We start from the raw sequence: 72089 nt of genomic DNA, 5'->3' as shown, positions 1-72089 counted from the left end.
GTTAACTTCTATCTCTGGAGGTAGAGTTCTTGCATTTCCATTTCTCTTTGAAATGTTCTCTCCTTTTCCTTTTCCTCTCTTTCCCTTTCCTTTTCAGCTCGTTCTCTTTCTTTTTCTTTTTCATTTGCCTCCAATTCAAGTTTTTTCAGTTCTTTTCATGTTCAAGTTGTTTCATTCGCAACTGAATCTTAACTCACCTCCTGGAGAATGTGGTCTCTCTGGTATCCCTTTCAGTGTTAAATGCTGCGCTATTATCTCAATATCTGTTTTCCTCGCTCCTACAGGTAATCCTAACCTCAGTTTATCCTCCAATTCTGTTAGCTTACTCTTGGTTACTTCTTGTAAACCAGTCAGGGTTACATTTTCCATCTGTAAAACAGTCTTAGCAATCTTCAAAGCCATTTCGGATTTCAACCCACATAATACACTTCACAGCAATTCCAATTCCTATTAACGGTGTCTCAGTACCTCCACTCATTTTAAGGATTCACTGATCCCACCAATGTTCAAGGATTTCTAATCCCACTTTATAACGATAATCCTGGCCAAGCCCCCACTTTGTTATGATCCCAGTTGATGTTACTTACTGAACAAGCCAAATCCCAGGGTGGAACCCGGCTTGATAGACCCTAACTTTTTTTTCTTTAGATACTTGGAAAGTGGCTGAACAGAGTGTTATGGCACAGCCGATGGTAAATGCTGAGTTGTTCAAATCTCAAAGGGAAACTTGAAACAACTGCCACAACTTGCTTTGCAGTTTGTATAAATTTCAAGATATGTGCCATGCCTTCATAGTAGTAAGACCACCAGGCTTGTAGGTTTTTACAAAACTAGATTAAACATTTATTAATAAGAGAAATGATTTTAAATACATACATAGACCTACAAATTACCGCTATAATAATTTCTAAATCCCCTAATCAATGAAGCTCCCAGTTAACCTCTGGTTAAGGCAACAGTAAGGCACATAGGCTGTAATTTTTACCTTGTCGGGTGATCGCGTACCCAACCTGAATGAGTGTAAAATGACGCTTGATGACATCGGGCTAGCGTCCCGATGTCATCACACACTTGCGTGAAATTTCAGGTGCATGCATGAGTCAGCAGCATGCCCGCCAACAATTATCAGGCCTATTAAGGCCATTGAGATCCCAATTAAATGTAACTTTTCGCTTCTCGTCTAACTTTACATTTGGTGGGCAGGCAAAAAGGCCAAGCAGCCTTTGCACTTTTTAGGAAACCTCATCCACGGACAGAGTGAGGTTTCCAACAGCAATTAAAAATAGAATAAAAATGTTAACATTATATTAATAACATGTGCCTGCTCATGTGACAGAGTCACATGAGGGGACATGTTTTTTAAGATTTTACAATTCTTTATTTTTCATTTTCAAAACTCTTCATCTTCTTGAGGCAGCTCTGTGCCCATGCGCATGCTTGAACTTGCCCTCTTGCCCTCCTCCCCCCACACACAGGCAGCACTGCAGCATGTGTTTCACACTGGGTAGTTTAATTGACCCGCCGGCGTGAAATCACAGTCGCAGCCTGATCGCGGGCAGCCATTGGCTTCCTGCCCGCCACCGCCAAGCTTGACCAATGAGGGCAAAATTCTGCCCATAAATTTTACAAGACCCAGGCAAAGAAACATGATACCCTGAATAAGTTGAATTCAAAGTGAGCTTTCTTAACTTCAGCCCTTTGAAGGCAGCAGTTTGAAGCATAGATGCTGAAAGATTTTCACACTTGTTAGACCTCAGAATGCCTACCCTTACACACAGCCTTCACTCCTTTATGCATGTTTTCCTCTTTGAATGCAAATTCCCATTGTTTCACTATGTCTTTTGAACTTTACCTCTCTACTAATAAAACATCTCTCATAGTACCAATTGCACCAGTAATCTTTGGGGAAAAAAAATAAACACACCATTTCTTACTACTTCTGCTGGCCAGATATACATTACACCCTCTCCTTTGAATTCAAGCCACTACAGTTTGTTTGAAAATGCAAATGTTCCCTTTACACATCTCATTCTAAAATTTCCCATGTTTACCTAATTGACATTTCAAACCTAACTTCTCTTCTTATATCAAAGCACCCAGACTAGCTGCCTCTAATTGAGTTAAGTCTCGCACAGGCACACACACACAGACACACACATAAACACATCCCACTATTATTCTATTTTACAATAAATTCCAATCACATTATGGAAATTATTATATCTTTCTAACAAGAGTCACAGAAGTCAGCTGATGAACTTTTAACAAAAGAATAAAATATTTATTAAACAAGAAAATATGAACTATATTACCATACTCCTTCACCCACAACTATACAAATATATACAGTTTTGCAAGGATAACACAAGTTACAAAAGCTATTTTATACTCTAAGGTTCACAGCAAGTACACAATCCATGTCAACCAATAGGTGAGCAGTGATCAGGCACACCACACTCTGAAACCAAGTGATAGATGCCACCCCCACCCCAAACAAATGCTATAGATCTCTCCTCAACTCCCTCAGACGCTTATCACACTGTGAGCCAGCTGACCTCACTGAACTCCATCTTTCACATGAGAGTTTCCAATCCCACTCTCGAAGAACTCGCCTTGGAATCTTCTCCCAAACCAACACTTTCTCCCCAATGCCTTCCGCAAGGCTCCACCTTCAGTATTTCGAATTCTCCTGAATCACCACGTGCACTCAAGCTTCCTTTAATGCATTCTGTCTCACTGCGTCAGCCGTGCCAATAGAACACCACTGTTTCAGATGCCCACGGTAAAGATTACAAACCTTCAGCTGTCCCTTTGGATCTTCTGGCTTCTTGCACTCCTATATCACTTTAAATCTGTGCCCTGCAGCCTTTTCTTTAAGCTTAAGCTTGGAGCCTTCCCCTCTGCTCCTCACCTTCACTTCCACAGAACAGGACCTTTTCCAGATTCCTGCTCTTCCTTTGACTAGAAGGTCTTCTTGGGACCGCTTCTGTTCCTCTCCTCTGGATTTGGGGACTTGCTTCTTTAGTTTTTGGAACTTGTTTCTGCAGTTCATTTTCCTGCACTGCTTCTTCTGGCACCTGGCTTCAATTTTAGTTTGGGACTTGCTGTCTGTCCCTCTGCTGTTCAGCCTCTTTGGAATCCCGGCTTGAACTAAGCTATGGTTTGGGACTTATGATGTGTCCCTCCTATGCTGCTTCCAACTGAACTCAAACTGCTTTCAACTGAACTGAAACTACTCTTCTGTCTCAGTGGGGCCTCTTCTCTCTGAACCCCTGTTGCTAGGCAACAGCACAGTTTTTCTCTACTCTTGTTTGTTTTACTCCTCTTCAAGAGTCATAAAATCTTCATTAAAATGCAGGCATCCTTTAAAATTAAACTAAAACTCAACTTCTCCTTTTCTTAACACACAAGTATAGAAACACAAATCAAACTTAAACATTAAAGCTAAAACTCATTCCTAACACACCCAAGTACATATATAACTTACTTAAACTATCTCTATTTCCTAACAACGCTTACTCCTTGTTTTCTGCCTTTAACCAATTCTCAATCCATGCCAGTATATTATCCCCAATCCTGTGTGTTCTAATTTTATTAACTAACCTCCTGTATGAGACCTTATCAAAAACCTTCTGAAAATCCAATTACACCACATCCACTGGTTCTGCTTTATCTATGCTACAAGTAACATTCTCAAGAAACTCCAACAGGTTTGTCAAACATAATTTCCTTTTCATAAATCCATGTTGGCTCTGCCCAATCATATCATTATTTTCTAAGTGTCCAATTATCACATCCTTAATAATAGATCCTAACATTTTCCCCTACTACTAACGTCAAACTAATAGGTATGTAGTTCTCTGTTTTGTCTCTCCCATCTTTCTTAAATAGTGGGTTACATTTGCTACTTTCTAGTCTGCAGGAACCTTTCCAGAATCTATAGAGTTTTGAAAGATAACCACCAGTGCATCCACTATCTACATTGTCAACTCCTTCAACGTTCTGCGATGTAGCTCATCTGGTTCAGGGGTTTTATCAAACATCAATCCCATTAATTTTTCAAGTACTACCTTTATATTAACATTAATTTCTTTAAGTTCGTCACTTTCACAAGTCCCTTGGGTTCCCTAGTATTTCTGGTAAACTTTATGTATCTTCCTCTGTGAAGACAGACACAAAGTAATTGTTTAGTTTCTCTGCCATTTCCTTATTCTCCATTATAAATTCTCATGTCTTTGCCTGTAATGGACCCACATTTGTCTTTGCTAATCTTTTCCTTTTCACATATCTAAAGAAACTTTTACATTTTTTCAATCGCTTGCATTCATATTCCCTTTTCCCTTTCTTTATCAGTTTCTTCTTCCTCCCTTGCTGGATTCTAAAGTGCTCCCAATCCTCAGGCTTACCTGAGGCTTACTTTTTCCGGCAACATTATAAGCCTCTTCCTTTGATCTAACGCAATCTTTAATTTAATTTATAAGCCACGGTTGATTCACCTTGCCTGTTGTGATTTCATATCTTAGAAGAATGTATATTTGTTGTAGACCATGTAATGGTTCTTAAATATTAACCATTGTCTGTCTACTGTCAAATCTTTCAATGTATTTTCCCAATCCACCATAAGCAACTTGCCCCTCATACCTTCATAGATTCCCTTGTTCAGACTTAAGACCCTAGTTTCGGAATGAATTTTATCAATTTCAAACTTAATGTAAAATTCTGTCATGTTATGGTCACCATTTCCCAAAGGCTCTTTTGCAATAATCTAAACCAGCCCAATCCCTAGTGAGTTCTTCAACATGCAGCTTCAGAAATTTCAGGATAAGAGAAGAGGCAGACAATGCTCTTAAGTACATATGGGAATAAAACTTATGGCTTGATTCAGAGTTTGATGGCACCCAGTGCCCCAGACTCAAGAAATTTTGATGAGTTAGTGGGCCTGGTGAAGGGCCATTATCAACCAAAGCCCTCAGTAAGTTTAATTCAAGTTTAATTCAAGAATTAGAGCCCCCAGGGAGACAGTTGCATGGTATGTGGCAAGCTTGAAACAATTAAGGGAGCATTGTGAGTTTAGTACATCCTTAAATGATATGCTTAGAGATTGTTTAGTGTGCAGTGTGAATGAGGACACGATTCAGAAATGATTGTTATCCGAAACAAACTTGGATTTTAAGAAGATGCTAGAGATAGCACTGGCAATGGAAGGTGCAGTTAAAGATTCTAAAAGCCACAAAATTGGGCTGTCCTCCATATCAGGCGGGAAGCCCAAGCCAAAAAAGGGTGTGAAAATGCAGTATTATACTGAGTGGTGGGAAACAGCTGACAGGAAAATGAGAAACACTGAGGTGGACCCTTGCAGAAAATGAGAAAAAACGACTCAGCAGCAAAAACAAGGAATAATATCAATAGAGGTGGAAATAAACAATCTTTTAACGATTGGCACTTTAAAAAAATAGAATGTTTTTATTGACATAAAAATGGACACATAATGGGACAAAAGGAAAAAAACTAGTGAGATTGTCAGAGATTAATCACACCAAGGCATCATTTAGTACTTAGAAACCCCATTTATTACTTGTGCACAAGGGAGACAATACAACGAGAGCTACTGCACTGTCTCGTAGCAGAATACATGCAGACCTGTTAAAAGCATTTTTACAGCCAATCAGTAAATTTTGCACAAACCTATCCATTTATTTGCATAAGTTAACTGACCAATCCATATTTCATTAAATTTTCATTCCCAGCACAACAGATGTTGTGCTTTCGCAAATCCTGATTACATTCAGCTTGAGAAAGAACAAAATGGAATGTCTCAGGTCTCATCCTACAACTGTGGTCAGACAAGATGGTATTGTTTCTCAAGGTTGCAGTATTTTTCTTTCAGGCCTAGGCATATAATTCAACTTCCCCATTAACCCTTTTAGCACTAAATGGGTTCCCTGTAGTTGCCTAGGCCACCACAAGATCTACAACGTAGAAGAGCCTGAAGCAACAGATTCAGATATTCATTCATTGTATAACTTGAAGGTTGGAAGAGTAGAACCAATCTATGCAACAGTGAAAGTGAATGGTAGACCCATTCAAATGGAAGTGGACACAGGAGCTTCCACTACAGCAGTTGGGGAACGTACCTTCAAATAACTGAGCAATGGCAAACATCTGAGCAATGGCAAACATCAATTAAATTTGGAAGAAACAACTGCCCAATTAAAAACATGCATGGGTGAAAACATCCAAGTCAAAGGCATAACTAAAGTAACTGTTCATTATGGGAATCAATCGGTAAAGCTACCCTTGATGGTGGTAGCAGGCGATGGACAAAGCTGGCTATAGAAAATTAAATTGGAATGGACTGAAATTTTCCAATTAAGAGCAATTGGGTTACCAGATCAACTACAAAAGTACGCCGTAGTCCTCAAGGGTGAACTTGGGGCTGCAGGCAAAAATTCACGTGGATCCAGAGGCAACCCCCCGATTCATGAAGGCGAGATCAGTACCTTATGCATTGTGAGGAAAGGTCGACACTGAACTGAACAGACTAGAAAAACTGGGCATTGTACAACCCATGCAGTTCTCAGAATGGGCAGCACCCATAGTTCCAGTCCTTAGACCCGACCAAAGTGTCCGAACTTGTAGGGACTACAAATTGACAGTTAACAAAAGTAACTAAGCTAGGCAGACACCCCATATCAAAAATCAAAGACCTGTATGCCAAGCTAGCAGGTGGAATCACCTACACAAAGCTTGATATGAGTCATGCTTATCAACAATTAGAGTTAAATAATGCCTCCTGGGAATTTCTCATAATTAATACCCATAAAGGGTTGTACCAGTACACTCGATTGCCTTTCGGCACTCCTCTGCTTGCATCATCTTCCAGAGAACAATGGAAAGTTTACTAGGTAATGTTTTGCTGACAGGGTTCACGGAAAAAGAGCAGATAGAAAACTTTTAAAACATCTGTTGCAGGCTGGAATGTGTTTAAAGAAGAAAAGTGTACGTTCCAAGCAAGGGAGGTAATCTATTTGGCTCACCAGGTAGATTCACAGGGCCTCCAGACAGTTGAGGAGAAAGTGAGAGCCATAAGAGAGGCACCTGCACCAAAGAACACTTCAAAACTCAAATCATTCCTAGGAATAATCAATTATCAAGGGTGGTCCTTGCCCAATTTGTCTACAGAACTGGCACCCCTACATTATTTACTCAAAAAGAACCAATGTTGGTCTTGGGAGGTGCCCCAGAAAGAAGCTTTCAAGAAGGTCAAACAATTGTTGCACTCATCCAACCTATTAGGATGTTATGACCAGAGGAACCAATCAGTGTTGACTTGTGATGCAATGCATTACAGAGTGGGAGCAGTGCTCTCCCATTGAATGGACGATGGCACGGAACAGCCTATAGGGTATGTATCAAGAATGCTTACCACAGCAGAAAAGGGACACTCACAGACAAAGAAAGAAGGCCTGTCCATCATCTTTGGTGTCAAGAAATTTCACCAGTACATACACAGCTGCCATTTTACTATCATTTCAGCCCACAAGCCATTGCTAGGATTATTCAGTGAGGACAAGGCTATACCACCCATAGCCTCGGCAAGAATATATCAATGGGCTTTAATCGTGGCAGCATACGAGTATACTTACGTATATAGTCCTGGTAGTCAAATTGCAAACATCGATGCACTTAGTCGTTTGCCTTTACAAGAAAAGGATGTGGAAGTCCCAGTTCCACAAGAACTTATTTTGTTGTTACGGTTCTTAGATTCATCACCAGTATATGATCAACAGACCAGAGACTGGACAAGTAGGGATCCAGTCCTATCACAAGTACGAGAACAAGTACTTCATGGTTGATCACAAGAGCCTGTATTTGACAAAATGAAACCATAGTTTAACAGAAGACATGAAATAACCAGCCAGGATGGTATCTTATTTTTGGGAGCAGGAGTGTTGTACCTCCAAAGGAAGAGAGCCCTTGCTAATTAAACTACACAGCGCACATCCAGGAATATCCCGACTGTAAACCATAGCACGCAGCTACTTATGGTGGCCTTGGATGGATGGTAAAATAGAGAGTTTAGTGAAGAATTGTGTGCAATGTCAGCAACAGCAAAAGTTACCTTCAACAGCTCCATTATACACTTGGGAATGGCCAGGTAGACCATGGGTGCGGTTACACATTGGCTATGTTGGACCTTTCATAGGAACCATGTTTCTGCTCATTGTTGATGCCCACTCAAAATGGATGGACATATATGAGGTGAAATCACCAATGTCTTCTGCTACAATTGAGAAGTTATGTCAAAGTTTTGCCATTAACGGACTATCAGAAATGACCAGAAGTGGTGCATAGCATTTATGAGTGCTGAGTTTCAGTGGTTTGTCAGCCTCAGGGGTATCACTCATGTAAAAACTTCACTGTGCCACCCTTCCTCCAATGGACTGGCTAAAAGGGTGGTTCAAACATTCAAGGCTGGCCATGAAGAAATTAACTGGAGATTCTTTAACAAACAAGTTAGCATGCCAACTTTTCCATTATAAGACCATCCCTCACACAACAACAGGTATCACACATGTTATTGATGAAATGTCATCTCAGGAAGAGATTGAGCTTAATAATGTCAAATTTAGGGGGAAGGTGGAAAGGAGTCAGAAAAGTCAGAAAACTAGACATGACTGGCATAGTCATGAGAGGAAAATTACCATCGGAGAAACGATATACGTGAAGAATTTTGGAGAAGAGCCAAAGTGGTTACTGAGTGAAATAAGTGCAGTGACTGGACCTCTATCTTACTAAGTGGAGTTGGGAGGCCGCGTCATACAGAGACATTTGGATCATCTAAGGAAGACAGAAACTATGCACCATGAAATGATTTCACCAGTATTCACAACCAGGTCAACGTTTCCTGTTGAGAGAACTCAACCCAGTACAGATGTGTCTGAAGCATCTGTTGTTCCTTCACACATGGAGGTTACAGAGCTGCAGGAGCCCATTGAAGCACCTGATGTTTAGACAACTCCAGAAAAGGAAGTTCCTGACAAGGCATCTTAAGTTGTAGAGCTGAGACGCTCTATGCTCGTAAGGAAAGCCCCCAGAAAGACTGAATTTGTAAATTTCTTAACGGTGTAAATATTTTGCTATTTTGAGAAGATTGTAAATGCAAATATAAAATGTATTTCTGAGTAAAGGGGGAGGGATATAGTAATCTGTTGTGTAATATACCTTTAAGAGGAATGTTATAATGGAAGATCACATGACCCTTGTATCCAATAGCAGAGTAGCACAGGCTACCTCTGTAGTTAATAGTCTGTTGTCAGTAGTTAGTAGCAACAATGTATAGAAATAGAGTTTGAAGTGTAAGCACATATTTAGTTGCTGTTGAGTACCTTCGTAAATAAACACAGTTTCTACCTATGAAGTGTCTGCTACTCAACTCTATCATTAATACCAAACTGGCCAGCCCTTACAACAAGCTTGCGAACAGGATCCAACAAACAGGTGACTAAGATCCAACACATAGGGTGGAATTTTCCGAGCTCGCTGGCTGCAGGTGTGTTAGGTGGCATGCGTGGAAAATATGGCAAGACCCACTTCATGACGGCATGAAGGCAGGTTCTGATCTTCCGCTCAGCCCACCGAATGCAGGCTGCGTTTCCCACCATCGGTCGACGGGGAGCTAATTGTAATACATTAGCATATAATTAAAAGGCCATGCCATCAGGGACTTAGAACCCCACCGTATCATCCGTCCACATCAGCGGGAAAGCACGCCAACGTGTTTCACAACAGCACACAGGCAACGTGCACTTGATGGCCTTCAATTTGGGGGAACTGAGGTGAGTGAGCAGCAGCGTTCTCCACAGCTCACCCGTTGTTTACAGGCCTCAGGAATGCCAGGGGACAGGGCGAACTAATGCTTGACTCTACAGGCGACTGCTGAAGGGTGGGGTGTGTCTGGGGGCAAGTGCTGACCAGCCTAGTAGGCAACTGCTGAGGGGGGGGAAGGGTTAAATGCTGCCCTGGCGCTGCATCCCGCGAAAAGGCAATTAAGGTGCGGGGCAGGGTAAGTGAGGGAAGTGGCCACGCATTAGGGACACCTGTATAAACTGACCAGGCCTCTGTAAGTAAGTCGGATCAGGCAGAGCCACAGTGATACGATTGGGATCAGGCTCCTAGCCTGCCCACCCATGCAGGCAACGCAGAGGCACCAAAGGGCCACCAAGTGCTCCATATCTTACCCCCCACCACCCCCTCGACGCAGACTTCGAGTCCACCACCACTTTATTCGACCACGGAGCAGTTGGACTGCACACATTGTACACTGTCCTCGCCAAATGCTGGCCATGAAGCTGGAGGTGCTCGCGGCCCCTTGCAATCTCAGCATCCTGGTTTGGACCAGTGTCCCCCATGTCACAGGTTGACAGGGCAGCCACGCAGTGCCCTCATCTCTGGCCATCTGAGGGGTGACCGGCACTGTGGAAGTGTTAAGGGGCAGTCACACAGGGCCAGGAAAGGTGTTAAGTACAGCCATGATAACCATGTCTCTCTCTTTTTCATGCTGCAGGAGACCATGTCAGAATCTTTGATGCTGGTGACCTAGCTATTTGCCTGATGGCCTACAGAGACCATAGAAGACAGAGACAGAGCGACTGAGGCATCTGGCCGTGCAAAGGCAGGAGCAGTCACCTCATGAAGAAAAGGCAGCACTCACTGCCCAGGAGCGACAGCGAGCCGTGGCTGGTCAGCGCCTAGCGACGTCCGGGGTCTATAGATGCCGCCTGCCATTCCTGCAGATGACTGAGAACAAGTGTCGCCGATGACTGCGCATGTCTGGGGACCTGGTGGCTCACATCTGCCACTTACTGCAGGACTTGGCACCAAGAGGACATGAAGGGCATCCACTGCCAGTGGCTGTGAAAGTGACCACGGTGCTCAATTTCTATGCCTGTGGCTCCTTTCAGGGCTCCACAGGTGACCTCTGTGGGATTTCACAAACCGCCACCCACAAATGCACCCATGAAGTCACAGATGCCATCTTCTCCATGGCACACAACTTTGTGCATTTTGCCCGGGACAGGGACACTCAGGATGCAAGGGCCATTGGATTTGCTCTGATCTCAGGATTCCCACAGGCGCAGGGTGCAATTGACTGCACTCATGTTGTGCTCAGGTCTCCATCACTACACTCAGTGGACTTCACCAACTGCAAGGGCTTCCACTCACTGAACGTGCAGCTGGTATGCGACCACCAGAAACAGATCCTGCAGATATGTGCATGGTTTCCAGGGAATGTGCATGATGCCTACATCCTGAGTCACTCGCAGATCCCTGCAGTCTTCCTAGGTCCACAGAGGCTGCAGGATTGGCTCCTTGGGGACAAGGGCTACCCTAGGAGGCTGTGGCTGAGACACCCATGCGGCAGCCTCAGACTGCAGCAAAGTGGCGCTATAATGAGGCTCATGCAACCTGGTGGAACAGACCATTGGGATGCTGAAGATGCGGTTCCAGTGCCTGGACCAGTCTGATGTAGCCCTGCAATACAGTTCGCAGAGGGTGCAATGCATCATCGTCGTCTGCTGCACAGTTAACAACCTGGCGCTGCAGTGGGGTGAGGACCTGGCATGAGGAGAAGGTGGAGGAGCTGCATGTCTCCTCCAATGAGGAGGACACCGATGGGGATGAGGGTCAGGAGGTCCTCGGTGGTGACGATGACAGGGATGAGGGTCTTGCACTGGCCAGAAGAGGCAGGCGCATTCGGGAGGCCCTCATAGCTGCCAGATTTGTGGAGGATGATGACAACATGCAGTGAGGTGTCCCCGTAGATCCTCACATCGCAGTTGTGAAAGCTTGACTCCAGTCTGGCTTATTGTAGCGCCAATACCCTCTGTGAGAATGCTCCTGTCATGGAGATGCAATGGAGGCTCTAATAGTCACTTGATCGCAGGAGAATGATCACAACATGCAATGAGAACATTCCATAGATCTTCACATAGCCCTGAGAATGTCTGACTCCTGTCTGGCTGAGGGCAGCTTGCTTGCGCTCCATGATCAGGGCCATATCAGAGACACAGCCATGAAACTGTCTAAGGCTATGTCTGCCTTCAGCACCTCAGCCCGTCAGGAGCTGGTGCACAGCATCACTGGTCACAGATGCTGGCGTGATGGGGGCCTGCCCCATCTTAAAGGTGCTGAGAGCACCCAAGAGAGTACGAGAGAACTCTTTGGCACCTGACCCCCACTACATTCTGGCAGCAATGACCTGCACTGCCGAGGTGCAGGCATCAGTAATATTTCCAAGGAGTGTGAGGCTGGACCATCACTGTAGTCTGAAGGCTGCACAGAGAACAGGGAAGTGGTGCTGGACTGAGACACCTGCCTTTTATCTTGTCCAGAAAGGTTTCACATCTGAGTGACAAGAACACTGCTCATCAGAACAAGGAGCCACAGGCAGGGTGACATTCTTAGGAGTTTATTGACATTAGTGAACAGCATGTACAAGTGCTAAACACCCATGGCAAGCTGTGGAACTACTTTTACCTAACTTTCCTCACCCTGCCGCTATGTCTTGGTGCTCCCCAGATATGTACAATAGTGGAGGCAGCTTGCTGACTGTGACGTCCTCAGTGTGATGACTTTAGCAGGCATCTTCTGGAGGGTCAAAACTTGGAGAGCCCCAGCCTGCTTCCAAGGTCCTGTTGTGAGGCAGCGGCACCCTCTTCGGCCTGTGAAGCTGGATCTGCGGAGGTCACAGGAAGAGGGGAGTCAAATGGGCTGGTCACTCCCAGAGTCACCTGGGTGGATGGCCCTGGAGCCTACACCTGCTGATCCTCCTCCCTATGGGTGCCCGAGGGCCCCTGGCTAACTCCATGAGTGGAAAGGGTAGCTGGAGTGAGATCAAGCTGCCCAGCACCCCTCTCGCGTACACACTGTTGGAGGCCAACTAGTGCATCAGCAGTGGAATTAAGGCCGTGCAGCAGTGGCGTCCTGGACCAAGGTCTGCATGGTGGTCACCATCCTGTCAGTGTTGACCTCAGTGCATTGCAATGCCGGCACTATCAACTCAGCCTAAAAACGGACGGACTTCTCCATCACACCTTGCGATCTGAGGAGTCCAGCAGACATCCCTTCCTGTTGTTCCCTAGCTTGCCTTTGCAGCTCCAGCAACTGTGACATGAGCAAGTCCAGAGGCTCGTCATCTGACTCGAACTCAGCAATGTTCTGATCTCCAACAGTCCTCCGAGTGCCGGGGACCTGGGAAGTGCCTGCCTCTGCCTGCTGTGGATCAGAAAGTGCAATGTGCTCACCAGATTGTGATCTTGAGGCTACTCTAAAGCTAGGTCCCACCAAGGACTGTGTCTCTGCGCTAGTGGAGGGTGTGGGTGAGCACTGCGATGGGACTTCAGGGAGGGTGCCTTCAGATTCCTCTTCAGAGGTTTCTTCGGAGCTTGATTGGAGGCCCTGGGTCATGGACTCTGTCGGCTGTTTAGCAGATGTGCCTGGGAAAGCAAGGGGAGATAATTAGTGCATGGCAATGCCCTGTGAAAGAGGACACATCATTCACAGCATGGTTGTCTGATGGATGTTGCACTGCTGGATCCTCACTTGGTAGAGCAGCACCAACCTCACCGTCAACACAGGACCGGTCCCGGTCATCGCCAGCCAGCTGGAAAGCTCTGTTTTCGAATTCTGTCAGAACTTTTAATTCTGGGATCCCTCCACCTATCTGTGACCTTTCCCTCCTATTGTGAGCCAGTTTGTCCTGTATGGATAGAAATGGGGAGAATGTATTAGGATGTCTGCCGGGCCAGAAGATAAATATGCCTGCCCTGTGTGGCTGGTGAGTGGTCCCATGGACAGGGTGAGGACAAAGACGGTGTATGTGAAAGAGTGAAAGGTGATGTCTCTTGCACTGGCAGTGAGTGAGGGCCCAGTAGATGTGTGATGGATTTGTGAGTGTGTGAGTTGGGAGTGATGAAAAGAGTGACTCACCCTGGTGTAACAGAGGAGATCATTCATCCTTTTGCAGCACTGAGTGGCTGTCCTCCTCTGCAGAGTGTTCAAGCTGACCACCGCTACCACCACCTCCCAAGCCAGGTTGGTGACATTGTTACCCATCCTGCGGCCAGAGCGGGGGTACAGCACATCCCGGCGGGCCTCCATGGCATCCAACAGTCACTCGAGGGACTCGTTGTTGAAGCGGGGGACTGCAGTCTTTTTGCCTTTGAGGCCATGTCTCCCAGGCAGCGATGACGAGCTGGTGGCGATGAGTGCTTTGCTGGTGGCTGCCCTTTAAAGATGGCAGCCGATGTGATGCAACAGCGGGTTGATGGTGAGTGGACGAATGAGAGCCCGCCCACCATGGGAAAGGCTGTTTCGCGGGAGTGAATATAAAATGAGGCAGGCTCAGGAAGATACGGCGTGAAAACCCACCATTTTCATTGGCGGGTAAGACTCCATTTTACTCGCCCACTACTACACTTAGTGCAATTCTGGGAAAATTCTGCCCATATCCTTCAATATTCAGGTCCCAGTATGTATCCTCCTGCAGCCATGTCTCTGTAATGGCTATCAGATTGTAGAGCTTTATGTCTACTTGCACTATTAGTTCATAGTTTCAAATACTATGTGCACTTAAATACAGAGACTTAAGTTTTGTCCTTTCATTATTTTTGCCATCTCTGGCCTTATTTGCTGATTTACTCTTAGATTTGTACCCTCTGTCCTTTCCTGTTCCGGTATATTTATCATTTCCCATGTTAATTCCTTTCTCTTTTGCCTTGTCTCTACTCTTTGAAATACTACATCTTCCAAAATTTGATAAAAGCAAAGTAGTACGAATGCTGGAAATCTGAAATAAAAACAGAAAAAGCTGGAAAACCTCAGCAGATCTGGCAGCATCTGTGGAGAGAGTTAACGTTTCAAGTTCAGATGTCTCTTCTTCAGAGCTAAAGAGAAGTAGAAATGTGATGGATTTTATACTGTTTAAAAGAGTGCGGAGCGAAATAGAAAGTCAGGGATAGATGGAGCTAAGGAGAAATTTGACAAAGATGTCATGGATACAGGGCAAAGGGAATGTTAATGGTAGTGTTAAAGACTAAAGAAAGTGCTGATAGTGGAGAGTTTTCCCCTGATTCCCTTTGACTCCAGTTTTGCCAGGGCTCCTTAATGCCATACTCAGTCAAATGCTGCCTTGGTGTCAAAGGCAGGCATCCTCACTTCATCTTCTGAGTTCAGTTCTTTTGTCCATATTTGGGCTAAGACTGTAAAGAGGTCAGTTGCCAAGTGGCCCTCTTGAATAAAGTGTTACGTTTGCTATTTTCCAATTAGCCGCAACCCTCCAAATCTAAGGAATTTTGGAAGATTATAACCAATGTTTTTACAATCTCTGCAGCCACTCCCTTTAAGATCTTAAAATGCAGGCCACCTGGTCCTGGGGACCTGTCAACCTTAAGGTCTAATAATTTTCCTAACACCATTTCCTTGGTGATTGTTTTAAGTTCCTCCCTCCCTTTCACCTCTTGATTTTCAAGTATCTTTGGGGAGATTTCTAAATCTTCTGTAGTGAAAACAGACACAAAATACCTGTTCAACATCTCTGCAATTTCCTTGTTTTTCATTATCCATTCCCCAGACTTACTCTCTAGAGGACCAACACTCGCTTTAGTTACTCTTCTCCCTTTTAAATGCCTGTAGAAACTCTTACTGTGTTTTTATGTTAACAAGCTTTCTCTCATAGTCTGCTTTCTCTCTCTTTTATTAACTTATTCCTTGTGGTTCTCAAAATCTGATCAATCTTCAGATCTACCATTAATCTTTGCGGATTTGTACAGTGTTTAAATTTGATACTATCCTTAATTTTCATTTTTAGCCGCATCCTTTTCAAAAAGTCTTTCTTTTTCACTGGGATAAATCTTTGCTGAGAATTATAAAAGATCTTCTTAAAAGTCTGCCACTGTATCTCTATTGTTCTACCTTTCAACCTAGTTTCCCAGTTCACTTTAGCTAGCCCTGCCTTCATACCTTTATAATTACTTTTATTTAGATTTAAAACACTAGTCTTAGACCCACATTCCTCCCCTTCAGACTGAACGTGAAATTCTATCATGTTATAATTGCTGTCACCTAGAGGCTCCTTCACCATGAGGTTATTGATTGATCCTGTCTCATTGCACATTACCAGGTATCGAATAGCCTAGTCTCTTGTTGGCCCCAGAATGTACTGCTCTAAGAAATTGTCATGAATTCATTCAATGAACTCATTTTCCAGGCTACCTTTGCCAATATGATTCTCCCAATCTACATGAATATTAAAGTCACCCATGATTTTCACGGTACCTAATGAAGTTTCATTAATAATCTACAGGTCGCTGGGGCTCCTGGCCTGCCCACCAGCCTTAAGGTTGGCTGGCAGGGCATTTAACTATCTTAATGAGCCATTGACAGGTCGGCGGGCGGACAGCTGATTTCACTGTCCACCCACCTTCCTTAAGAATTAAGTGGCCTGGGATGAGGCCGGGGATTCCTCCCGATGTCATCCCACATCATTTTCCCCTTGGCGAGTGGGCTCTGCCCCCAAATCACTGAGGGGAAAATCCTGGCCAATGTTTGGCAGCCTATAAACTACTCCCACAAGTGACTCCATACCTTTCCTGTTTCATGACTCTACCCAAACTGATTCTATATCTTGCTCTTTCAAGCTAAGGTCATTTCCCACTACTGCACTAATGACATCCTTAATGAACAGAGCTACTCCACCACTTTTTCCTAGCTTCCTGCCTTTCTGAAGTGTCAAATGCCCTCCAATATTCCAGCCTTGGTCACCTTGCAACCATATTTTTGCAAAACCAATCAGGCTAAAAATGTTAATTTCCATCAATGGAAACAGTGACTCCCATGTTCAGGAGCATGTGCCCTCAGGTTCCTCATCTGGAGTGTCTGCTCGAGTTTGAATATCCACAGGCCTGTGATCAGACTTGTACATAATCTGCCTCAGCAAAGCAGGTCATTGATTTCTTTCCAACACTGGACCCTTTCCTCCATATTCGTAAATTGGGTTTGATGAATTTATTAGAGTTCTTTGTGGATGTAATAAGCAGGGTGGATAAAGGGGAACCAGTAGATATAGTGTATTTGGATTTACAAAAGGCATTTGATAAGGTGCTGCATAAAAGGTTATAGCAAAAGATAAGAGCTTATGGTTTGGTGGCAACATGGATGGATATAGGACTGGCTAACTAACAGGAAACGGAGTCTGGATAAATGGGTCAGTTTCAGGTTGGCAAACTGTAACTTGTGTTGTGCCACAAGGATCAATGCTGGGGCCTCTAATATTTACAATCTATATTACTGACTTGGATGAAGGAACTGACTACGTTGACACCAAACTAGCTGACGATACGAAGATAGGTAGGGAAGCAAGTTGTGAGGAGGATGCATAGTCTGCAAAAGGATATGGATAGGTTAAGTGAGTGGGCAAAAATTTGGCAGTTGGACAATATTGTGGGAAAATGTGTAGCTGTGTAGTTGTCCTCCTTGGCAGGAAAAATAGAAATACGGAATATTATTTAAATGGAGAGAGACCACAGAATACTGTGGTACAGAAGGATCTGGGTGTCCTTGTACATGAATCACAAAAATCAGCATGTAGGTACAGCAAGTAATTAGAAAGGAAAATGGTATGTTGGCCTTTATTGCAAGATGGCGTATTAAAGTCTTAAAGGGAAGTCTTGCTACAGTTGTATAGGCCATTGGTGAGACCACACTTAGTGCACTGTGTACAGTTTTAGTCACCTTACTTAAGGAGGGATATACCTGCATTGGAAGGAGCTCAGAGAAGGTTCACTAGACTAATTCCTGGGATGAGGGGGGTTTGTCTTATGAGGAAAGGTTAAGCAGATTGTACCTATATGCATTGAAGGTTAGAAAAATCAAAGGTGATCTTATTTAAACATACAAGATTCTGAGGGGGCTTGACAGAGTAGATGCTGAGGAGGATCATTTTTCCTCATGGGGGAATCCAGAATAAGAATATTCAAAATAAGGGGTCATTAGTGTTTGGAATTCTCTTCCCCAGTAAGTACTGGAGGCTGGGTCATTGAATATATTAAATGCTGTTAGATTGACTTTTGATCGAAACGGGAGGCAAGTGTTATGGGAGACAAACAGGAAAATGGAGTTAATGTCACATTCAGATCAGCCATGATCTTATTGAATGGTGGAGCAGGATCAACGGACCAAATGGCCTACTCCTGCTCCTATTTCTAGTGTTTTTATGGATGTTATGTACCACACCTTAGCTGTTGATGGTTTCAGCCACCTGCAGCAATGCCAGTTTGGTTTGGGGAGGTGGCCTTCTTCTTCCACCCTCCAAAAAGAGGATTTCCCTCCTTGTCCTCACTGCCTCCATAAGGACCTCAAGGTCTATGTCTGAGAATTGAGGGGAGGCCCTAGCATCTCTTTCTGAAATCCTTGCGCATCCATTCTTTCTGTCAAATGGCAGTCACAGTAATGGCTGCCATGGTGTGCTAAAATAGGGTCTTCGCTTCTTTGGTCCCACCTCCATTTCTGCCTCTGTGACCACTAATTGGCTGCCCAGCCCACCTTTCATCCAATTAGCAGCCTGCCTCTGCAAAAAATCAAGGGCTGTGATTTGCTTTCCTACCCCCACCCTGTGATAGGATTGTTGCACGGAAATGGTCTCGTGGTTGGTTTCCCAACACCAGAAGGAAAATCTTGACCAGGGTCTTTGAAGCCTCCTTCACAGGTAGGAGTTCAAAAATATAAAAAGCAAAAGTTGTGGAAATGGATAACTAAACCACATACAAGACTAAATGCAAAAAAAATATAAAAATATGGCCCAGAACTTCCATACTCTGGATGGTCATACCCTGGAGGAACTCCCCAAGATGTGTTGGAGTACTACTCGGAATTACGTTGCACTGACCACACAGGAATTACTTATGAAGCTTAGATTTCTGAAGGACAATTCCCTGCATCTGGAATCCTCCAAGATTCTGAGTTAGAGTTGGAGACTTCAGATGGTTCTGACTCACTTATCAAAATAGTTACCCAGGAAAAGTTAGAAGGATTAAAAGTAGTTCTAACTTCTGGGTAACTATACTACTAACACCCCACCTCCCCACTAACTAAACCACTGACACCCTGACTACCATTCCCAAACACCTGTCTACCTCCCTGACCCCCAACTAGCCCACTGATCCGCCTGTCCACTCCTGACCACATGACTACCACTCCCGACCACCTGACTACCCCCTGACCACCTGATTACCCCACCAAACTGACTGTCCCCCCCGACCACCTGAATATCCTCTGAAACGACTATGCCCCCAACCTCTTCCAACCTGATTAACCCCCCCCGACTACCTCCCAACCTCTCAACTAATCACTTTATTTGACTATGCTAAACCACCCGAATACCGGCCCGACCCAACTACCCCCCAACCAGACTACACCCCAACTCCCCTAACCTGACTACCCCTTCCAACCATCTCCCTAAACCCCCAACTACCTACCTGACTACTCCCTGACCCAGTGACAACCCCCTGACCTGGCTACCCCAGACCAACCATCTAGCCTTGTGACCAGCCCCTCCCCTGACCCCCCCAACAATCCCCCCACAAACCCCCTGATCCACTCTCCCCAGCTACACGCCTGACCGTCCAACTATCCCGTTGACTCGACTACCCTCCCCAGCCCGACTACCCCCCCAACCACCTGACTACACCCCCGAACCCCTCCTGACCCACCCTACGCATCACCCACCTACCTGCAACCTACCCCCTTATCCATCCACCTGCTACCCTACACCTTCACCTACTTACCTCACACACTTACCTTCTCTCTGTAGCTTTAGGACCTTTAAACTCTCTACTGAGCGGAATTCGGCAGTTAGTGCTGTAAAAAGGAAGCATGTCTTGGCTTTCCTGCACTACGAGGAAGGATTCCCAGAACAGCTACAGGCATTTATGAAGTGGCACAGTTTGGAAGTCCGAGTGAGAAATGCAGCACTCTGGTGCAAGGTGAGAAAATGGAAACAGAGTGGCAATCCGACATGATTTCCACTCCTCAGAAGATTCAGCCCTGTATTACAAACTAACTGTCACTCTTAACCTGTCAAATCTAGCTTTAAGAAACTGTTGCCTGAGTTTTCCAGGGGTAAAAGCTGCCACTCAAAGTGTGGCAGGGTGGCACTTCTGTCTGCTGGGTATTACGAGTGCTGACCCTACCTTGGTTTATAGGTTATGCCTTGTTTGAATAATACAGGGAGCTCCAAGCATTGCTAATCTCTCTGATTGGAGATAGGAAATACCATTCAATAAAGTATTGTGCAGGTAGCTTTAAAAAAATGGGATCATATGGGCCAGCTATTGCATTAGATAGATAGATTGTTGAATGTCTGCAAGCAGAAAGTTACTATTAATTGAAGTGAATCTGATTGGTGTTGTTTGCTAATAGAGTTTCACAATGAAAAGTCAGAGTCAGGGTTGTTTACTTTGAGGAAACACAGGCTAAAAAATAAAGCACTTCTCAAGATCACTGGTTATCCCAAAGTGCTTTCCAACTATTGAAGTACTTTTGAAGGAAATGCAACAGCTAATTTGCACAAAGTAAGCTCCCCCAAACAGCAATGTGATAATGACTGGATAGTATGCTCCAGTGATATTGATTGAGGAATAAATGTTAGCCAGTACACCAGGGACAACGCCCCTGCTCTTCATTAAAATAGTGTAGTGCTATGGGATCTTTTATGTCCACCTGATAGGGCAGATGATTTAATGTCTCATCCGAAAGATTGTATCTCTGACACTGCAGCACTCCCTCAGTGTCAGCTTTATGCTCATGTCCTGGAGTGTAACTTGAACCCACAACCCTCTGACATAAAGTCAAGAGTGCTGCTTACTGAACGACAGCTGAGGGAATATAATGGAAATTTTGAAAAGAATAAAAGGGTTGGATTATCTAAGGTAAAATGTCAACCATACCTCCTAAATGCAAACTCTCCCATGTATATTTGTCATTTACAATGGACTCTCTTCACACTATGTGAAAGTGCTTTGGTTGCTTACCATCAATTTTGGACCCCAGCTTCCCCTCACTTCTTTTCAAGTATTCGCGTCACAAAAAAAGCTCTGCTTGTTGCCTGTGCTTGTCCCTACACCTAGGGGTACAGTTTCAACTTTGGACGCATTCCGAGCACAAATTACACTTGAAGTTGCCATCTTTTCTGAAATGAAGTTATGAATCAAGTTTTGGCTCAAACTTACTGCATATCACTGAATGTAAAATTTTCCGTGAACCAACGCAATTGGCAGAGTAATAGAATGCAAATGTGCCTTTCATTAACTGTCAGTGAGTTGTATCTCAAAACTATTATGCTTCCCAGCCATTTGGAGCAAGTGGGTGTGATGACGATCTACATCAGTCTTTTCCAGCTGAAGTACTTGAAGGAACCTTATAAGGTTCAGCCTTAAAGCATGGCAGGGGTCATCAGACAGATTCAAAAACTGCAGAAATGAAGGCACAATGTAGCAAGGCTGTACCACATTTCAGCGATGCATCCCTGTTGTAAGGCTGCACAGGGCAACTTTGTCCAGCTTGAACAGAAAGAGGAAGCCTGCCACCAAAACCAAGCAAGTGTGGTTGGAAGTGGTAGAGGAGATCAGCCACACTTACACAGGCATGCATGAAGCTCATTTTGGTGGTTGCAGACAAGCTGAACATTGATGGAATGGAACCCCTGCTGGTTGATGAAAACTGTAGATTGATCTGGGGGGCACCTGGATTGCCACAGGTGTGCAGTTGATGTCTGGTTGAATCTATGGGAAGTCAGCCAGAATGGCAAAGCCAATCATCCGCTCATTCTGACTGGCCTCATCAGTTGAAAAGTGCACTTAATGGCTGGCCTGGCAAGATTAGCATTGGTCACCTGTGTCACGTACTTGTGAGCAGCACATTGTAAGATTTTACAAATGTCATCTGCAGATCTCTGGAATGAGCCAGAGGCAAGGAAATTAATGGCTATGATCTTTATGATAGTCATTGACAATGTGCACCCACCAAGTCCACTTGGCAGGAGGTCTTCTTCCAGGAGACTGCAAATAACAGTGACCATCTGATGGGAAATTCTAATCCTCCTGACCGTTGGTGCTCAGTCATGTCCAGGAAACTATCCTCTGCCTCTAAACCCTGTGTTTGGGTTGTTGCCTTCTGTGAGCTGGATCTCTGTGCTGATCCCCTCTCTCCTGTGGAGGAGTAAGTGGCAGAGGATAAGGATCCTGCTGCCAATGCATGAGATCTCAATATTTAAAGCATTTCTTGCCTGGCAATTGTTCAGCCCTCTTAAATCTCGCTTTCCTCTCACTTTGTTTTTTTGCAAGTTCCATGCACACAGTTAAGGTCAGAATTCAGGATTAAAGAAGCAGATTACATATTATTACAGATTACACTTTACATATTTAAGTAGCCAACACATCTGTCCCTCAGAGGTTTCCTGCACCTTGTAGATTGCACACAGTTTAAAGAAAGAAATCAGCAAGTTTCTGCTGGCTTCTTGATATGCCAGCAATTTCAGCTCTTTTAACCTGCCACCCACTCGCACCCAGATTAACATTTCCCTGCTAAGTGTTTTGTTCGTATTCAGCAAATATCTTGTTACAATACTCTGGATAGAATTATTTGTGGTCTTTATTACATGGTACTGTCCATCCAAAGCTTGTTTTGTCCCAATAGAACATATATGTTGCAATAATTATAATTCAGTTAATGAAATTACAGAGAGATGCTTTTGGGAGAGGAAAAGAATTTCAATACTTAGTATACTTCAAGATTCTGGATATTCTATAAACTCTACTAAATTTTAATTTTAAATTCATTCACGGGATGTGGGCTTCACTGGCTGGGCCAGCATTTGTTGCCCATCCCTAATTGCCCTTGAGAAGGTGGTGGTGAGCTGCCTTCTTGAACCGCTGTAGCCCATGTGTTGTAGGTACACCCAAAGTGCTGTTAGGAAGGGAGTTTCAGGATTTTGACCCAGCGACAGTGAAGGAACGGCAATATATTTCCAAGTCAGGTTGGTGAGTGACTTGGAGGGGAACTTCCAGGTGGTGGTGTTCCCATCTATCTGCTGCCTTTGTCCTTCTAGATGGTATTGGTAGCGGGTTTGGAAGATGCTGACGAAGGAGCCTTGGTGAATTCCTGCAATGCATCTTGTGAATGACACACACTGCTGCTACTATGCATTGCTGGTGGAGGGAGTGAATGTTTGTGGATGTGGTGCCAATCACCTGGGCTGCTGTGTTCTGGACGGTGTCAAGCTTCTTGAGTGTTGTGGGATCTGCACTCATCCAGGCAAAGAATTTCAATGGCAATTAATCATTTAATATAAACAAAACAATAAGATGGAATAAAATTTCCTCAGTGGAAGAAATCTTTTAATTATACTTTCATTGTAATAAAACAAAATGTTAGTGGATATCTTTTTGCCTAAAGCAATCTGTAGAATGATTTTAGTACTACTGAGGACCAGTTAATCCTCTTCACCCATCTGTATAAAATGAAGATTAGGTTTTTCATTATACTGCATATGAGTGAATCATTTGGCAGGGAAATGCACTAATAGGTTTACGTAGGTGATTGGATTTCGCTGTCAGTTCAGTGGAGATCATATTGTGCTATTAAGCCAACCTTTCACACCGGAGCTGCTAAGAAATAAATTGAAAATGAATTTCCTTTGTTGCTTAGACATGCTCAATTGTCAAGGAAAAGCGAACTGCACCTCGGGACAAGCTTTGTTAGCCAAATTAATAATTAGTTTAAAATGAGGAAAGCACAATCTGCTCTGAAACCTGAATAGCTTATTGAATGCAAGTGGCAAACTGAAGAATATTACACCATCAGTTGGTAAACAGAAGTGATTGCAAGGCAGAAATCTCAAAACAAGATTCAGATGATGATTTGCTATATATTTGGATATAAGCAGCAGAATTTTGCTTGACCTGAAGGTTATAAAAGGTGGGTGAGGGGCAGGAGAACACTGAAATAACTGAGTCTGGATTGCAAAGAGTTTAATAGTAGATGGGCTCAAGTGGAAATTGGTGCTCTTTGTGCTGTACAAGATATGAGGTCATTAAACCGAATGCTGGGGTAGAAATTGCTCCAGGCCAGTTTCCAGGCAACAAATGAATTGGAATATGCGCGGTTGTGGGGTGGGGTGGTTGGTTGATGGGAGGGTGGCTAAGAATCTCCAGAGAGGTGGGAGGCTGTACCAAATAGGGACCAAGAAGGTCAAGCAGGGAACAGTACACCCAGGACATGGCTGCAATACCCATAATTCAATGATTTCACCAGAGTTCCTAAGGTATGACTCCTAACACAGATCGCACATCACTTTCTCCTCAGCTCAGCACCACCTGTGGCCCCACTACTCACAATACATCCCTCGCCCTCTTCCTTTCACTCTGGTCCATTCTCTGCTTTTGCTTTGTTATATTGTTTCATTAAATTAACTCATGTTCACAATCATTTCCATCATCACACAAATACAGAAAACTGGGAATAATTACTTAAATGATGTCCTTGATGGACAACAGGCCATGAAAAACATAGTGCAAATCTGGGAGATTCTGCCCTAAATGCAGTAGTGGGTGTGAAAGTCAATGTTTTACCTACCAGCCGCAATGGTGAATTTTCACACCGCATTCTCCCCTTCCCAGTATGTCTAGCCTCATTAATAATACATTCACAGGAAACACACAGGATTGCTGGCAGGCAGGCTTGGATTTGCCCACCACACCATGACTTCAGTGCTTCCTCCCTCCGGGTGCCATTTTTGAAGTGCTCCAGAGTGCAGCCTACTTTATGTCTCCAGACTAGGACTGCTCCAGGCAACAGAAGGCCTGAAAGCAAAGAAGATGACAGCCCCCAAATTTAGTGAAGCCTCTCTTGGGCGCCTGCTGGACTCAGCAGAAGGCTGCCACATTGTCCTCTACCCCTGCTCTGGCCACAGGAGGTCCACCAGAGTCATCAATCCAGCCCGGGATGCAGTGGCAGTGGTGGTCAGCGCCACTAGATGATCTAATCCATTCTGCCAGGGTAAGTCAACCACCTCATCACTCTCAACTCACACACTCACAAACACATCACACATCCACAGGGATCTCACAACACAAGGGACAGCACCACTAATTCTATAGTAATCTGATGTGTAATTTACCATTTAAAACAAATGTTGTTATGTAAGATCATATGATCTTAATACCCAATAGCAGAGTAGTGCGGGCTACCTCTGTTGTCAGTAGCCTTGAGTTAGAATCTGAAGAGTAAAGTCAGAGTTTTGAATTGTAAGCACACAAGTGTAGGCACTGATTTCCTTTTGTAAATAAACAGGATGTGTTTCTACTAAGAATGGTCTACTGATCTTCTCTGTCTTGGTACCAACTTGGTCACCCAGAAACAAGTATGCAACCCAGTTTCTTTAGCCCCAACAAACCAGGGCACTGGATCCAACAAACTCTCACATGCACCTTCACATCTCCATCAAGCTCATATCCTCTGGAGCTCACTTCCTCCATCTTGTCCATGGCTCCGCTCACCACAAATATTCCATGCAGTGCCATGCATCCTACTCACACTGTCTCCATCTGTTTTCATGCAGGAGAAGCTGGCTCACAACAGCAGGGAGTGGGGTGGCCCACATTATGCCTCTCACTCACTTTGAGGAGTGGGCCATCATGCTGACTGATGAGGACATAGATCTTGCCTGCAGCAACAATGAGGTCGGCAGCAAACATGTGAGGATCCAGCACAATACCATCCCTCTCTTAACATAACTGTGAGGCTCTCTCTCCTGTTTTTGACTCTGCTGCCATGCACTAATTATCTTTACTTTGGTTCACAGGGAGCTCTGCCAAGCAACTGACGCCCTCAGCCAGCCAGTCCCTCAGATCCATCCAGGTCTTCAACTCCAGTGAAGAGGACACCTCATCCACTGAAGAGTTGGAAAGAAGCAGCCTGGAAGACTCGTCCCAACGCTTACACACATTCTGCACCAGTACAGAGACACACACCTTGGTGGGACCTAGATCTAGAGCAGGCTCAGGTTCACAATCTTGTTTTCACCTCATGGACACATGTCCAAAGCAGAAAGAGGCAGGTTCAGCCAAGCTCCCCGGCACTCAGACAACTGCTGGGAAAGAGGCTTCTGTGAGGTCAGAGTCAGATTGCGAGCTTCTGGATTCGGCCTTCAAACTCATTGTGGAGAGTCAGCAGAAGGCATGGGAACATCACGCAGAGCTGTTGGAAGCCCTCAACAGAGTGGCATGCGAGTAGTAGAAGTCTGTCCACCTGCTGTCTGATGAAGTGTAACCACATGTGCATGCATGGAGGTCTCCATGGGAAGGATGGCAGACACCACTGAGATCCTGGTCCAGCAGATTGCAAAGATGTGTGCAGACCTGCACTCCAATGCAGTTGCCATGGGTGAGTTCCTGCAGTGCCAGTGCGAGAGGGAAACTGAGCATCTCGATGTCCCTCCAGGTGCTCCTTCCCCTCAAGAAGTCAGGCCAGGGCCCTCAGGCACCCGAATGGAGGAGGAGTGGCAGCTGGACACCCCTGGGTCATCCACTCAGGAATCTCAGATGTTGTCCTATCCCTGAGTCCCCTTTCCCTGTGACCACCTCAACCTTGTCCTCTGTCACCGCAGAGTGAGCTGGCCCACAGGAGGACAGCCAAAGCAAGCTGGAGCCCTCAAATCTTCGGATCTCTAGAGGATGCACGCCAAAGTCATCAGAGGCAACAGGGCCAACCATTGCATAGACTGTCTCCACCCTGCTGCTGCTGTCAGGGCAGCAACTAAAAGAAGCGCTAGGCCTAGAAAAGTTAAGAAATTCTGATCACAAGTGGCTGCACGGGTGAACAGATTTTGTCACTTTATAATCTGAAAATATATTCACTTTCACTGACAGGCTTCATGGGTGCTCCCACTGCATCTCCCTAAACACCTCCCCCGCGCCCCACCCCCCCACCACCCCACCCTCTGCACTAGCAGCTCAGCTGCTGCATCTGGACCATGAGTGATTCTGGAAGGAGAAGTGTATGTGGCAGAGCCTGTCCGAGCCTTGTGCAAACACTCTCTCATGCATACGGAGCCTTCATCAATCACACTCATCTTACTGTCCCAAGCATTTTCAGTTCTGCCTGCTGGGGTTCTCCTTCTGCTGTCCATCTGAGCTGACCTGTATCTCCACCCACCCACTGACCAGGCTCCTATGCAGCACCAGTGCCTGTCCAACATGAGGCTCCACTCACTTTCGATTTCGACAAACCATGGTCATGGTCAAGTATATTGTTAGCTCTTCCATCCTTTAGATTCCCTAAGTCACCCATGTCCTTTGTGCCTATCACTGTTAACCCCTTTGGCATCACATTCCACTTCTCCACCATCACCTACCAACACAAACCCTAGTCTTTCCAGGATGTCCATGTGAATGTGCACGTTCCCTACCTTCCTAAGAATCCCACCCCCATCCACATTGACTTCCCCGACCTCCTCCTCCCCACCCCAGAGTCCATGTCTACCTCCGAGACCCCCCCAAAAACCACCCTTGCCATCCCTTCTACTGCTACTGATGTACCCCCACCCTTCCACTTTACCAGCTCCCTCTGGCCCCTCCACACTCACCATTCCCTCCTACTGCGCCCATCCTCAGTTCGCTCCCCAGGAGGCAGTCACTGACTCTACAGACCTGTCCTTTGCTCATTCACCTTGACAAACCCATGCAGTCCAAGTCCCTCCTCCACCCTTCCCCCAGACACATTCCTCCATCCGAACTCCCTCCTTCCTCTGGTCTCTTTACCCCCTCCAAACTCCCTGCTCCCCCCATACAACTTCCCCCCTCCAAACTCCTTCCTCCTGCCAGACACCTTTCCTCCTCTGAGCTCCCTCCTCCCCTCCACAGGACACCTCCCCCCCTTCCGAACTCCTTCCTCCCTCCAGACACCTTCCCCACTCCCTTACACCTTCTTCCCCCCTTTACATCTACCTCCCCACTTGCTGGATTCTCCCCCGTTACACCCTCCTCCCCCGTGCACCCTCCAACCCCTCCCAACCTCAACCCCCACCCCTAGCACCTTCGCCAACACCCCCCACCCCACTTTTCAACCTCCCAGTACACCTTCTTCTCCACTCACAGCTGGATATTCCTCTGCAACTCACCTCAACAATCACCCATAGCAACTGATGGCCAAGATGTCCTGAAGCAACGTAAACCTCCCACCTTCTGTGAGCTGCTTCAGGTGAAGCCATGTCCATGAGAATCCACCCAGCATGTGATGCACATGTTCCTCCAGGAGTCCTGTAGTTGTAGGGCTCCAGAATCTTCTTCTGCTTGATGATCTGCGATCTGAGCAAGTCCATAATGGTAACTCCTGACTTCTGCACATCACGCTTGCCCACACATGTTCTGGGCCGGCGTGTTGTACCACCAGCATAACAGTAAATCAGGCATAGGTGATGATTCTGGTCGGGCCTTACTTTGCACCCCTTAACTCGGACTCACATTCTGCCATGGCAGACACCATCAGATGATCCCACTGTGCTTTCACACCAGCTTGAGATCGATTTGTGCACCTCACGCTGAATTGCAGCCCCCCCCCCCCCACCCACCATGATGCCCATCACCAATTGGGCCGGTCGATTCCACCCAAAGTAGTGTAAAACTATAATATTATTGACATGTATATAAGCTAATCACACAATGAGAATATGTATTTACAGTTACAAACAATATGGAAATTACTTCAACACTTAACAGAGTACTCAGCAAAGGTGGAGGTGGCTGAAATTCCAAAAGGATTTTAACTTTAAAATGTCATATTTTCGGCATGCAGGATCAGATATTGGTGTGAGTCTCCATTACACCAGAACAGGCACATCTTTCACCAGTCAGAATTTCCCATTAATTGTTTGCAGAAGCATAATATGCCACTCCAAAAATGGGGAGCATTTGAAAATGTGGGAATGATAATCATGCTACAGAATTTCCACCTTTGCACCCTTAGCAATGCTGCCACAAGGGCCATGTGTAGATCCCCAGCATCCATTGTTTCCAAGGGTGTAGAGGTACTTAAAAATAAAAAGGCCCAAGTTTCCCTACTGCAATTGCGTGCAGAGCTAACTAAACCAATTTTAAAAATAGGAATTATTTCATTTAAATACCTTTAGCATAACAGCATTCCGACCTGTGGCACTGCTAAAGGTATTTCCACCTGACCAACCTGTGTAAATAAGCTCACTCTGGAATTTGGGAATGACTTGGGGTGCAGTAAATGAAAGGACAGAAACTCTTCTCTACTATAGATCCATAGTACCATCATAATATTTAATTTGTAATATCTGGAATAATTTTCTGTGGCCTTGTCAGTGATGTTCCTGATGTTAACAGTGGACAGAGTAGAGGAACTCAATAAGAGATGAGCGAGGCAGTTATTCCATGTTACCCTCAATTTTATTAAAATATGCCAGTATATATAAAATGACATTTAGAAAATAACAGTGGAAGGGAAAATTCTCCATTGTAGTCTTTAGTGATTTTCTTTTATGATTAAAGCAAAACGGGGCTCTTACAAAATGCCACTTACATTAAACAGTTACAGTTGATCATTAATTCAAAGTTAAATTAATGGACGATTTCAAATTAATTTTCAGTAGCAGAGCTAATAATATTGCTATCCAGCTTGTCTAGGTTAATTTACATTGTTGGATAATTTGAATATTTGTGCAATAAATGACTGAATATCCAGAATGTAAATGAAGTATTATAAAATCATTATATGAATGAAAAAGTACACAAATATAGTTTATTTATATATCATTTATTGTACAAATATTCAAATTATCCAATAATGCAAATTAACTTAGACAAGCTGGATAGCAATATTAGTAGCTTTGCTACTGAAAATTAATTTGAAATCGTCTGGTAATTTAACTTTGAATTAATAAACAATTGTAACTGTTTAATGTAAGTGGCATTTTGTAAGAGCCCTTTTTTGTTTTAATCATAAATTTATTTTGATAGATGTCTTTTAATTTACTTGTGCTTTTGAAATCATTGATTCTCTTGCAGCAACCATACACATCTCTGCATCTGTTAAGTTGCTCTTTTAACATGATGGCCCATACCTTATGATGTTCCTAAAAAAAATCTTAGTTTTTGAGAAAAATATTTTTTTGTATTTATCATTGAGTGCATTAAGTTTTTCTAATCTCCTGCTATTTATCATTTTTTTTTAAGTTTACTATAACCAAAGCAAATTGCATTTCATTTACTTAAACTAGATAGTTCATCTAGTTGAGTAAACACTATGACAATTGTACAATGTGTATTGGCAATATTAAAATGCTAGACGATGAAAATTATATTGAAACAACATTTGAAGAAATTTCAATGATACCCTAATACTTAGTTAAATTAAATTTCAAATAAGATTTAAGATGCAAAAGTGACAAAAATTAACTCTTCAAAGATAGTTCTCAGTGAACCCATATGACTGAAGAGCTCATTTATAGTACAGTTGCTTCTTGGTTCTGTTTTGTATTTGATGGCACAAGAGATGACATGAGTCAAAAGCAATCAAAGTCCTCATTCCTGGTGGAGAGACCTTGTCCTAATATTCTGTGACTCACACCCAGGTTGTTCTCAGCTCTACTGCTCTGCTTCCAGACACATCACTTACAGTGATTCTGATGTGAACAACTTGCTGAGAAATCGCCTTGTGGCATGTTGCTTCCCTGACCCTGTACCTTGCCCATTTGAGTAGGGTTTGATTTAAGGAGTGCATGATGCTCTTTTCTGGTGAGCTGTTTGACCCTGCAGCCTTTGCAGTACTAAAGTTGAATTTTGTGAATTGTCATTGTGGCTGTAACGTAAAGCATCTTAATACACTGATGAAATGATTAGATCCCAAAGTAAAGGATGCTGCCTACTATTAATGTAGTCAGTTATTTGTGGTTTGTCTTGAAATCACTTAATTAGATTTAGGGCATTGCCACCTGTTATCCACTAAATGTGAATAACCTGTAAATCATCCGCACGTCTACAGTATTTAAATTAAAGCCATGGTGAACTTCAAAAACACAAATAAGGCTTGCATATCTTCTGAGACCTAAATAGTTGCGTACTTTTTCATTCATATAATGGTTTTATATTACTTCATTTACATTCTGGATATTCAGTCATTTATTGCACAAATATTCAAATTATCCAATAATGCAAATTAACCTAGACAAGCTGGATAGCAATATTAGTGGTTTTACTACTGAAAATTAATTTGAAATCGTCCGTTAATTTAACTTTGAATTAATAATCAACTGTAACTGTTTAATGTAAGTGGCATTTTGTAAGAACCCTTTTTTGCTTTAATCATAAAAGAAAATCACTAAAGACTACAATGGAGAATTATCCCTTCCACTGTTATTTTCTAAATGTCATTTTATATATACTGGCATATTTTAATTAAATTGAGGGTAACATGGAATAAATGCCTCGCTCAGCTCTTATTGAGTTCCTCATTCTCTACTCTATCCACTGTACGTAACCTTTCATAAAACAGAACTATACTTCACATACCATTTCTATTCATCAAAGCAACATGTTAACAAAACTGAAGCAAAACAAAAAACTTAATATCATCACAAAAGGTATATAGAGGTAATAAACCTATCTCCATAATTATTTGTACTTTTTTTTCTTTTTATTTATGAAGCACTATAGGCCAGAATTTTCCAGCCCCTCACACCAATGGGGTTTTTCAGACCCACCAATGTGAAGGAAGGTTTCAATGGCTCGCTGGCCCCACCATGGGGGAAACCACTGTAGGGAGGCTTGAAAATTCTAGCCATATGCATTTAGCTGTATTGATTTATGGATATTAGGGGTGCATGATATACATTTCCCTTGGGTATGTAAAGTTTGAAAAAAACATTTCATAAGAAGTAAGTAAAACTCTAAAAGAATTGCCTTTAACTTTACAAATATACCCCTTATGTAATGCTAATTTCTTTCCATTAACATCCAAGCAGAAAATGTAGATTATGTAAAGATACTGCCAGTCTATTAATTGTCAGTTTTCAATATTAAATATTTATTTAGAATGTAATTTTACTAAGTACTAGGTTTTCATTGAAAATTGCTTCAAATGCTATTTCAATATAATTTTCATTGTCTATACTACCCGCCTATCTTTCTGTGGCTCTTCTTTTTCACTTTTACCTATTATGAGTTTTTTTCTTTAATACCACATATAGTTTAGACCTGGTCCTGGCTGAAACCACACATCAAGCTAACTATTCAGGAACTGCATCATGTGTAAATTAGTTACCATAGAATCATAGAATTAGATCCATACCTTCTCCAATGATTGTCTAAATTGTTGTTTTGCAGTCCAGGGTATTTTTTTTTTATCTGTGTGAAACTGGAAGCTTCAAACTAGTGTAAAAACTACAATTTTAAAGGTTAATGTCAAGTTTACTAGTTTCCAGATACTGGTAAGTCTGCATTTAAAAAGGCATTTTTAAATTATTGCTTAACTCAAAATATAATTCCTGAATTTTTGTATGGTGTCATTTAAAATGGAGACATTCTAACTGTGATGCGGAAAATTACACATGCATTTAAAAGAGATGTTTTAAATAAACATTTCAAATATTTAACCCTTTATGGAATTGTTCCTATTGCTGCATTGTAGATTTAATCAACATTTCAGTACAACTAAAAACTCTAGTTATTAAATCTCATAAGTAAAATAGATTGAAAATTACAGGTTAAAATTATTTCCAAGGTCTAATATTATGAAGATAGTTACTTCATACATCTGTGATCAAATAGTGTTACATAAAGCAATGGCTGACGTTCCAAACACTTGAACTGAACAGCATTTATTAATATCCTACCACTGCTGATAAGTGATGTTGCATTTTTCCTACAAAATATGCATTATCTGACAGCCGAACAACAGAATAATTGTACCATTGGAACTGTGAAGTGATTTGAAAGTCATTGCTTCAGTCTCCCAGTTAATATGCACAAGAAAGCTGCCCTCAAAAAGGTTATGTGAAACATGGTGAATTAAAGGAATTATTCTCAAAGAGAAAATTAAGCATTCTAATTAGTTTATATTAGTATTTTGTGATCACCATCTGTGTTTCTAGTCACCAAAGTAATCTCAACTCATTCTTTGTTTTTCCTTAGTTTTCTAGAAATCTCCCTATGCAAATGATTTACTGACCTTGAGCTAGGTATTCCTATTGGCATTAGCACTTGAGAGAAGATTTAGCTCCAGCGGTGATTTTTTTTTCGGGGGAAGGGGGCATACTGCCAGTTTACATTTTCCATACTATATTAACTGCCAGGAGTAATGGTTAGTGGAAGAGTCATTAAGAACCAATTAAATCAATAATTAAGAGGCAGGATGATGGGGACAAACCCTCAAGAAGTAATTTTTCATCAGACTGGGTTAAAGTTAACGTTAAAAATCCAAAACACATGGAGTAAAAATTGGTCCCATTCATCAGGCATACAACAGGCATAGTTATGGTCTGCTCCCATTCTGCACAAGTATTGTTCCGTGCTGCTAAAAGTAATGGGTCCTTTTTCTAGGCATTACTGGTGGATGCCGAAACAGGCATTAAGCCCTGTGAACGTGTAAATTAGGAGCCTAACCCCCACTGAAACAATCCTTTTCAAAATTCAGCAGAACTCAATGTCACATTAATACACAACTGAGAACTGTCAAAATAATTTTACATCAAAACAAATACTATTTATGAAAAAAAAAATGTAAATATTTCCATTATTGACTTGGGCCCAGATTTTCACCAAGTCAGGATGACTCTGGAGATATTTAAAAATGGCGGACAGAACACAGATGCAGAAGTCCTGCCCCCATTTCCGGCAGGTACCATTTTGCCTGCAGCGGGCAATGGGGCATGGCATGAATCACGCAGGTGGGAAACCAGATTCTGCTGGCCCATTTGGAATTAATGCTGACTTCAAACAGACCCCATTTTGACTGTTCCAAGGGTCTTCACCTGCAATGCGGGAACCACGATTTTATGGGGGAGGCAAAAATGCTCTTGAAGAGCAGATTTATGGTCTGATTAAGCGTCAAGATCTGAAGTGATTAAATCGCCAGCCCTTTAAAAATGAAGAAAAAACAGGCCGCAGCTTTCACTTGAGGTGGAATCATCCCAGAGTTGCACAAAGTGCGGTGGTGGGCTGGAAAAAAGCCGTTTTAGCCGCTGGCCACAATGGCGGGCTTTCGCACCGTATTGTCCCATCCTGCCTCATTAATTATGCAGCCACAGGAAACACACCATCTCGCTGGTGGGCAGTCTCTGATTTGCCCACCATGCCATTACCTCGCTGCTTCCTCACGCAGGATACCATATTTAAATTGCAGCTGCATGCACACTTCATGCAGCCCATGTTGCTCTGGTGAAGACATGGTCCCAAAACCCAAGAAGCGTGCAGCCCCTCAATTCAGTGACACATCCCTTGGATGCCTTCTGGATGCCATGGAGGCCCACTGTGATGTCCTCTAACCCCGCTCTGGCCACAGGAGACCCATTCTGGCTTGGGATGCAGTGGCAGAGCCAATGCTGCACACATTGGGGTTGGCCATCCAGTGTAGAAAACAGATGAGTGATCTCATCCATGCTGCCAGGGTAAGGCAACCAACTTATCACTCTAACCTCACTCACAAGGCCGTCACACATTCACTGGCATCTTACTCACTGCCAGCTCAAAGGACATCATCACTCACTCTCACACACAACTCCACATGTCCATCTGGCTTTATCTCCTCTGGAGACTGCCTCCTCAGCCCTCACCACCTTGAGGCCACTTGCACAGATCAACATGGGCCCCCACATACCCCCTGGGATACCCCCCTTCCCCAAGAAAGCCTTAGTCCTGCAGCCATTGAAAAGCCATCCCCACCTCACAGCTGGTCTGGTAGGTAGAGGCCTGCCCATGAGACCCCTAAAAGTGATGTGTTGCTACCTGCAAAGCCTGGCACTGATGACCATGAGTGCTGCCTGAAGCAAGGTAGGCAAACAAACCTCAAAGTCCTGAGTAAAGTGCAGCTCATCAGGTGCATGTCAGATGATCCAGCGTGGGGGGAAGATTCCAGCAAGCAGGACTTATAATGAGATGTTAAAGTATTGAAATTAGGTTCCTGGCATGGGGTGGTGGGAAACGCGGTCCGCCATTCATGATGGTGAGAAACCAATTTTTGGCTTCCTCATCCTATTGGTCCCCCTGCCCACCATAATGCCCGACACCAACAGGGTCGGAAAGTTCTAGCCTTAGAATGAAAAAACAAACATCCGCTATTGGAGCACATTGATTGACAGGCCATCTGGTGCAGCTTAGAAAAAAATAATCATCTATTCCTGGAGTTTCAATAGGTTTCATTGTTGACATTTTTCAAGAGTTTTTTCATTATAGTTGAGCCCATTTTGAATTCTTAGCTGTATCTTAAAATCTGAAAACTGCTAACCTTATCAGAAGCCTGAGTTCACATTTTGATATATAATTTTGAGAGGTTATTAAAGGATTAGCTGTCTTTGATGTGGTTAAGTAATAGAAGTTTATTTTTACAACAGATTGACTGGATTTAAGAGGATTTAAATTTCTTGAATGGGTTTCATGAATGAGTTTTTAGTATCAAGTGTGTATGAAAAAAGGTCTCTTATATCGTAAGAAGTTTCTTTAAACCGCAACATGGCTCCTGAGGTCTTTCCATAGTGGACACTGGGAGAGTGACAATGGAGAGGGAATGGAGGCATGAAGGTTTCTTGAAGAATGAGGGAATGGAGGTGGCAAGGTGGCTTGGGTTAATGAGGAGGCATGGAGATAGAATAGGGGTATGGAGGTGGGTAGGTGTGAGAGTTGAGGGCCTAACAGCCTTTAGTACAACTGGGTTGAAGTCTCAGAGAACAGGGGTGAACCTTCTAGTCAGCCTGCCTCAGCACCCTCCCACCTCTATGATCACTTAGAAGCTGCCTCTGGAGGCAGCGAGCCCAATTCTATCCCACCCCCGCCTCCTGGAATGAAAATATGGCGGGCAGGCACCCTTTTAAAGAAGAAGTTTCCCAACTCAACCTTCACACCTCCTCCACGAAAATCTAGCCCTTGGTGTTTACAAAGGCCCAGTCTAATTGGAATAGCACTGTGGAATGATAGATCACTGAACAGAACCTCCACAGTCATGCTTAGCGTTGAGGGGCACTTTAACTATTTTGGACTTCAGATTGCATCAATTCAGCCTCTGATACCTCAGAATTGTATTGAAAGGCTATATTCATGATCTATATTGAGAAAAGAGAATGATGGATCATCAATTTGAGCAAAGCGTCCAGCATATTTCAAACTGGCTTGTTTACTTACATACATATGGGTTTGGGTGCTGTGACCTGCAGGGCTATGGATCTAGTGCAGGAAGGTGGGATTAGCCTGGATAGATCTTTGTCAACCAACACAGACACAAAGGGCCAAATGACCTCCTTCTGCGTCATAAATTTTCTGTGATTACTATTCAGCAGATATGCACCACATCAATGGCCAATATTCAGACTTAATTAAGAATCCTCTCCCAAGGAAACTCTCAGAGCATTCATATGGGAACTTCTGACAGCTCTGCCTGATACATCCTCTCTTTTGTACTCAGTACAATGAACAAATATTTATTCTTTCACGGTGCTTTGGAATGTTTCCAGAGCACAGGTACTTTCTTCCTCTGATTGGGTCAAATGTATTTCTCTTCTAAGATAGCAAGCAGTAACTAGCCTTGAAATGGTAATGATGCATGATCTTCTTCCTCATTCTCCTTGAACACCCTGTTTGCTTGAATTCTGATTATTTGCTATTGTGTACAACAAAAGCATCTTGAGTTAGTTACCGTAATACATCTATAGTAAATGGATCTTTTAATGAAAAACTTAGAACCTAGACCCAAAGCATAGGACACCACTAGGGTTGAAGACAGTAGGAGAGAAAATTAGGTAAATTTTTTAAAAAGCTTAAATTATGCTAAATTTGGTTGATTTTGGAAGACAACAAGGATTTCCCCAGTTTTAAGATCATGAATTAGAATAGGAGGTAATGCAATGAATCTTGGTATGCATCACAGAATATACCACAGTTATGATGTTTAATATTAGAGCATTTTGGTTATAAGCAATAACAACAAATTATATTGTAGCCCCTAATATTAGCCTAGTACATGACTTTGTCAATATTCTCCATTAACATTTTTAATTTGCCAGTTATTATGAATTACTTCTGTGAAATCTCTTACATTTAATTTTTTGCAAGTATGTTACACTCAAAGTTATTTCCCCAGTGTCTTTGTTGTCTATCTTCCTTGTTATTCCCATATAATAAAAGCAGTACATTTTTCAGTTTGGTGATGAAATAAAAAAACTGCAAATATACCTTGTTAGTATTAATGGGTAAAATATTTGATAACAGAATATTTTGGTTGAATGTGCATTTTCAATTATCATTGGAAATATCGTGGTCATTCATTTATTTTTGGTAGCACTTGTGTTATCAAAAATATGCCTGACAACATCCTGAAAAATGTAGATACTCCACAGAGAAGAAAGAAAATTAGAGAGGAAAATTGGCTCACGTCCTGCCAGAGTTAATTATTTTTAAAGTAAAATATTGGCATAAGATTAGATTATGAGTTGACTTTATGTTCTCTGTCTTCAGTAACTCATGCTCAGGGCCACAATGATGTTTTTGACAATTCACTGCTGCTGGCTCAGTGATTTCATCCAGTGCTTCAAAAACAGCTACAGGACAGCTTGCTGGGAACAGATATAAAGTGACAGTTCATAGACACCATTTTCCAATGTTTGTACATGTACTTGAGTAAAATGTAATATCAGAGGTAAAAAGTTTAATAGACTATGTTGAAACAAATCACATTTTCTTTAAATGAACTTTTCTAATATTAAATGCGTACATGAAAAGGGTGAAGTATATTGCCTTATTGAGACACATCTTACTTGCAATGTGGAATTTGGCTCAGGTACTCAAAATCCAATCTGACAACCTTAGGTATTTCAAATTCACATTTTATTACTTCACAATTAAAGCAAATTTAAATTGTAAAGATAATTTACAGTATTTTATATTGTGTAAATCCCTTTAAATTCTATCATAACTTATGGACAGGGCACACCATTAAAAGTCTGAATGGTACTCAGCTGAATATAATGAACTTCAATTTAATAATATTATTACAGTTAATTGTTATTTATTTTATTAATTATTTTCAATAATTTTTTCATGATTTCCAAAAGTATGAACTAATCCCCTAAGACTAATATTCCTTGGTGCTGGTTCTATAAATAAAATACAAAACTTATTTAAAAGACTGAAGGAAAGACAATTATGTATTTCAGTTCTGATTGCATTTGTCAGTTTTCCATGGAAAAAAGTACCAGCTAACATGATTATTGACACTTGATGGTACTTGTTGTCATGGGTTATTATAGAAATAGAGGAAATTCCCTTTATGTTAAACATGTTCTTTATAAAGGAGTTTTTTATATTGTTACACATAGTACACTAATATAAATCTTTCTCCATAAGCTGCCAAGGTTAAATGCTACTTCATTTCTTAAGTGTTACTTCAATTCTATCCCAAAATAGAAATTCTCTACTTTCTAAAATATGCAGCAACAGTTTGGGAGAGGTGGTGGTGTAGTGGTATTATCACTAGATTAGTATTCCAGAGACCCAGGGTAAAGTTTTGGGGACCTGGGTTCAAATTCCACTGTGGCAGATCGTGAAATTTGAATTCAATAAAAAAAAATCTAGAATTAAAAGGTCTAGTGATCTTGAAACCATTGCAGGTAGATTCACTAATGCCCTTTACAGAGGGAAAACTGCCACTTTGGCCTACATGTGACTCCAGACCCACAGCAATGTGGTTGACTCTTAAATTGAACGAGGGCAATAAATCCCATGAACAATTTTTTTTAATCTTGTTTAAAATAATCCACTTTACTTTTAAATCAAGTTGGCCTAATTTCTGTAAGAGCAAATTAGACAAGGGAAAAAAATCAACAAATAGCTAACAAATGTGTTTAAAGCAAATTCAGTTACATGCGTGAAGATTAATTTTTAAGCAGAAGTGGTGTCACAATGTAGGGGAGCAGAATGTTACTTTTCCTTACATTGGAAAGAAATCTCTCCTAGTCTACTTTATTATTTAGATTATCTTTGATATCTTAATTTTCACACACACAACATATTTATATCTGTACATGAAAGTACAATTAATTATAGTAATTTCTATAATGAAGGCTATTCTTAGTTAAATGCCCCTTCTATTTGAACATGTGTTTTCTAACTCCTCTCAATAATTTATATTTTTCAATCTCACACCCTACCCTCTCTTTCAATTGTAAGGAACATATCTTTTTATTTATGTTGGACTGTTGTAAAGAACATATCTTTTATCTTCTGTTGGACTGTGGATTGGAATTATAATGGCTGCAGTTTGAGGGACATGTCCACTGGCATAGGATGAGAGATATATACAATGTTGTTGTCCTGGAACAGTGTGTACCATGAAAGACAGGATGGTGCTGGAAAGGAGTCCTGAACCAAGGGAGCTGCCTGACAACAGCATTTTAATTGGCTCCTGACCAGGTGATCAGGTTTTGTGTGAGAGCAGAGCAGAATAGCTCCTAGCCTGAAAGGAACAAGACCTAAAACCTCTTTCTCCTGTCCGTGGAAGATTCCAGTAATTCTACAATAATAGCTAGCTGTTTTTTTTTTATCTCCTGATATCTCTATAAGCTGCTCTCTCTCTGAAAACCCCTGTCAAGAGGCAAAAAGGAAAATGACCATTAGAGACATTGAAAGGCAAGTGCTCAACCAACTGAAAGTGTTGGAAGACCACCACGTGTCATCAACAAGAACTGAAAGGAATTTGGAAGATACTGATCAAAATCAACCCATTGAATTTTGTACTCCGGAATTGGTGGTATTGAATTGTTTAATCCCAGCCTTAAAATCCATGTATTTTGTGTGTCTTATATGTGTGTGTATAGGGATTTAAGAAGGAGGTAGAGTTTAAGTTATAGTGTTAGAAATTAGCAGTTCATATTTCTTTCTTTTGCCACTGGTTAACGACAGTTTGTTCAATAAGCAGTTATTAAGTTTATTACTTATTAAGTTTACAAACATGGTGCTTCTATTCTATTAACATAAATTAAACAGTTAGGGAGAATTGGGCGATCTGGTGGCTTGTTCAAACTTTATTCACATTTTTTGCAGCTAAGGAAACAGTGGGGCTTGATATTACAGCATGATATCCTCAGTGGGTCATGACACAATGGCCCTTAAATTTTCTTTCTAAAATCTTTCCTCGTCTATGAGGATTTACTTATTTTGTTGCCACATGCAATTTCTGTCACATTTTCTCTATAGTCTTGTCTTCCCTATATTTTCTCAGCTTGGTTCCAGAAGTGCGTTACATCCTTGCCATATGTTAGGCTTTCATACGCTCATTCATTGCTGGAGAACTATCCATTTTGCTAGCAGTAAAAGCAGCATAGAAACATAGAAACTAGGAGCAGGAGTAGGCCATTCAGCCCTTCGAGCCTGCTCCGCCATTCTGTGGTAGAGAATTCCACAGATTGACAACCCTCTGAGTGAAGCAATTTTTCCTCATCTCAGTCCTAAATGACCTGCCCCATATCCTGAGACTGTGGTCCCTGGTTCTAGACTCCCCAACCAGGGGAAACATCCTCCTTGCATCCAATCTGTCTAGCCCTGTTAGAATTATATACATTTCAATCAGATCCCCTCTCATTCTTCTAAACTCTAGTGAATACAGGACCAGTCGAACCAATCTCTCATCATACGACAGTCCTGCCATCCCTGGTATTAACCCAGTGAACCTTCGCTCCCTCTATGGCAAGTATATTCTTTCTTAGGTAGGGAGGTGAAAATTGCATGCAACTCCAGATGTGATCGCACCATGGCCCTGTATAACTGCAATAAGGCTTCCCTACTGCTGAACTCAAATCCTCTTGCAATAAAGGCCAACATACTATTTGCCTTCCCAATTGCTTGCTGCACCTGCCTATTTACTTTCATTGACTGGTGTACACGGATGCCCAGATCCCTTTGTACATCAACATTTCCCAATATATCACCATTTAAATAATACTCTGCCTTTCTGTTTTTCACACCGAGGCATGTAATTTCACGTTTATCCATATTATTCTTTATCTGCCATGTGTTTGCCCACAGACACAACTTGTCTAAGCGCCCCATACCTTACCCCCCACCCCCATTCCCATCCTCCAGCACAGGCTTTCAGTCCACCACCACTTTATTCGACAGCGGAGCAGTTGGACTGCACACGTTGCACACTCTCCTTGCCAATGCTGGCCATGTAGCAATCACTGCTGGAGGTGCTCACGGCCCCTTGCAATCTCAGCATCCTGGTTTGCACCAGTGTCCCCCATGTCACAGGTTGACAGGGCAGCCATGCAGTGCATTCATCGCTGATCAGCACGCTCCAGGAAGCATTAAAGGAGTGATCACACAGGGCCAAGAAAGGTGCTAAGCATAGCCATAATAACAACATATCTCTCCCTCTCTTTCATGCTGCAGGAGGATCACATCTATCGTTTACTGCAGGACCTGGAGGGCATCCATTGCCAGTGGCTGTGAAAGTGACCACGGTGCTCAATTTCTATGCCAGTGGCTCCTTTCAGGGCTCCACAGGTGACCTCTGTGGGATTTCACAATCCGCCACCCACAAATGCACCCATGAGGTCACGGATGCCACCTTCTCCATGGCACACAACTTTGTGCATTTCACCTGGGGCAGGGACAGTCACAATGCAAGGGCCATTGGATTCGTCCTGATCTCAGGATTCCCACAGGTGCAGGGTGCGATTGACTGCACTTATGTGGCTCTCAGGTCTCCATCGCTACACTCGATGGTTTTCATCAACCACAAGGACTTCCATTCACTGTGCAGCTGGTATGCAACCACCAGAAACACATCCTGCAGGTATGCGCACGGTTTCCAGGGAGCTTGCAGGGAGAGATGCCTATATTCTGAGTCGGTCACAGATCCCTGCAGTCTTCCAGGATTCTCAGAGGCTGCAGGGTTGGCTCCTTGGGGACAAGGGCTCCCCTAGGAGGCCGTGGCTGATGACACCCGTGCGTCGGCCTCAGACTGCAGCAGATAGATGCTATAATGAGGCTCAAGCAGCAGCTCACAACTTGGTGGAGCAGACAATCAGATGCTGAAAATGCAATTTCGGAACCTGGACCAGTCTGGAGGGGCATTACAATATAGTTCGCAGAGGGCGTCACACATCGTCAGTGCCTGCTGCGCCCTTTACAACCTGGCACTGCAGCAGGGTGAGGAGCTGGCTGAGGAGGAGATGGAGGAGCTGCATGTCTCCTCCGGTGAGGAGGACACTGTTGGGGATGAGGGTGAGGGGGACTTCGGCGGTGACGACAATGGGGATGAGGCTCTCGCACTGGCTAGATGAGGCAGGCACACTCAGGAGGCCCTCATTGCTGCCAGGTTTATGGGGGACGATGACAACATGCAGTGAGGTGTCCCCGTAGATCCTCACATCGCAGTTTGAACACTTGACTCCAGTCTGGCTTATCGTAGCGCCAATACCCTCCGTGAGAATGCTCCTGTCATGGAGATACAGTGGAGGGTCTAATAGTTGCTCGATCACAGGAGGATGATGACAACATGCAGTAAGGACACTCCATAGTGTCTTCACACAGCCTCTGAGAATGTCTGACTTTTGTCTGGCTGAGGGCAGCTTGCTTGTGCTCCATGATCAGGGCCATCTCAGAGATGCAGCCATAAAACTTTAGACACACCTGACATTGTGTCTGCCTTCAGCAGCTCAGCCCTTCAGGAGCTGGTGCACAGCATCACAGGTCACAGATGTTGCTGTGATGGGGGCCAGCCCCACCTTAAAAGGTGCTGAAAGCACACAATGAATATGAGAGAACTCTGTGGTGCCTGCCCACTACATTCTGGCAGCAATGACCAGCACTGCCGAGGTACAGACATCAGTAATGTTTCCAGGAAGTGTGAGGCTGGACCATCACTGGTCTGAAGGCCTCACAGGGAAGAGGCCCTGGACTGAGACACCTGCTTTTTATCTTGTGCAGAAAGGCTTCACAACTGAGTGACAAAAACATTGCTCATCAGAACAAAGAGACAAAGGCAGGGTGACATTCTTAGGAGTTTATTGACAATAGTGAACAGTATGTGCAAGTGATCAACACGTGTGGCCAGGCTCTGCAACTACTTTTACCTAACTTTCCTAACCCTGCCGCTATGTCTTGGTGCTTCCTGGTCATCCACAGCATAGGTGGAGGCAGCTTGCTGACTGTGATGCCCTGGCTGTGATGTCATTACCAAGCGTCCTTTGGAGGGCCAAGACTTGGAGGGCCCCGGCCTGCTTTCAGGGTCCTGCTGTTTGGCAGTGGCACCGTCCTCAGCCTGTGAATTTGGATCTACGGAGGTCAAAGAAGAGGAGAGTCAGATGGGTCGGTCACTCCCAGAGTCACCTGAGTGTATGGCCCTGGAGACTGCACCTGCTGATCCTCCTCCCATGGGTGCCCGAGGGCCCCGGGCTGACTCTGAGAGCGGAAGGGGTAGCTGGTGTGAGATTGAGCTGCCGAGCATCCCTCTCGCGTACACATTGTTGGAGGCCAACTATGGCATCAGTGCACAGCAGTGCAGGAGTGACATCCTGGACCAAGTTCTCTGTGGCAGCTGCCATCCTGCCAGTGTTAACCTCAGCCTGAAGACGGACAGACTCCTCTATCGTGCCTTGCAATCTGAGGAGTGCAGCAGACATCCCTTCCTTTTGCTCCCTAGCTTGCCTTTGCATCTCCAGCAACTGTGATATGACTGAGTTCGGAGGCTCATCATCTGACTTGGACTCAGCATCGTTCTGGCCTCCAGCAGTCCTCCGAGTGCTGGAGACCCAGGAAGTCCCTGTCTCTGCCTGCTGTGGATCAGAAAGTGCAATGTCCTCACCAGATTGTGATCCCAAGGCTGCTCTAAAGCTTGGTCCCACTGCGGTGTGTGTCTCTGCGCTAGTGGATGGTGTGGGTGAGCACTGTGACGGGACTTCAGGGAGGGTGCCTTCAGATTCCTCTTCAGAGGTTTCTTCAGAGCTTGATTGGAGGCCCTGGATCATGGACTCTGTCGGTTGTTTAGCAAATGTGCCTGGGAAAGCAAGGGGAGATAATTAGTGCATGGCAATGCCCTGTGAAAGAGGACACATCACTCACAGCATGGTTGTCTGATGGATGGTGCACTGCTGGATCCTCACCGTCAGCACAGGACCGGTCCCAGTCATCGCCGGCCAGCTGGATGGCTCTGTTTTCAAATCCTGTCAGAACTTTGATTTCCAGTATCCCTCCATCTGTCTGCGACCTTTACCTCCTGTTGTGAGCCAGTTTGTCCTGCATGGTTAGAGATTGGGAGTGTGCATCAGGTCGCCTGCTGGGCCAGATGATAAATATGCCTGGCCTGTGTGGGTAGTGAGTGATCCCACGGACGGGATGAGGACAATGACGGTGTATGTGAGAGAGTAAATGGTGATGTCCCTTGCACTGGCAATAAGTGAGAGCCCTGTAGATGTGTAATGGATTTGTGAGTGTGTGAGTTGGGAGTGATGAAAAGAGTGACTTACCCTGGCGGAACAGAGGAGATCATTCATCCTCTTGTGGCACTGAGTAGCTGTCCTCCTCTGCAGGGCGTACTCAGTGACCACCGCTACCCCTGCCCCCAAGCCAGGTTGGTGACGTTGCTACCCATCCTGCGGCCAGAGTGGGGGTTGACCACATCCCGGCGGGCCTCCACGGCATCCAGCAGTCATTCGAGGGACCCGTCGTTGAAGCAGGGGGCTGCAGCCTTTTTGCCTTTGCTGGCCATGTCTCCCAGGCAGTGGTGGTGAGCTGGTGGCGATGAGCGCTTTGCTGGTGGTTGCCTTTTAAAGATGGCGACCAGCGTGATGCAACAACAGGGCGATTGCGAGCGGGTGAATGAGAGCCCGCCATGGAAACAGCATGATTTGCGGGAGTGAATATATAAGTAGGCGTGAAAACCCGCCACTTTCATTGCCGGGGAGGACCTCAGTTTACCCACCCGCTACTGCACTTAGGACAATTCTGGAAAATTCTGCCCACAGATTCCATTTTAATTCCTAGTATTTATTTTCTTGATCTTGCACATTATCCATTCCTACAAGCCACAATCAAGTACAGCTTTGCCTGATATGTGCACACGGGGCCAGTTTTCCTTCACACTCACCCCTGCATAAGTCAGGTGATATGCTTTTAAATGGCATTTGACTTGAATATACTGGAACCCAGGCCTATTGCTATACCAGCTGCCTAGTCCTTCTCGATTTGGGGCATATTTGCTGTTATTTGAGGAAGGTAGGTTCTGGAAGAATATGGGGTCAGATGTAATATTGGCCTGAAAGGAAACAATTTCATCCCTGCATACTCAAGAAAGTGGTGACCAGCAAGCAATTTGTTTTTTTTAAAATAAATAATGATTTGCAGCTCCATTAGCTCGCATCCCAGTTTCCTCAGCTGTTCCTTCTTGTACATTTTTACTCAAGAAATTTCCTGAAATGTAACAATGTCCAGGATGTGCTGCATGTCCTAAGAATCCAGCAATGTATTTTATTTGTGTGCAATACGCTGCTCCCAGTTCTCCATAATCTCAGTTAAATACATGGAGCATGACCTGCACACACGGCATACGAACAAGGAGCAGGAGTGGGCCATTCAGCCCCTCGAGCCTGCTCCTCCATTTAATAAGATCATGGCTGATCTGATAGTAACCTCAAATCTGCCTCTCGCCTACCCCCAATAACCTATCAACTCCTGCTCACCAAGAATCTATCCACCTCTGCCTTAAAAATATATAGAGACTCTGCTTCCACTGACTTTTCAGGAAGAGAGTCCCAAAGACTCTCAATCCTCAGAGAAAAAATTTTGCCTAATCTCCGTTTTATATAGGTGACTCCTTATTTTTAAACAGTGACCCCGAGTTCTAGTTTCTCCCACAAGAGGAAACATCCTCTCCACATCCATCCTGTCAAGACCCCTCAGGATCTTATATGTTTCAATCAAATCGCTTCTTACTCTTCTAAACTCCAATGGATACAAGCCTAGCCTGTCCAACCTTTCCTCTTATGCAACCCGCCCATTCCAGGTATTAGTCTGATAAACCTTCTCTGAACTCCTTCCAACGCATTTACATCCTTCCTTAAATAAGGTGACCAATACTGTACACATGAGATCTCTGCTCTTGGATCATTCTTCCTCTGAATACTGGGTTCTTGAGACCTGCGGCCTCAGCAGAGTGGAGTTGTTTCCCCAATCTCCTTGGAAGAAAAGCACTCATTTCGCCTTCCATTCCCAGGTCCTCATGGTCACTAGTGTTTGGTGCTTTGACCTTCTGTCTCACTAACTATCCTCTCCTATCTAAGCTGTGTCCATTCCAGTAAGGTGCTGCGATGGAGTTGACAAGGATGGAGCAAGAATGGTGGAACTGAAGGAGATTGGTTCTTCATCTAAATGGCTGGAATTTTCCCCCAAGGCATCCCCTATGTTTTCCAAAATAAAGAATTTTGTTTACCTGCATAAGTCCTCACTGGATACTGTGAAGTATCCAGCAGAGTGCCTGTACTTTGACAATCTACGTGAAGCTGAAATAAACTGTACCCCACTTTAGATCCTCCTTAGATTACAGGAGTGGTGCCAGGAGACTGGAGAATTACAAATTTTACACCCTTGTTCTAAAAGGGTGTTAAGTGTAACCCATCTGTTTAACCTCTGTGGGTGGGCAAGTTTTTAGAAATGATTAAGGGGGCCAAATTAACAGTCACTTAGAAAAATGTGGATTAATTAAGGAAAGCCGGCGTGGATTTATTAAGAACAAATCAATTTGAGATTTTTGATGAGGCAACAAAGGGGGGTTGATAAGGGTAATGTATTGATATAGTGTAGTGGACTTCCAAAAAGCATTTGATAAAGCCCATAACACTTGTCAGCAAAATTGAAGCCATGGAATAAAAGGGACTATGGCAACATGGATACAACATTGGCTGAGTAACAGGAAATAGTAGCTGTGAACAATTGTTTTTTGGAGGATGGTATATAATGGGGCTCCCCGAGGGTTAGGACCAATGCATTTTTTGATCTACATTAATGACCTATACTTTGTTGTGCAAGGCATAATTTCATAATTGCAGATGACACAAAACTTGGAGGAAGTTAGTGATAGATGTCAAGTGAATATAGACTGGCTGGTGGAATGGGCTGACACGAAGCAGATGAAATTTAACACAGATAAGTGTGGAGTGATATATTTTGGTAGGAAGAACAGGAAAAGGCAATATAAAATAAAATATACAATTTTGAAGGGGATGCAGGAGCAGAGGGTCCTGGGGGTATATGTGCACAAATTGCTGAAGTTGGCAGAGCAGGTTGAGAAAATGAGGTACATTGGATTCTGAGATTTATAAATACAAACATATATCACAAAAGAAAGAAGTAGTGACAAACCTTTATAAAACATTGGTTCAGCCTTAACTGAAGTACTGTGTCCAATTCTGGGCACCGAACTTTATGAAAGATGTGAATGCATTGGAGGGGGTGCAGAAAAGATTCAGGAGAATAGCTGTGGCGATGAGGGAATTCAATTACAAGGATAAATTACAATGAGAAGCTGGGACTGTTCTCCTGGGAGAAGACAAGATTAAGAGGAGATTTGATAGAGGTGTTCAAAATCATGAAGGGTCTGGACAGAGTAGATAGGGAGAAACTGTTTGCATCGGTGGAAGAATCAAGAACCAGAGGACACTGATTTAAAATGACTGGCGAAAGAACCTGTAGCGACATGAAGAAAAGTTTTTTTTACTCAGCATGTGGTTAGGGTCTAGAAAGTACTGCTTGAGATTGTGGCAGAAGCTGATTTATTCATGGCTTTCAAAAGAGAATTGGATAATTATAAGAGAAAAAAATGCAGGGCTACATGGAAAAGTCAAGCAAGTAGGACTAGTTATGTTGCTCTCACAAAGAACTGTCACAGATACGGTGGGTCGAATGGCCTTCTTCTGTGTTGCTATGCATTCATACCAATCAAACAGGTTTACTTGGGATAAACAATGAAAGAGGTTAGTTTTGTTGAGCTTACACCGATCTGGGTTAAAAAAAACACACACCAACTTCCACACCTGCGCGCACACACATAATTACAGGTTACAGAGTGAGGAAAGGTAGGTTGATCAAACTAGAGTCAACAAGTAAAAGGAATAAAAACAAAAAAACTGCGGATGCTGGAAATCCAAAACAAAAACAAAAACAGAATTACCTGGAAAAACTCAGCAGGTCTGGCAGCATCAGCAGAGAAGAAAAGAGTTGACGTTTCGAGTCCTCATGACCCTTCGACAGAACTTGAGTTCGAGTCCAAGAAAGAGTTGAAATATAAGCTGGTTTAAGGTGTGTGTGTGGGGGGCTCTCTCTCCGCCCCCCACACACACACCTTAAACCAGCTTATATTTCAACTCTTTCTTGGACTCGAACTCAAGTTCTGTCGAAGGGTCATGAGGACTCGAAACGTCAACTCTTTTCTTCTCCGCCGATGCTGCCAGACCTGCTGAGTTTTTCCAGGTAAGTAAAAGGAATATATGATCAGTGACCTGGTGACTCTGTTGGTCAAACACTCCTTTGGTGGTCCTGATGTTTCAGTTTAACATTGTGGCTGGTTAATTTGGTTGTTCCTCTGGAGATGGTAGTGTTGAGCAGAATTTCGATTTTAAACATTCTTTGGTTGGTCTCGATCAGCATACAGGGCTCAAAGCTTGCTAGGAGGAGCGGAGAGAACAAGCCACAACGCTTCAGCTGCTTGTCATCAGTTCATCAGCATCTCAGCATCAACTCTGCAAAAACAAATCTTTTTAACACATAAAAGGGGATTATTTGCTGTTCAAGTGACTTGCTTTCTCCATTGTCGAGGATTGGGTGGAGATCCAAATTAGGCTGCTGTTCATGAATTCCAAAAAGTAGCTTGATTAGCTCATGTCTACAAAGTTACCTTAGCCATTGCCTCATGGCCCAAGTGATTAGATTTAATGTCCTATCTCCAACAGATTCAAGGTTTGATACAGGTTTAGAATAACATCGCCATTTTCAATTCTATCTTCCTTTGTTTGCTTTTATAATGGCTTTATTAATCTGCATCACTATTTTAATGATTTGTGTATTTGTACTCAGAGATCCGTTTTTTCTTCTACATAAGTTATATTCTTATTTTACAAGTAATATGTGACTTCTTTACATTTCTTACCAAAATGCAGTACCTCACACTTATCTATGTTGATATTTCATTTGCTTCTCCTTCAACATAAGGAAATCCCATTGTTACAGGCAAGGAGTTCTCACAGTTGGAGGTTGGGGAGTTAACATGGTAAATTATTGTGTCTAGAGGTTCCTGGTGAATAGCTGTTTTCCTGTTACTCAGGTATTGGGCATGAGAGTAATGAGATGAGTCATGTCAACAGCTTTTACTTATCACAATCAACATTGTAGGTTATTGTACCACTTCTTGAACTCGTGGAGAGGTGGACATTGCACTTTGCTGCCTCCCTCTATAAAGTCTGGGTTAACCCTTGTAAAGTGCAGTAATGGGCAATAAATGCTGGCCCAGCCAGCGAAGCCCAAATCCCGTGAATGAATCAAAAAAAGGAGCTTCCAGCCCTCAGTCCTGGGGCTCCATCTCTTCTAAACTGTTTATCTACTGGAAAGACATTCACCAGTAAACCTGGAAACCCTCCTACTGCTGAATTTCTGTTAACACCACTGAAACCCCTCCCTCAGAGTGGAATTAAACTAATAGACAGCAGTTTTCCCCTTGTATACAAGCCTGTATAAATAATAACCAACTAAGAACCTCAAACAGATCAGCAGAAGAGTCACAAGGCCAGGCAGAAATGTGGCCTGGACCTGATCCACTGATGGGAGGAAAATCCAACCCAATATGTCAGAATTTTCCAGTAAATCCAATAGCTCAATATAGTCAGGTGTTCCTTTGGAATGACATTATTAGAAAATGTGCATACTTCCAATGTTTGAGACCCACTGAGCATAACAGAAATGCTGAGATGTGAAAACAATCATGGTCCAATAGATTTATTTTTATTTTAAAAAGGCATTTATTCATGCACACAACAGATTCTTTTCTGTGATTAACAGAACAATCTGCCAGAGTTAATAAGGATTACAAAGCTCAGACAGTTTTTACAAACCCATGGTAAATATGTGGCATGCAAAGTAAACCTATTCTTAATGAAGGCAACAGACTCTCTTCTACACAGTCGTTGAAGTGCTTAGCCTGACTCGCTTTTTCCTAGATTAAAGTGAAGTTAGTAAGAAAACGATGATCACCTAATACAAACTACATTCGCTCAATTTGTATATCATGGGCAGAATTATTCTGTTAGCGTGCGGGGGGGTGAGGCTCGCTGCGATGTATAAAATGACACGCGGTGACATCAGGGGCGTGTCCCGACATCACTGTGTGCCATCGTGATATTCCGGTGGGTGGGCACATGACGATGTCCGTTGCGCGACTGCCATTAATTAACGGGCCAGTTGAGGCTCCAAATGACCTGGGTTTTAAGGGGCCCGTGCGATCTTCGGCTCGTCGCACAAGCACAATGGGCAGGCGGGTATCAGAAATTTACATGAAACTCATCCACGGACGGGAGAAGAGGGCTCAGTGGGTTCGCGAATCCAGACATTTAAAAGTTACTGCTCAGAAGTTAGTGAAACTTGCCTGTGTGAAGTGCATTGACCTTCATCCACTACCGCTGGGACCAGGCCAGCCAGGCAGAGTGAGCCAGAGGCTTCACGGCCATTGCTGGCTTGCCCCGCATTCAGGGTGCAATAGACTGCACACGTGTGGCCATCAAGACGTCAGCGGGTGAGCCCGGTGCCTTCGTCAACAGGAAGGGCTTCCACTCCCTAAACAGGCAGATAGTGTGTGATCACAGGATGCAGATTCCACAAGTCTGTGCAAGGTACCCTAGCAGCTCCCATGGTGTCTACATCCTCAGACACTTGCAGGCTCCAGGGCTCTCCAGTGCTCCAACCCGGCTGGATGGATAGCTGCTGGGCTATCCCCTCAGAAGGTAGTTTATGATGCCTCTCCGCCATCCAAGAACAGAAGCTGAGCCGCGGTATAATAGGAGCCACGGTACCACAAGGACTATGGTGGAGAGAACCATCGGTCTTCTCAAAATACTCTTCCGATGCTTGGACCATTCTGGGGGCGCACTCCAGTACCCTCCAGATTGAGTGTCGCTGATAATTGTTGCATGCTGCGATCTCCACAATCTTGCGCTGCAAAGGGGGACGCTGTGGACAATGAAGATTAAGACGCACAGGGAAATGATGAGGGGGCACATGCTGACCTAGGCTTACCCAGGGAGGCAGGGATACCCGGGACACTCTAATCCAAGGAACATTTAGCTAGCACAGCACATATGGATCTCCAACACAAGCTTGGCCTGTAGCCTCCATCCTGGAGACCTTAGTGCAAAATTTGTCAAGATAGGAGCATTGACGATGGGGTCAGTCAATAAATGTCAACGAGACACAAATCACTCATAACATCTCAGGAATCCATTCACATGCCCAAAAAAAGGGGCACCCCCAGCCATTTTAGACAACATAAATTTAATGCTTTCACAAAAGTCTCTTAATATAACAGAAATAAAATGTTGCACTTCACACACAATCAGAAGGAACTCATAGGTGGGCCAACAACAAACCACCAGTGATGAACCTGGGGTGTGCCTAAGGTGCCATTTTACGTTTGCCTGGGCCCCTGCAGTCCTCCGACTGCTGGCACCATCAGCACTCTCTGCCTCCACCAGCTCCTCCAGCGACTGTGAAGTGCCCTCACTGCTGTGACCCGGGACACTAGCTGTAGGTATGATGCCTGAGGTGCCAGTATCTGCACTGGTGCCTGCCTGGCACAGATGGTGTGACAATTCCGATGGTGCAACTTCATGGCCCTCAGGTGTCAGAGGGGCCACTGCTGCTCCGGGTCCTTGCCCTGTGCCGCTGATGCTGAAAGGAAGAGTAAGGACATTCGATCAGTTAGCGTGCGAACAATGTCAATGTACATGCCTGTCCCCCGGATCATCATGCGCTCATCATTCCACACACAATGGGCAAGCCATGTTGGTTATGTCACTCACTCAACAATCAGCACTGCCATGGGTGACGAGTGCTGGCCACACATACCTGCCCATGGAACCCCAGCCTCTCCGGCTCCAGTGGACCTGGGCACATGGTATCTCTCCAGGTCGAGGGCCTCCTGCTCAAAACGGCCAAGCAGCAGAATGTGGCCTGGCCCAGCACCAGTGCTCGGCCATTCAGTGTTGTTATGAGAATTCTTCTCCTGGAAATGACAAAATAGCATTGATAAGTGATACTTGCACCGTCAATCTCCTCGCAGTCGGCCCATTCCAAGCCCAGTTGGCCATTGCAGGGGTGCAGTGCCTCCTTCCCCCATTGCTGGCGAACACTCTCACAAATGTGCCAGGTGTGTCCTCCCCTCCACCCCCTGCCCTGCCCGCCCCCTTGGCCATGTACTGCCTTCATCACAGTTGGGAGCACACAGTTGTACCTGCCACTGCAAGGAGGCACAATGACATGGAGCGCAGAGGGCAGCAGATCGATCTGTGCCACGTTACCGTGAACATCCCTGACTTCCACACGTCTTGGAGTTTGACCAGTGTGCCTGGGTGCAGATCCTCCATGTTGCCCCCACCACAGTCATGTGGGTGTTAGTCCACCACATGCTGCGGGTGCAGAACCCATCTCATCACAAACCTCTCAGCTGACCAATGCACAGGGAATCTTTGCTGGCCCGCCCAGCTAAGGACACATGCCATCAATGACTCATTGCACTTAGGCTACTCAGACATGGGTGGGGCACCAGCGGGGTAGAAGCATACATGATGGATGATGTGAATGATGCCAACACGCTACTTACCCTTCCCGTGCGCAGCAATTCGTTGAGCGTCGCACCACATCGTGGGAGATCACGACCTCTACTACCTCCTCCCATGCACCCTTGGTCAAGTGGGTTGGCCTCCTCCTCCCGTCCTGGGCGACGAGCACCTCCCGCCGTGCTGCCACCTCCTCGAGGAGGGCAACAAGGCACCCATCTGAACACCTGGGCGCACAGTGACCACCCGCCCTACCCTCCTGCATAGCTAGCCTCGATGTGCTTTGGCCTGATCTCTGGCCATGTACAGCAGCCTTGGAGCGGCTGCAGCTTGGTCTTTAAACAGGTCGCCAGGTCACCATTCGACCCGGTGATGATTGCCGATCCACCTCCGCCTGCCCACTCCCGCCCATTCCCAGGAGTCACCAAACACGCTGGTCAGGCCTTAGTTGGCCCACCCACGTAAAATGGCGCAGTCCTGGTCGCTGGTGGCAATCAGGTCCGCGACTGCCCCCTGCACCCACTCTCGCATGGGGCGCCCGACATGGAGTAAATTCTCTCTCATAGCTCAAATGTAGTGCTGCATATTCAATGTGAATTAATATCAACATTAATGAGCCTTCAATAAAATAAAGAAAAAAGATGTTGCATATATACAGTGGCTTTCATGATCTCTGGGATATCCAACGAGATTCATGACCAATAAAATACATTTGAAGTGTAGTCACTGTTGTAATTGTAGAAACGTAGTAACCAATTTGTGCACAAGGTCCCACAAACAGCAATGCAATGACTAGATGATCTCTTTATGACGTAGGTTGATGGATAAATGATAGCGAGGACACCAGGGCTCACCTGCTTTTCTTTGAAGAAGTGTCATGGGATATTTTGCACACACCAAGGGGACAGACAGAGCCTCAATTTAATGTCTCATTCAAACTACATCACCTCTGACAGTACAGAACTCCATACTACACTAAAGTGTAAGCCCAAATTTTGTGCCCAAACCTCTAACCTCCAACCTTCTGACACAGAGCTGAAACTATGACCATCCAAGGGAAGGCTTGCTTACCTTTAACAGTGATTTTAAAGAGTTAATCATTATCATGTCTGATTTTTCCTTAGCAAAATAATTTAGCACTGCATAGGTCAATGAGGCACCTAGCTACATTATATAAATACCAGTTGCTACTTTATTTTCAAAAGATTGAACAAATATTGTTGAGAAAGTTGATTACCTGTCTTTCCAATTAAACTTATTTTTATAGTATTTTGGCACAGCTTCATCTTAGTAATAAAATAATTATTTCTAGAAATCACACTTAAATAAATAATAGTTCAATAATAATTACTTAACAAGGTATTATTCTCTATAACTTGAATAAGCAATTATATAGAGTACAACTTCTGAATGATACATAAACCCATTGGCCTAGAAATGTGATGGCGCCAGCCCATTTCTCAGGACTAAATGGGCACCTAAGCCTCCAACATAGTGCAGCAAGCTCAAGCTCAATATGAAACGGAAGTGCACCATCTGCCATATTAGCACAGGATTAAAAAAAGGATTCCAAGGCCCTCACATGAAACAGGTGTTAGGCCATGACAAACACAAATAAGGGAATTTATACCTTTTTGAGCATCCCCCTCCAGCCCACACCTCAGCAATATTGATTCACTCTGAGGCAACCTACACTGGCTGCATTGAGGAAAATTAGATCTACATGTTGCCCTTAAACAGATGGGTTCTTGCCATGCACTACCAAAAGGTATAACCACCTACTCTCCCTGTCACCCTACTTTTGCAATTGATACTGTCCACCCCTCAGTCAACCCTTTTCCCAGTCATTCCCTCCTCACTTCCCTTTGAGGACTTATCTTAGGGCCGCTTCTGGAGTTGCAGCAGCCCAATCATTGAGGATTTTTTTCTGGCAAGTTGCTTGGGGTGATCCATGAGGTGTCTGCAGATTACTGGTTCACCACAAAGAAATCCAAGGCCCAATTTTTGGATAGGCCCAAGGCACATGTTTCAAGTGCAGGGATCATGCACTGTGTGCCTGTCGGTCAAAAAACTTCTGGGAGTCCAGGTACACCTTTTCTTACCACAGTGCACTTGAGCTGAGCTTTCATCTAAAAAGTCAAGGTCATCAGTAACTTTTAAAAGATGCAGTACTATATAATGTAGAATTACCACTAGATTTTAGTGAAGTTGACCTATTAAATGCATTCTACTAAATTATTGGAACAATAAATAGGTCAATTGCCCATCCTTATCTCCCTTCCTCCACCTTTCAAAAATTGGTCTACACTAAATGATTCAATCAACTACACATTCACCTTTGAGATATAAATGCTTTTGAAGATTCTAGGATTAATGCATTTTAAACACATCAAAGTCAAGGGATAATAATGCTTTGGCATACTTTCAGTTCCATTTCAGACCCACTCCTGCTACAAACTGGGTTAAGATTTGCCCACTTTCATTTATTATAGAGCCCTCATAGTGTTGACAAATTATAGGTTGATTCAAATCCTAGAACATTGTTTTGCACAATGGATTTATTTTTGCAGCAGTCTTTAATGTAAAGACAAATTATAGTGATGAATACTGCCTAACCAAGGATCAGATTGACAGTTTTACATGTATTAGTGTTGAAACTGATATTATAAGTGATGCAAACTAAAGATATAACATTTAAAAAAGTAAATGGTACAACATTATAATTGAGTATCGAGTCATGATTAATCAAAAATAACTTTTGTTGTCCATTTTTTCTTAATGAGTAACATTTCTATTTTTCATCATAAAGGAGAATTATATTTATCACTTAATCAATCTCCTTCTAAAGAGAAGTATGCTTTATATCTATTTTAGATGTGCAATGGTTGTAGATGTCAATCTTTCTTTGTATATGATCTTTAAGTTTAGCATTTGTTCATAATTCTTGAAACTGTTCTAGTTGTTAGCAACAACAATTATTCCTGTCAGTAATGAAGGCAAAGTCTAGCCCATTACTGGCAATCTCCTGTGCTTAACCTATGTAAAATAGCTGACATACGCCTGAACATAAACTAAGACCTTCACTTGTTCAAAACTTGAACTCTGGTAAAATCCAGCAGGCCTGGTAATTCTGGCTTAGCCCTTAGCTTCTTATAAAAGTTGCACTGATGCTACGATCTTCCCAGTGAATGATGGTTGGTTTCAAGAGCTAATCCAAATCGGTTAACTGGCATCCCATATGTTTCTTGCCGGCTTTGTGTTAAGCCAATCAATAATCACTTTGACAAAGAGACATGAGTTTATTTTCTGAAAGCACTGATTGTTGATCACCAGATCCTAAACAGCTGCACACCAACGACTATATGACTACAGTACATTTTCCCCACCTCATTTAGTCATAACAGCCACCTGGTCTCCTTCTGAATTCTTTTTGTTCGGCACAGTTTTCTTTTTTTTAAAAGAGATATGTGACCTAGAATGTTTGAATTGAATCATTACTCTGTTGAAATTTAAATTGTCTTCTTTTCAGTATTTTTTAAAATTGGTATATTTAAAGAGGAGACTTGGTGCACACATGAGGGAGTAGAAAGTGAAGAGATGTGGGGGCAGGGTGGGAAGCAAGAGGAGACTTGGAGTCATTGAACCAAATGACTTGTTTTTGGGCTGTAAGCTCTATGTAATATATCGGCAAGAAAATTCAAATAATTGAGGCAAAAATAATTCAGCTGAAATTATAATAAGCTTTAAATTATATTGTTTTATTCCAGAATAGGTGTAGCCCACTATTGACAGGAACATCACAGGAAAGCAACCATAGCACAAAAATAAAGGATAAAAAAAATCTCATTAAGTACCAAGACAATCAGGAAATTACCTATCTTCATTTTAATATTATCATCTTGCTGTGCACAGTTGACGAGAGAGCCCCAATAAACAACAATAATTTCATGAGCTACCATCTCTCTGAGCGAGTAATCCACTCACTGACAGCAAAATGGATATTCCGTTTCTTATTTGTGAAGAGCAATCTTTTGGCACTAATATGCCAGTTAAAGATTTCTGTTTTTTGCTCACAAGATGGAATATCAAGGAAGGGTGTAAAATAAAAGCAACGGATGAAATCATAGGGTAATGTAGAATGCAAGTCAGTGTTATACCCTTGTCCTAAATACAGAGTAATCATGTTCAAAGTTTCAGGAACAGACAGTTATACATAAATACCCATTGAACCAACATTTGTGGTGAGTAAATAAACTTACAATATGCAGATAGGTTTGTTGGAAGAATTGCTTGTATGTAAATATTATAGGGATGGAAGTTGTAGATTGACAGTAGAGAGTTTGCCCTTTATAGTGTAACCATTATACTATAGTATAGCCTTTATTGTATAGTCATTATAAGTAGTACAATGTGCTCTATGTGGGACAACAATCAATGTCTAATATGTTGCAAATAATATTCCATGGCATACGTACTTGACTGTCAATTTGGTGTAATCTACTAGTAGCTACCTTATTTTGGTAGATATGCTTAGGCAGGGAAATATTTTCACCTCTCCTCCCATGTCCTTTGTATTTTGAAGTTAACAATATGCCTTTGTATTGTCTTCTTCTAGTCAACTTGCACAACTTACCTGTAAGAAAGTTGCCCTAGGGAGCCCTCATGTGAAATAAGGTGTTTTCATTGCCATTGAGCCAAAGTTAAGCAAAAAAATCAGGTTTTGAATTTTGCCAATAATTGTTTCCTTAAAGTTCTTGTTGCAATTCTTGAAAAGGCTGCAGCATTATTGAAAATCCCATCTAAGATTCTGGGAGTGCCCAATGTTAGACAGATTGAACATTCAGGTCTCTCATAGAATATGTTAATGGCCAGGTACCAGAATTAAGAGCAGTGATGCCAGTGAAGGAAGGATGTATAACCTGGTGCTTGAGTGTAGAGACTGGAACATTTGCCCTGGCACATTGAAAGATAGAATGTGCCTAAGTTTATTTTTTTGATATATTTTACATTGCTCTGACAGTGAAATTCTTCCTCTAGATGACTACTGAAAATGTTGGTGTGCATACAATATAGGAAATTTTATAATATAAAATAATTTCTCAAATTATTAATAAGAAAATTTAATGCCTGAGTTTATATTGAAATAATATTGTGATTGTTGTTCTTGTATTGTTTCAAGCTGGACCATTAAAGTCTGGTTATTATTTGCTTTGGACAGTAAATAAAAACTGTTACTGATCATATTCTAGCTGAAATAGGTTCACATGTATTTGTTATAATTGCTTTAAGAATGAAGAAGATCAATAAAGCCCTGAATTGCCCTGAAATAACAATTCACCTGTATGTTTCAAAGAGATCACTACTGTTTAATCCACAAATAACAATAAAGGTCCAAGGACGTTGCCCTTGAGTTGATATGGTGTGACTGCAATGGTCTTATAATGCTGTATTAGGATGTCAAAACTGATTTAACCAATCAGCTGTTCGCTGTCTTAACAGATGCCATCAAACAGAAGATGACTAAGATGGAGAAGAATTTAAAGAATAAATCCGACCAGATTTGACTAAGTCGGGCAGTAAGATCATTACAGATTTGATGTGGCAGCAGCAAAGATTTCAAAGGGCCAGAAGCATTGAGTATCTGGCCTGGAGTGAAGCTGTTAAGCAATAGAAACCTGCCGCTGTCCACTGCTGTCATTTTTGCAACTGCTGGTGTGGTTGTTAGCCTTCAACTCATTTCAGAAATACAGATCTTTGAGGGCTTATTCTAATGCTCAACGTTCCGCAGGTTTTACTGTGTCGCCACAATAATAGAAAGGAATTAGGCAATAATATAATATAACAGAGTTTAAGGAGAATGACAATCATTTTATAACTAGATTAAGTTGAAGAAAATATACAGGCATTGCAGTCTTCTCTTACCCTTGAGAGTGTATTCTGTTTGTCATGTTCCTTTGAATCATTCTCAGGATATGGGTCTCACTAGAAAGGCCAGCATTTATTGCTTATTCTTAGCAGCCCTGAGAAGGAGATGATAAGCCTTAATTCTCCCTGAACCTCTGCAGTAACTCTTTGTAGAGGTTTAATACAACTGAGTCGCTTGCTAGGCCACTTCCGGGGGTTTTGTGGAATTGGAATCACATATAAGCCAGATCAGGTAAGGTCAGCAGATTTCCTTCCCTAAATGGAACCAAGTGCAGTTTTATTTTGTGTCAATCTGCGAGCTTGCAGTTGTTTTCACTGATATCAATTTTTTAAAAAACTGAATTAAAATTTTCAGGTAACTATGGTAGGATTTTGAATTCGCCCTGGATTCACTGGAGTATTTGTTCAGACCCCCAGATTACTACTTCAGGAACATAGGGCAGAATATTGCCGTCGATGTGCGGGGCGGGCCTGACACGCAATGACATCAGGCGTGCGTCCCAACGTCATCACGGGTCATTTTGATATTTCATTCTGCAGGTGTGCGCCGGAGGCAGCTGAGTGCTTGAACTGTCAACGGCCTATTAAGGCCATTAAAAAAGTAACTTAACCTATTAACAATGCTGCCCGTCCAACCTTAAGGTTGGTGGGCAGGCAAAGAGACCAAGCGGCCTTCGCGTTTTTCAGGAAACCTCATCCACGGTCGGGATGAGGTTTCCTGAAGCTTTTATAAAATAATTAAATAAATTTTGCAAACTTCACAAACATGTCCAGCTCATGTTATGCTGTCACATGAGGGGACATGTTTAAATAATTTTTTACTTTATTTTTAATAAAGTTTTATTATGTACTTAATCTCCCCAAGGCAGCTCCATGCCTCAGGGAGATTGCTGCCCTCTTTCACGCACACGTGCAAAAGAGTGCAGGCCCTGACTCTCCCTCCCACCCCCATCTGCACAGATAGCGCTGAGTGCTACCGGCCGCACGTTACACTGGGCAGGCTTTAATTGGCCCGCCCAAGTAAGATGGCGGCGCACAGCCAATCACGGGCAGTAATCATCACCACACCCGCCCACCATAGGAAAAATTCTCCCCACAGGGCAGAATCTTGTGGAGATGACAGGGATCTTTGCCACCAGCTGGAAAGCCAGCAAGACCCCCATGTTACCTTTTATCGGAAAGGCCTGCCTAACCTTGTGCCATTCAGACACTTCAGATACCAATCAGAGGCCAGCAGTTCTTCTGTGCTCAGCAATGCCCCCGGAGAAGTGGTGGCTGCTGTCAATATGATACTCGCCCGAGGCCTCGGATCAAGGGGGGGACCCAGGCACAGGTGGGAAGAGGGCTTGCGGCAACAGGCTTGCAGGGTAAGGGGCTGAGAGACATTGGCAAAAAGGGCCGGGGGTGACTTTCAGTAGATGCCCCCTCCCAACAATGGGTTCCTCGATCAGACGCCGAGTGCCTTTGAAAACAGAGTCTCCTGGGAGCCCGCAAGCAAACACACTAGCATTTGCTTGTTGTGCTCCCTACGCGATGAGCCCCCACCCACTTCTGTGTTAATACCAATAGAGGCAGGATAAAAGTCCTTAGATAGGCCTTAAGGTCCTCAATTTGCAGTGAGGTGGGAAGGCCATCCACTGGCCTTCTGACCCTGGACTTAATCAGGGTGGAGGTGTGAAGGTGTCAGTGTCCCTCTGGTTACACTTCCGCACAATTAAATGCCCTCCACCATAGGGGAGGGCACAAGATTCCACTCATAATCACTACATTACCATAGCCTCACTTAATAACATGAACCCTATTTTTACTTGCAACAGAATGCACAGTTAAAAGCACAGTCCCCACCACTAATGATGGGTGCATTGGTGTTAACATGTTTTTCCCAGAATAACAATTAGATGGTAAGACTATTGAAGGCCAGTGGAAGCTAACTAAACCTCTGAGGGATTATTGCTGGAATCAGACTAGAGACCTGAGGAAATCTGATGACATTAGGAAACCCTAACAGAAACTGGCTTGTGGCTTGAAGAAACCTTATTTTGTTAATCTATAATGCGAACAGCTGGTACCCAAAACAGAAACTGTAATACTCCTATAGTCATTATCCATCAGCCTTAACATTGCTATTGCCATCCCATTTTAATCCAGCTGCCTAATTTAACTTTAAATCCATAAGCCATTTAAAAAACACAGATTGTCAAATGTGTTTTGAAAATCCATGTAAATAGCTAATCATTAATATATTTACCTTAGTTATGCTAGAACTAAAAAGATCAATTTGGATAGTAGGAAGATCAATAAATAAAATAAAAATAATTTGTTCAGTTTAATCTATCAGTTAAAAGACAGAAACTCTTTGAAAGATTATTTGCATAATAATATGTTTTAAATTTATCTTTATTTATGATATACTATAAAGATTATGATTAAATTCCCAGAAGCAGAATGCTGCAGCTGCTGGAAATCTAAAATAAATGCAGAAACTTCTGTAAATACTCAACACATCTATGGAGGGAGTTAATAGGCTGGATTGTACCGACCCCGCTGTTGGAAAGGTTTGTTTAGTGTCTCACGGAGAGGTTTATAGGCTTGTATGGTTAGACATAAACCCATAACTATGTATATATCCAAGGTATTACCATGCATGGGTGTTTCTCCACGCTGTTCCTTCCACACTCTACCACACAGCCTATCACGTGACTCTCTACATCATACTGTGGGTGGTACTGTTCTCCAGTCCCACATTAACCCTTGCTCTGCCGAAAATCCTTATATGACAGTGTCATGCAGCTAACCCTTAAAGGCATTCACAGCACCTACCAGGCATGTTTTTGGCATGGGGGCATGTAAAATATGTCAGGTGGCTAGCTGACTATCTTCCTGCCCACTCCAGACCCAGTCCCTATAATACGTCGGGGGGAGGCGGGTGGGTGGGTAAAGCGCCCACTAGCCTACCTGCCCTTAGGCCTTTTGAGGGCCCTTAAGTGGCCAACTGTTTGCTCACCTAAGGCCCTAAATCCACATCCACTGCCATAATATGCTGGTAAATGGAAGGCAGGTGAGAGTGGGAAGGCTCTTTTCTCACCCAAGTTGGTGAAAAGGCTCAAAGGAAGGGGCTACATCCTTTTGGGGGTGGGGGGTGCCATGTGCACATTGAGGGCCCCTGCCCCAAACTCGTACCCTCCCCCCCCACTTTGTGCCTCCAAAACCCATCCCCTAGCTCCCCTCACCCCACTTCCTAGGGTGCTTGATCCTTTCAAACCCAAAATGCCCAGTACTTACCCAGGTCCGCTATCCATCTTCGATCTCCTTGGAACTGCTTGCTAGTCCCAGCAGCACCCACTATTGAGCTCTAGTGCTTCTGGGACTGCAAAGGCTGCTGACCAATTAGATTGGCCAGCAGCTCTCTCGGACAGGACTTCCTCCCACTGAGGGCAGAAGTACAACACCTCCCACCACCCAACTCTATAAGAGCCAACCCAAAGTTTCAGATTGATGAGCTTTCATTAGAACTGGAAAACTTAGAGATGCAATAAGTTTTGAGCAAGGGGTGGGTGGGACAAGAACAAAAGGAAGGCCCGTGATAGGATGGAAGATAAGGGAGATTGAATGGCAAAAGAGTTGGTCTTCCAAGACCAAAAGGAATGGTAATGGGGCAAGAAAAGAAACAAAGAATCAGAAGCTATGCCTAGAGCAGGTATGCTTCTCTTTGAATGCAAAAATAAGATTAGAACAGAAGCATGCAAAGAAATAAAATGAGGGACAGAGTTTACAGTCTGAAATTGTTGAACTCAATGAGTCTAGAAGGCTGTAAAGTGCCTAACTGAAAGATGAGGTTCCTCAAGCTTATGTTCAGCTTCACTGGAACAGTGTAGCAGGCTAAGGACAAAGATGTCAGTGGGACAGCAAGATGGAAAATGAAAAAGACAGACCACCGGAAGCCCATTGTCATGTTTGCAGAAAGAACAGGGGTGTTCTGCAAAGTGATCATCCAATTTGCATTTGCTGGCCCCAGTGTAGAAGAGACCATATTGTGAGCAGCAAATATAGTATACTAAACTGAAAGAGGTACACATAAATTGCTCCTTCACCTGACAGGAGTGTTTGGGGCCTTGAACAATGAGGAGAGAGAGGAGGAAAAAGGGCAGCTGGTACAGCTGCATTTGCTTGTGAAAGTGCTGTGGGAAGGGGATGGGGTGCTGGGGTGATTGAGGAGTGGACCAGGGTGTCACAGAAGGAGCAGTCCCTTTTGAATGCCAAAAGGGGAGAAGAGGAAGATGTGTGTATTGATGGCAGCATACTGGAGGTGGCAGAAAATTATCTGTTGCATACGGAGGCTGATGGGGTAGAAGGTGAGGACAAGGGAACTTCATTGTGGTTCTGGGAGGGAGGGGAAAGTGTGAAAGCAGAAGTGTGGGAAATGTGGCAGACACGTTTGAGGGCCCTATTGACCTTTGAGAGAGCAGCAGTGGGGTGGAGGGTGGTGGTGGCAGAAGTCCTTGGTTGGGGGAAAAGAAGACATCTCAGAAATGATGGTGTGGAAAGTTGCATCATCAAAACAGACCAAGGAGAATGGAATGCAGTCCTTACAGGGTGTAGGGTGTGACGAAGTGTAGCTGTGGGAGTCAATTGAATTATAACAAGTATTAGGTGGTTGTCTCCATTTCCGTGATAGGCTGAGAAGTGAAGGAAGGGAAGGGAACTGCCAAAGATAGACCACGTGAAACTGAGAGAAGGGTGGAAATTGGAAGCAAAGTTGATGAAATTTTCCAATTCAGTGCGAGAGCAGGGCGCAGCATAGACACAGTCATCAATGTACCAGAAAAAGAGAGTGGCAGGAGGGGGCCCGAGTAGGACTGGAACAAAAAATGCTCCACGTATCTCATGAAAAGACAGACATAGCTAGGACCCATACAGGTACCCATAGCAACACCTTTTATTTGGAAAAAGTGAGATGAATTAAAAGAGAGCTTGTTCAGTGAGGGAACAGCCAGGCAGGGGAGAGTGGTGGTCAATGGAAACTGGTTAAAATCCCAGACTGGCTTGAAAATCTGTTGCAAATCTAAAAGTTAATAAATCAATTTATCAAGAAGCTAAAACATTAACAATAATCACCCTATGTGCAGTAACCTCTACTGGTACATTAAAGGCATTGCTACTGAAACCACTTGGGGCAAATAGAAGGTACAACTTTCAATCAACAGGATTCATGTACAAATTCTTAACAAGCTAGTATATTCCAGAGGGATGAATTTTTACACAGACTCTAACCAATTTAAAACTGTTTAAGACCCCCATAAAAATAGCATATTCAGGAATATAGTTTGAATACAATAAGTGTTATATTCTAGAATTAGCAAGGCCTCATACAAATTTGTTTTGTTCACTGATTCTTTAAAACAGTAGCAATGGAAGAATCTAGAGGGAAGATTATTTTATCCAGAGGATTTATGGATCAAGAACTAGACAGATTTGACACATCATCAATAGTTGCATCAGTTTTGTATCAGCAGAGACATTCTTATTGACATCTGTCATAGATTGAATTCCTATTTGGTTTCATGTTCATTAATAATAACTTCACCACCTATAGCTGTGAAACTAACTGCAGTTATGATCTTTTGAGGCAATGGGCTTCTTTCTGGCATTATGATTTGATTATACTTATAACTCACCGTACGCTGTCACAGGTACAATGATCCTGAGGACTTCCAGGATTTAACTTTCCATTGTCTGAGGTGAGTAAAATATTACAATGTTTATACATATTGTAGGCTATCCAAGTGTTCCAGGAATAACTGACGGACAGAGATGAGGAGAATTTTTTTTGGAGGGCTGTGCGACTTTGGAATTCTCTGCCTCAGGTGATGGTGGAGGTGGGGTCATTGAATATTTTTAAGATAGAGGTAGAAAGATTCTTGTCAGGCAAGAGAATCAAAGGTTATCAGGGTTGGATGAGAATGCGGAAATCGAAAGACAAGAACAGCCATGATCTCACTGAATGGCGGAGAATGCTCAAGGGGCTGAATGGTCTACTCCTGTTCCTATTTCTTATGTTCTTATGACTGTACCCATTTGGAGATACTTAGCCCCAATGCCATGGGTCACATCTATTGCCAGGGATCCAGTTCCAGGAACGTGTGGGTAGTGCCAATATCAAAAACATAATTCGTATGTTTTGGAGTCAACACATGACATCAGTAGTCTCAAATAACTGGCTTCATGCTCTATTCCTACATAGCCATGACAATAATCTAAAACCTTACTGTGAGACTGTTGGAGCACATGGTGGAGGATGTGAACAAGCAACTATGGAATAAACATTCAAATGGACCAGATCCAGATGGTATTGAAAACAAGGAGGAGAATTTTAAAATTGAGGAATTATCAGACTAGGAGCCAGTGCTGATGGTTGAACAGGACTTGGTGCTCGTTAAGATACAGGCAGCAAAGTTTTGGATCAGCACAAGTTTATGCAAGGTAGAATATGAGATATCAGCCAGAAGAGCATTAGAATAGTTAAGTCTAGAGGTTACAAAGGCATGGATGAGGGCTTTAGCAGATGAGCTGAGACAAGGTGAACAGGTGGGCGTAGGCAGCCTTGGTGATGCAGCAGATGTTTGGTTGGAAGCTCATCTATGGCTCAAACACAACACCAAGGTTGCAAATCGTCTTGGCCCACCTTCAAACAATTGCCAAGGAGAAAGATGGAAGTGATGGTCTGGGAATAGAGTTAATGCTGGGGACCAAGAACATTAGCTTTGGCCCAATTTAATTGTAGAAAATTTCTACTCATCAAATATTGGATGTCAGACAAGCAGTTTGATAAATCGGAGACAATGGAGGGATCAAGAGAAGTGGTGGTCTGATAGAGCTGAGTGTCATCAGTGTACATGTGGAACCTATTGTTTATGGTTTGTATTTGTGAACTAAAGGACTAGTATTTATTAGGGTACATTTTCAAAATAGCTGGATCGTCAGCTTTTTTTAAGTTGCCACAGTCATTGAGACACAAAACTTGTAAAAGTTACATTGAAATGGACAATTCAGTGATAACAAGCTGTTTGATTTTCCAAATTTGAGGCCTAAATCTTGCTGTGCATTTTCCCACACAAAATGTATATTCAGGACCTGTTACATTATGTCCTTCCAGGTCACTTCTTAATACCGATCTGCTGTAATTATGATTGTTGCAACCAAAGTTCTGAAAATAGACATTACAGCCCCCCTATTTTTGAGTTCTTTTGGATTCTGATGAAGAGAATGAACAATGTGTCGGGTTGCTGAATTTCCCAGCTCTATATTAAAGTGTTGTTGATCATGGGGGCATGGTGCAATGCTGTCAATGGCACTCCTGCAATGTAACACTGCCTTATAACTCTAGAATACAAGTTACAAGGCTAACTAACCCCAAGCTCACATAAAATGACATGCAGCAGTTGTCAGTCACCTAGCAACAAGTTTCCTATCCCCTGCTGCGCTCTTTAATTCAACAAATCTGCTCAGGACATGGGGTTGTTCTCCTGACAAAGCACATTATGTGGAAGACCAAAGGATACAACACTTCACTGTACACATTACTCTGGACCCTATTGAACACTGGTCTTTTCAAGTAACAAACAAAAGGCTCCAGCACAATGTTCTGAAAAGTTGAAGGGTGGGGGAGGTCTGAACAGAGAAAACATTTGCTTCTAATTGTGATTGACTAAATAATGAAAATGATGTTCTTTTTTAATTTTTACTTGTTAAGTCCATACTTTTTGTCACCTGGTAATCGGAAAGAATTCCTGCTGGGATAAGGCCAAACATTCAATGCTCTCAAACCTTTGTTTCTCCTTATTCTGACAGCTAAATTGACAGTTCTGAATACAGAAATCTTTAGAAATGAGATACGTGCTAAACTTCAATTGCCTAATTTGTTTAGAGTATCATTACAGAATGTATGTGCATTTGTGACCCTTCATTAATGTTGAGTTGTCTTATTAATGGCTCATATACCTTATGTATAATGCTACTTTCAACAATCCACAAACTATTTACGAAAAAACATCAGAAAAGCTTTAACATAACAGTCAGTAAACCCATAGTGTAGACTTCCCAAATCATAGAAAAATCTTATGCTCAATTAAATTTAGTGTATTACATTGAGGTTTGCTCGGTAAACTTAATGAAAAATGAAATTAAAGATATTATATAAGATAGACAGATCTGCCATTTTGGAGTATGCCTAGTAACATGTCACAACCAGGTCTAAATAATAGACAACCTTTTTTAACAACAAAAACAACAATGTATTTTTAATGTGTCTTTAACATAGTAAAACACACCAGGGCATTTCATCAAACTGAACTGCATGAGATGACACTAGGACAGATGGCCAAATGCTTGGTCAAAGAGCTGGGTTTTACCAAATTTCTCAAGAGGAAGAGGGAGAGGTAGTCAGGCAGATAGGTTTATGGAGGAAATTTCAGAGATTAGGGAAAAGGCCTTTGAAGACACAATCACTACTGGTGGACTAATGGAAATCAGGGGATGTGCAAGAGGCCAGACATCTTAAAGGTTTGTCGGGCTGTAGGAGGTTACAAAGATCGAGGTCATGGAGGGATTTTAAAACACGAAACTAATGTGTACTTTAAGCTCTGCGAAATGGCAGTACTTTAGCACGATTTATTGAGGAAAGTATAACAATTTTCAGAACAAGTTTTAGTAATAAAAATATATCTTCAAACATTAGAAATATAATTTAACACAGTCAATGACATAACAAATAATCTGGGACAGATAGGGCTGAATTTTCCCCCCGTCGGGGACAAAGTTGAAAGGCGGGCAGCACAGGGGCACTTCCGATCGGTGCCCCCGATCGGGGGCATGACGCCATTTTACATGGGCGGACCAGTGTGACGTCCGCACAGAAGCGCTACGCACTTCCTGTGTGGCCGGGGGAATCCCAAAATTGAGTGCACGCTCTTTCACACATGCGCACGAAAGAGCGCACTCCTCTCCCTCAGGCTAAATGCAGCCTTAGGGAGATCGGCTGTAAATGTAAAAAACCTAAAAATAGAAAAATAAAATTTTCCTAACATGTCCCCTCATGTGACAATGTCACATGAGTTGGGACATGTCCATAATTTTCACAAAAACTTTATTAACATTTCTTAAAGCCTTTTTTTTTGCAAAAATATACTTTATTCATAAAAAATCTTCAACTACATTTCAAACCATTTCAAAATCACCAAAAATACAAAATCATCAAAAATACAATCAGGTCCAACTTTTACAACATGTATCACAAGGTGCATCCTTACAAACAATGAATATTACAATCATTAGCAGACATTCATTTTGAGCTGTACATCCCAAGGGGCTCTACATAGTTCCCAGTCCCTCAGTGCACTGTGGCAGAAAGGTTTTTTAAAACCTGCATGAAACATCATCCCGCCTGTGAATGAGGTTTCATGCTTTTTCTAATTTGCACCGGGGCTCCCAGCCTGCTCACCAACCTTAAGGTTGGACGGGCAGGTCCTTTAATTACTTAATTGCATCTGTCAATGGCCTCAATTGGCCATTGACGGGTTGGTGGGCAAGCAGCTGATTTCGCAGCGTCCCCGCCTTCCTGAAAATTTAAATGGGGCACGGTGACATCGGGAGATCCCCCCGACGTCACTGTGTGCCATTTTATGTGTTGGCCCCGCCCCCGATGCATAAAATCCTGGCCATAAAATTTTAAAATGAAAATTTTGCTTTCAAAATAATAATGCTGAAATGTTCTGCATGTACTTACACAAATAATGTATTGCAGATAAGAAGTAACTCAATACTGAATCCAACAATGAGTCTAGATCAGACATCCAGTTTCTGGAAAGCAAAAATAAAAACTCCAGAAGCTGGAAATCCGATGCAAAAACAGAAAATGCTGCAAACACTGAGCAGGTCATATAAACATATGACGAATGAATGAAAGGAAAAGAACTTTTGGTCCACCCAGCCTGTCCCACACAATTATGATACCCTTTCATCACAATATATACATTCTCCACTACGTACAAAACCATGTGAGCACAGCCAGCATTAGGAAAGGCCAGTTGAGTGAACATTTCAGGGTCAAGAAGACATGTTGTGAGCAACTTCTGAATCATATACTTGTGTACTACTTGATAACAAGCAAATGGTTTTGTAGCATTTTTGTCTGTTATTCAACAGTGTATTTTGTGATGCTGTGTTGTAATGTCTCCTGACGTGATTTTTCAAGAATTTCAGTTTTCATATCTCTTAGCTACATGGTGATTGATGCAATACAGCATTTTAGGATTCTTGGAGGCATGTTGGTTACTTTTAGTACCACCTAACTGATTCAAAATATTCATAAGGTATTGGGGAATTTAAATTTGCACACTTGTTTGCAGCATTCAAATATACAATGCACAACTGAGCACACACCTTTTCCATTGCTGGTTGTCTTATGAAGAGAGATATTTAACAGTTTTCTTAAAAGTATACTAAATGTGTACAGCCCACATCAGGTTGTTTAAAATAGAGGCATTCTTCCTAGTTTCTCCCACATCTATTAAGTTGGATATTATGCTGTAGAGCAGAAGCAAAACAAAAATGATCTGTAAAAAAAAACTTGTTTGTGTACAACAAAAAGACTATTACCTTCTGTAGAGTTTCACATTATGACTAGTTCCCTAGAGAATTACCTGATTTATCTATCTCTCTTGGGTTGTTGGGTAGTCTTTGATTTTCGAGTTTACAGCTAAGAGCTGTCAAGCTGTCAAACATTGAGTACATGGAGACTATAAATAGATCTGGTCTTTTTATTATCTGCCAACTATGAAGCATCACCTGTTAATGACAACCTGTCAAGGATCCGCCACATTTTAATTATTCTAAAAAAACTTTAGTCCATTGTCTAATCTAAGTTATTCTTTAGGTCAAAAATCAGATTTGGATCACTTCCAAAAGAAAGCATTCCTCTCTGAGAAATGAATTGCAGTGATAGTTACATTTAACATGAAGGGCATTATTCTGCTTCACTAGCTGTGATATTATATCTGGCAGTAGAAGAAGGCAGTATATGAACATAGGGACCAAGAAACTGGTTGTCTGTATTACAGGTGTAAAACAAGGCTGCCAGGCTTCCAATTTAGCAAGCGGTGCATGCAGATACATTCCATGATAGAAATGCACCATTTGCTATATTAATAATGGCAGATAAATAGGCTTCCAAAGCTACAAACCAGGCATTATGTACTCTGCATATGCAAATAAAGTTTCAAATACCTGTTTCAGGTCCCCTTTCTGAAATTGACCTGGCTCGAATTCAGCTGGCTTTGGAGGCACACCAGTAAATTACATGAGTATTGAAACTTTTAAATGATGGATCCTAATGCTCGTTATGGAACCTTTTGTGAATTGACCTGCCCCAGAGCCTTATTAGTTCTGTGAAAAATTCACTCAGAAAATGATGGTGCAAACCAGCAGCAAGGGCACTTCAGCAGCATTGTCTAAGTGACTCATCCATTGGTTGGATGCTGGGTTTCCCATTTAGGCTGCTGCATCTTTTGCCTATTTTCTCACTTCCAACTGATTTCTGACTTGAGAAGTTTTTGCTGTGCTAAGTTGCTTTTGGCTGGCTTCAAAATAATTTTACTGTAGCCATTTTTGTTTATTTGTTCATGGGATGTGTGCATTACTGGCAGGAGCAGCATTTATTGCCCATCCCAAGGTGCCCTTGAGAATGTGGTGGTGAATCACCTTCTTAAATCACTGCCGTGATGTAGGTACACCGGCAGTGCTGTTTTTTCTATTATTCATTCATGGGAGTTGAGTGTCACTGGCTGGCCAGCACTTATTGCTCATCCCCAATTGCCCCTGAGAAGGTGGTGGTGAGTTGCCCTCTTGAACTGCTGCAGTCCATGTGGTGTACATACACCCACAGTGCTGGCTAGTGAGGGAGTTCCAGAATTTTGACCCAGCAACAGTTAGGGAGTTCCAGACAAGGAAGGAACAGCTCTATGGTTCCAATTAAGGATGGTGTGTCACTTGGAGGTACTGAAGTACCCATGCATCTGCTGCCCTTATCCTTTTAGATGGTAGTGGTTGCAGGTTTGGAAGGTGCTATTGAAGAAGCCTGGCCCCTGGTCATGTTGGAGAGTGAATGTTTAAACTGTTGGATGGGATGCTAATAATGCGGGCAGCTTTGTCCTAGATATTGTTGAACTTCTTGAGTGGTGTTAGAGCTCCATTCATCCAAACAAGTGGAAAATATTCCCTCACACTCTTGGTTTGTGCCTTGTAGGTGTTGGAAGGGCTTTTTGGGAAACAGGAGGTGAGTTAATAGTAGCTGAAATGGATGTTTCAGAGTTGGCATTTGGCCTCTGAAAGGTAGAAGTTGGTTTGCCAGACAACAACAGCACCTTACTTGTCAGCAGGTTCGATGACAACATTAGTGTTAGGGATAGGCTATCAACAAATATTCTCCATAAGCCCATTGACACCCAAGCTACCTCGACTCATACCCCTTCCTGCAAGGATATAATTCCATTCTCCCAGCTTCCCTATCTCTCTCATCTGTTCCGACAATGCAACCTTCCATACCAGCATTTCCAATATGTCTTCCTTTTCCCTCAACTAAGGATACCCCCTCACCATAGTTGAAAAAGCTGTGTGCATCTCATTATCTACACATCTGCTCTTACCCCTTTCCCTTCCTCCCAGGACTATGACAGGGTTCCATTTGTATTCACCTTCCATCCCACCAGCCTTGGTACAGGTCATCCTCTGCCACTTCCAGCATGATGGCACCACCAAACACTTCTTCCCATACCCAGGTACTCCCGACGTCTTGTGCACTTCTTACAGTCCTTGCAAGCTCAGGAGATGCAACACCTGTACTTTTACCTCTTCTCACCATTCAAGGCTCCAGGAACTCCTTGCAGGTGAAACAATGATTTACATGTACTTCTTTCAAATTTAGTATATTGTATTCACCGATTTACACTGGGGAGATTGA

Source organism: Carcharodon carcharias, chromosome 20 (assembly GCF_017639515.1).
Source record: "Carcharodon carcharias isolate sCarCar2 chromosome 20, sCarCar2.pri, whole genome shotgun sequence".
Taxonomy (NCBI): domain Eukaryota; kingdom Metazoa; phylum Chordata; class Chondrichthyes; order Lamniformes; family Lamnidae; genus Carcharodon; species Carcharodon carcharias.
The sequence above is the reverse complement of the archived record's forward strand: the minus strand, read 5'-3'. Positions refer to the sequence as shown.